Here is a 72,089-nt window from a genome sequence, read left to right on the forward strand (position 1 = left end):
ATGTGTTAAGAAGAAAAATCCACATATCTGCAATATGTGTCTAAAAGAAACTGATCTTTTAAGATAGTACTACATTCAAATAATAGGATAAAAAAATTAAAAAAATACTCAAGCAAATAGAATAAAGAAGAAAGCAGATGTTGACATCCTAATATCTGCCGAAATAGACATCCAACTAAAACTAATCCAGAGACAGAAAGGTTCTTCAATCTAATAAAGGAAATATTATTCAGCAAAATGCCACAGCACTAAACATATATGCCCTGAAATCTAGTGTTAAACTTCATGAATAGTTGCTGCCAAATGTCTAGTCTACAAAATATCTGGGTCAGCCTAGGATCTCACTAGTTTTGCCACAGATCAGCAACTTGACCCCTGTTTTATCCCTAAAGTTACTCTACTTTTGTGCTTTCATCTTTAAAAAGGTAACATAATAAATCCTACTCAGTGTTGTTATAAGAAGCAATGGAATGAAGTTATCAGCATGGTTATTGTCACTGTGTATACATAACGCCAAATGAGTGTGAGAAATCCTTGTTGATGTGATTCCATTCAATGTAACATTCTCAACAGTCTGTAAGCCGTGCATTTCACACCATCAAAATATCTGGGTATTAACTGCTACAGTTCATTAATTTACCTAGTTCATTCAGATATCAGCTCAAATGTTCTTCATTTAATGAATTTGTCTTTGGTGTGTCTGCTCTGTCCACTCTTCTCTTGACTGTGGTTAATTGAAGCTCTCTTAATACACTCATAATTTGCTATAATGTCTCCTTTGAACGCTTGTCACATTCACAGTTAGGCAATGAACTGGGCTACCAGCATTAATATTTCTGTAGATTTCCAAAGCCATGTCAGTTGTTATATACAGAGGACAGACAGCACTACTCAAATATAAACATTGTGTCCTAAGATTTTTGTTACTTTAATTTGTATATATTTTCAAGGTTTAAAAATCAATTCTTTTTATTCTTTTTCCTATAAAGTATTCTGTTTGAATTATGAATTTTCAGACTTCCTGATCAAGAGTAACTGAATAAAAATATTTATAAAAATTTTCCATAGTTACATATTTGTCAATGTCAACTAAATTACCACCTTATTCTCTCTTAAATATTAGATTTTGAAATGCAAGTACTTTAACTTAGCTAAGAAAATAAGAAATAGACATCTTTCTTATAGTTTACATACTGCTTTTAGACTGTATTTTGAATGTGTTCTTTGAAATTTACATAATCATTCATGAATCTCCTTACATTTGAATACCATAGTAATGACAACTTAAGGTATATTGTCTGCTTATTCAAAATGGATTTCAGTTATCAAAATCGATTTTCATGTTTGTACCTGTTTCCATATTTACTACAGATTCAATGGATGATCCTATAAGCGTATGCTGTTTCAGAATATACTGTGGTAACTTTTGAACTATTAAGGAGTATCAGGTTTTATTTATCATGCTAAAGTATATAGTATGACGTTCCAAAACTTGAAATCTCAATCAAATACCATACTATACTCATCAATGTTTATATTGCTTATGGCACAATAAGTCAAGACTGGACAGTATTATGAAAATATTTTCCTGACACTACTTCCAACCAAGGGGGAATTCTAATTCCTAGAGAAATTTCCCTCCTCCTTTAGGATGAGAAATTGTGTCTTAATTGTGCTCCAACATAAAAAATAAAAAATTTAAATTGTTAACTTCTAGTGAAAGCATTGTATTCTATTCATCATTTAACTCCAGCATGGTGATCTTTTGCTACAGTTTGAATCTGAAGTGACTTTTTCAGGGTCAAATGCTAAAGGCAGATATATACCACCTAAAAGAGTTTAGACCATTTTAATTTTTTGCATAGAGTAAATGCTCAATAAACACAAACCACCATCATTTAAATTTCTGTCATTATTATATTGTTGATGTATAGACAACCATATCATTCTCACAGGCCCTTGCTGGGTTCTTTTTTCTCCCTGAACACATAGGTCTCTTCTTCTTTAGAACATATAGAACTCTGTGCCTAGCTATCAAAGTCATTTTGTCCTTCCCTCCTTATACTTTTTCATACCCAATGAATGGGATGCTGGTGTATTTGTTGGACTTTATCCGTATTTTATATCTAAAGCAAGTCTCTATTAGAAATGACAAGTTGGTACCTTCCTCTGTGTGGCATCATTCAAGGAGCTATAGTGGCAAGTGTTAGTGATGTAATATAAAATATATATTTTAAATTAACAATTAAAAGGGGAGCTAGTTGGTGTGAACAGGGTGTCAGTAGTTGATGTAGGAGTGTTTCTATCTATCTGTTGTCTCATTGGTTAATTAACAAAGAACTGCTTGGCCTGATAATTCAGAACATAGGTGGGTGGAGTAGACAGAACAGGATGCTGGGAAGAAGGGAAGTGAGGCAACCGCCATGAGGCAATCGTCATGACTCTCCTCTCCGAGATAGATGCAGACTAGAATCTTCTAGGTAAGTTACCACCTCATGGTGCTACACAGATTACTAAATATAGGTTAATCAAGATGTGAGAGTTAGCCAGTAAGAGGCTAGAGCTAATGGGCCAAGCAGTGTTTAAATGAATACAATTTGTGTGTTGTTATTTTGGGTGTAAAGCTAGCCATGCAGGAGCTGGGCGGGACGAAAAGCAGGCCTGCTCGCAACTCCTTCTACAAGTATTGGCCAGGGGGACAAGAGAAGGTGTTGGTGACTATACATTATTAAAATACATTTTATACATTGGTGAAAGTATATTTATTAATAAAAATCCCAATACAAAAACCAGGATTTTAAAAATTATTTATTTTAAACTATGTGTATGTGTTGTGTGCCTTTATAGATGTAAATGCATCTGAGTGGAGGTACATGCAGAGAGCAGAAGAGGGTGTCATATTAGATCCCATGGATTTTAAGTTACAGGCAGTTATAGCATCACAATATGCATGCTAGGTACTGAACACAAATCCTTTGCTATAACAGTATATGCTCTTAAGCATTGAATCATCTCTTTGAATCACCAAACCCAGTTTTTCTAACACTACAGTTAAAAGCATATTCTACAGAAATACAGAAAACAAACAAACAAACAAACACTATTTAATACTGCACTTACAGCATTCAAGCTGAATAAGGTAAACTCAAGTTAATTATGCAATCTAAATTAGCTGCAGGTGAATGATTCTAGAAGTGATTGAGAAAATATTAATAAGAAATGTGTGTATGTACATATATCCTCCAATGATGCCTGTCTAGTTATTATGCTGAAATTTTAAATTTAATATTCTTAAATATGTTTTTAATTGAAATAGAGTTAAATTATTTTTCCTCCCTCCAGTCCTTCCTAGCTACCCTCTTCAAACCACTTCTCTGTTCCCACATTCTCAAGTTAATAGCCTCATTTTATTTTATTATAACTGTACATATTTATATACATACCATTTATATGCTTATATACATATGCACATCTATGTATAAATTAGTACTTACTGAGTCATTCATGTGTATATGGTCTCAGAGTTGATCACTCTGCTGGAACGGCTAATGGAAAGGTTCATCCCTAGAAGTGGCTAACTCTCCTTCTTTTGGCAATCATTAGTTGCCTGTAGTTTTTTGTCTAGGAGTTAGATTCCTGTGAAATTTTCTCCTTTCCACATTAACATGTCCATTGCTGCTGCCATTATTTTGGTCCTGTTTAAACAGCGATTCTAGGAAGGACTGCCAAGGCAATTTATAAAAAACTCTGTTGGAAGTTTACAGTTGAAGCGAGTGAGTCCTTGATCATCATGGTCAGGAGCACGGCAGTGGACAGGTAGGCATGGGCCTAGACCTGGACTTGGAGCAGTAGCTGAGAACTTACCTACTCATCTGTAAGTAGGGGCAGAGAGATCAAATTAGGAATGACATGGCTTTTGATACCTCAACACTCATCTCCAGTGTGAAACACCTCCCATTTTCTCTCATACAGTTCTACCAACTGGAGACAAGGCATTCAAATATATGAGCCTATGAGGGCCATTCTCATTCAGACCACCATAGCTCCCTATAATGTGTTGATCTCTGTGCTACACCTAGTTATGGTTTTCTGTAATAGTCTTTTTGCTGTAAAACGCAATTTAAAAAATGCTGAGTCAAAATTATACAATGGGCATAATTATCCATTTGTAAATTATTTTTAGAGTCCATTACAATTGATCTCAATGTGGTAATACTTAAGTTTATGGTACTAGAGATGCTCTAAAGTTGGCATGGTCATTTTCTCCTTATTTCTTTGCAGTAAGCATAGATGGATGAAAATTCTTAAAACAGTCTAATTGGCTCCTCATTCCAATTAATGGATTCTCTGGCAGACCCCCACAAAGAAAAGAAACCATTTTTAATGCACAAAAGATGGCAATGTGAAGTCCCAATAGCTGAGAGTGGTGAACATGGAGCTGAGAAGGAGCTGCGATTAAATGGCAGATGTTAATACCAATGTGCAGTGAAAAGGGACAGCAATGATATAATCTCCACTTAGAAACCACCTGGGCATCTCTGAGAAAATGTGGAGAAATTATCTGAGAAGAACAATGTGGAACTGAGAATAGACTCTAAAGTTTCTGGAGCAGGAGGGGCTAAAGGAAGTTTCAATGAGAGAGAGGCAAGCACCTTCAGGATCTTCTAGAGCTCTCTTCAGAAGATGAGGAAAGGGAGGATCAAATCCTTTCATATATTCTGGCTGCTTCCACAGATTTGTGATTAGGTATAGTCAAATAAATTTCAATTAAATGAAGCAACAGTGCACAGACTTAAATGGAGGGAGGGAAGAAGGGAGAGAGGGAGGGAGGGACAGAGGGAGGGAAGCAGAGGCAGAAAGACAGACAGATAGAAACAGAGAATCTTATGAAAATAGGAAACTTCTCCAAATGTGGGGAAAGAATTTTAGAAAATCATAGTAAGTAGGACTGTTAAGTAAGAACGGAGCTGAAGATATGAGTAATGTATAGATATGTCCATGTGAATATTTAGTAATGTATAAGTATGTCCATGTGACTATTTAGTAATGTATATGTATGTCCACGTGAGTATTTAGTAATGTATAGATATGTTTACATGAGTATTTAGTAATGTATAGGTATATCCACATCAGTATTTAGTAATGTATAGATACATCCACATGAGTATTTAGTAATGTATAGATGTGCCCACACGAGTATTTAGTAATGTATAGATATGTCCACGTATTTAGTAATGTACAAATATGTCCATGTGAGTATTTAGTATAGATATGCCCACGTGAGTATTTAGTAATGTATAGATATGACCACATGAGTATTTAGCATATTGATGTTTTTGTATATTTTGGAATAATAATTATTATTACTATAAGATATTAGCATATCTTAAAGTTAGAATGGTATAGACTGACAGATTGATCTATTGACAATTAGCAAAATCATCCCTTACTGGTTTGACTTTTAAGAACTGTTATCTTTTCTTAAACATTGAGGGAAAAAACTGGGAGAAACTACACGCTGCCTTCTTTGGAAGTAGAAAGAAGTATAAATTGAGGAAAGAAAAAGCATCCCATTGTCATTCTCCTTCTTCAGAAGAACCTGATTCCTTTGCTAGGAAACACAACTGGTACATTAATAACATCTAACCTGCAGTAAAATGATGGGCTCAAGACTGATTTGACCTTAGTTAAATGGACTCTGAATGGTTCATTTTAATTTAATACATTTAATTTATCACACAAAAATAACCCTTTAAAATTGTTATGTATCCTCCAGAAAGGGCATATCTGTAAAGGGCACATTTAGGTTTATCATTATCATTGTAAGTCTCTACGTCCTTTGTATTTTGTAGCAAGTCACATTGACATTGTCAACTGATTACCTGGGTTTGAACCCACTATGAATATGTGCCCCAGATATGATCAGATGAAATGTAGAACTGAGAGGTCAGACTACTCAAAGTGAGCCAACTAAAAAAAGGGTAAAGAAAATGTGAAAGCCAGAGAGTTAATGATGAAAGATATTTTGTACACAGCATTGAAAATGTTCAGGTACATATAAAGTAAGAAAATTGAATTAAATTAGCTTAGGAAAGAGATAAATAAACTGGTGACTTAAAATACTGACTTTATATGCCTCATATCTCAGTTTTCTTTTTTTCATTTACTTAAATAGTGGGAGTTTCTTGAAGCAGGGAACAAGTCACATAAAACTATTTCACGATAAGATGCATGAAGGAGGTTATTTGAGGTTAAGGGTTTTGAAACTCTACATGTAATACAAAATTCAGACTGAAAAAAGTTTTCCTCTACTGAAAGAGTTTGGCAATCTAGATAATAATCAAACAGCTAAATATTCAGACTATCTTTGTGCAGCTATCTAAAGATCATTATATGAAGACATTTTCTCAGTTCCATGATAAAATTCATTTTTATCAACTATCGCATGGTATGAATTTCTCTATCCTCTGCAATTTCAACACCAAAGTGATATTATTTCCAACTAGTCATAGACTGAAGAAGGCAAAAAGATTAGTGGTATATGAGAGAAGGTCTTTGGTGTTGAATTTATTATTTTAAATGCCAGTGGTTTGTTCTCAGATAGCTTGATTGTGATGTGATTGATCATATTCAGTACCCTGAGGAATGTAGAGATTTCACTAAATGGAAGACAATAAGGCTGAAAACACTAACTAAAATAATAATGGGAGAAGAGATTTGACAGGCTGAGGGAGCTATAAATGCCAGGGAAAGTAATACAGTAAACAGACATTAAGTTACTAAAAGGAAAAATCATGGGTTTATTTCCATTGTAGATTGTTTTTGTTTTGAATCAAGAGAATGAAGGGCTGATCTTCAGAAAGGGCTTCAGGTATTTTTTAAAATTCAAATAAGATCCTGGACATGTAAAACTTTCATCTTCAGACACTGCCATTCGTTATCGACACTTTACAGATGAGGATCTATAAGTCATTTCTCAAAATTCAAGTTTCTTATCTCTTTTATATAGAGTAGTCTATGTAATGATCTAGAGTTGATGTGGTGACAACATTGTATTAGTGAAAGGATGTTTATTTCCTATTGGAAATTATACTCATTGTATACCTGTCAGTCTTTGTAACGTTTCATCAGCTTTTGCTAAGTGGTGCACCTTCAGTCAATCATAGAGAAAAGTATAACTGATGAGTTATGCTTATTTTTACTGATAGGCGATAGGCTGGCCACATCACAAGTAGATGTAAAGTATGGGGCTCCCATACTGTATGAGGCTTCCATGGCCTCTGTGGCATCCAGATATCTCTCTAGTAGAGTAGTAGATCTCTGATCAGAAACCAGCAGAGCTGATTACAATCTGCTCCTCAGTTGTTTCCAAAAAGTGTAGATCTCTTCTTTGATACACTAACATGGCAAGAAGCCATGGGAAGACTCAAGAGACAGCACTACACGTGGATGAAGCATAGACTTCAGACTTGGTGTAACAATATTTTCTTGTTTGTAGGAGTGACTCTGTGGGAAACAGTGTAATACTGATGTGCAGTCGCATGAACCTCATCATACTGAAGATGCTTCAATACAGAAGGAAGTGGATTTCCCTACCCTACTCCAATACAGAGGGCTGGAATGAGAACCATTCACATGTACTGAAAACGTCTTTGGAAAGAAAAATGAGAAGTTTAAGATGCTGATTTCTGGCAATAATAAAATTGTACTGCATGAAAACCATGACACCTCTTTGTTTTCTGACTGAATGAAATTGCTGAATTAATTCACAAAATAACTTCTGGAAATCCTTATCACCATGCCTGATCTTTTTCAGCAAGAGAATTTTCTTGTCTTCATTTTTAAGATCAAAGCCTGAAAAATTATATTCTTCTCAGAGACAGGAAAGATTTTTCAGTCCACATCATGATGGAAATATTTAAGAGCCACAAGAATTTTCTTTTAAATGAAGAGAAATTAAAAACATAAAGCAAATATGTAGCTTAGAGTTCTCAGAAATATAATTCCTAGAGTAACTAGTGGGATTCTAGTCAATTATTTCTGCACATAACCATAAATAAAGGTCTTACCAAAAGATTTTTTTCTTTCTTAACACATAAGCTTTTAAATTATTCGTCATACTTACTTTTTTTTCAGACTGAGAATCAAGCATGTGATTTTTTTTACCCCAGGATTACTTTCAGTGATTGAAAACACCAATTGAGATTTGTGCGGAAAAGGTTTGGTGCCACACAATATTGTTAATATTCTGGATACCTCTCCATAACAGCCATTTTTAATGGCCTGCATTGATGTACCATAACTTCTATTGTAAAAGGAAGCACAAATTAACACAGCGATTTTCTCAGGTTTTCTAACCAATTCTGTTAGAATTATACAAGCTGCAATTCAGTTCTGCTTCCTACATTATTGTAGAAAATAATGCCATGAAATACATTCCTTCACAACTAAGATTTGCAACTTAGATAGCATGCAGAGGTCATTTTTTTGCTAACTTCCATCCTCCCATCAGTCATAAAGACATGGTAAAATATTTTAGATTTTTTGTTAGAATTGCTCTTATTACTGTTATCTGTATTACTCAAATGATTAAATATCATTAGTAATAGAAATTAAATAAAAAGATATTTATTCTTTCTCAATAGCTTTCTATACACTTGTCATCTGAGGTAAATACAAAAGGCAATTTTAAATAATAAAAATAAAAGATATATAGGCTAGACAGTAACCAAAAACTGCCTAGATATTAATAGAATCAAAAATTGTTTCTCATAAATTATGAAACAGTCTTGGCATATTTCTGGTAAAATTAATAAAGAAAAATATAGAAGAAAGAGATAATCAAGATGTGATATTTGAATTTAACTAATGTTGTAAATATTAAGATGCAGTAAGACCTTGTTCCAAAATCATCATCATCATTATCATCATCATCATCATAATCATCATTATCATCACCAATAGCAGTCAAAATTAAATATACTGGGAAAATTACTAGAAAAATTAACATCATTCATACTCATTCAAGAAATAGCATTTCCTGTAAGCATGAATGAAATTTATCAAAATTGTTTAAACAAAATAAAGCCATTCCATAGGAACCCTGAGAATTCAGAAACTTATTTGATGAAAAATTCGAATCTATGTAGTTTGTACTTGCTAAAGAAGGAAGTTACTTAACTCACATTATTAAGCAAAGATTGCTTTGGTACCAAACATGACAATATGCTTTTGCTACAAAAATGGAATGCTAATTTCACTCATGAGATCGATGAAAATAATTGTAATCAGCTAAGCAAGATATGAGAAGTATAATAATTTGTGACTCAGGTGAGTATCTCAAGGATAATTAATATAACATTATATAATTAACAAGTATAATCCTCAGGATCTAGAAAAGCAAAAACAATCAAATTCTTGTGGAAAGGTACAATTATGCTCCACAATAAAGCATTATATATTCTCATATGTTTAGACTTGAGACGTGTTCAGGTAGAAGCCAGGAGCCAAGAGTTTCTGCATAGCCGTTGTGAGCTGGTGCTCTAGTTTTCCTATCAACTATGTGTGGCTGGTTTAATGATTGCATGGGCATAGGATATGCTTACCTAGTTCCTGGATTACTCAAAAGAAAATTGATCTAGTATTGAGCCTATGTCTCTATGGGGACAAAAGGGCCTGGGGATTCCTATTATTTAATGTTGATGATGTTTATCCCCTTAAAATAATCTATCTTATGTGGTTTGTCTACACCAAACCTTTTATATCTCTGTAAGTATTCTCATGAAAAATTTTATAGGTGGTAGTGGCTCCACAAACATCCTCAGCAAATACCTTTCATTTGTGCTAGTGTAGAAAAGAAATTAATCCTAAAGAATGGAAATAGGATGTTACAAGCTTAGTTCACACCTTCCTCCAATGGAATCTTTTATATTCATCTGCAAATCCATTTTTTCTCCAGAGCAAGAAGAAGAAACCAACCTGAAGTTATTTGCATAATAGTTAGAGGAATAGAAATGTTCTTGTGTTGGGCTGGAGAAATGGCTCGGTGATTAAGAGTACTGGCTGCTCTTCTAGAGGTTCTGAGTTCAATTCCCAGCACCAACATGGTGGCTCACAACCATCTGTAATGAGATCTGGTGCTCTCTTCTGGAATGCAGGCATACATGGAGGCAGAATGAATAAACAAATAAACAAACAAAAAAACAAATAAATAAATCATTTTTTAAAGAAATGTTCTTGTGATGTTTTACCCCAGAGTAATGTACTCTGCCTCCCTTGGTGGCAGTCAGTGTCAAAAGCACTGTTGTTGCATTTAGAGGAGTATCACACTTCTCTACTGCGTTGATGTCATTCTGAAATGTTTTCTACCACAGACAGAAGCTGGTGTGGGGCGGGCAAGGAGAGGATGAGTATAAGGGAACGAGAACGGTACCAGCAGGAGAGAATATGAAAGGATAATGGTGTGTGCTGGTGTGTGCATGCATGTGTGTTTGTGCCTGTGTGTGAATACGATCAGAGTACATATTCACATGCATGAAAATGCCACAATGAAACTCATTATTACAAAAACTATATTATTTACTCATATACACTAACAAATGTATTAAATATTCATGGAGATTTTATTTTTTTGTTTTATAAATAAAATAAAGAATTAAATGCCTTTATTGACTCTAAAAAATTAATTTCACTAATAACAAAGTGTACCCTTATTGTGTTTCCTCCTTTCCCGATCTTGCCTTTACCACCTTTACATGTGACAATTCCTTTTAATATTCCTCTATATTTTTACTTTTTCTTTAAATAATTTTTAGATTTATTTTATTTTATGTGTAGGAGTGTTCTGCCTGTGTGTTTGTCTGTGCACCATGTCTTATGTCTGATGTCTACAGAGCTCAGCAGAGGGTGTGAGCCCCTAGAACTGGAATTCTGAATACTTGTGAGCTATCATGTGGGTACTGGGAAACTGAATCTTGGTCTTTTACAAGAGCAACAGGTGCTCCTGACAGCTATGGCATCACACCTCCTATCTGGGGTACTGAAGATAGAACCCTGAGCTTCACACATGCTAGGCTACTACTCCATTTGTGAGCACACAGGCCCTTCATGTCTTGTTTTTTAGAATGTAGTGTTTTACTATAGTATATGAAAAACAAAGTATGCATGATCTAAAATAATCTCCGGCTTGTTAAAACTTTTCCAGTATATCCATGATAGGAATTCTATTTAATTTCTTCTACTTTTCATTATAAAGCCTTTCATTTGCTTTATGTTGTTTATCTTTTTTTCTCTATTGTTTATTAAAAACAAAAACAATCCTATGTGTGCAAATAATGTTTCAAACTTCGGGGTAGATGTATTCTTAATCTTTATAGCTTGTAACCAACATGAATCAACAAACCAGTTTTGTTGTTTTGCTATCTGTTTGCAGGGCTGGGAACTGTATCCAGAATTGTCTGTCCACTTGCTAGGCAAGCACTCCACATTGCACTAGATTTGCCCTCACCCCACACCACCACCATTTTTATAACATTGCTTTGAAGACAATTGCAAGGCTCTCATTAAATTTTCATTGTCTGGAAAATATTTGTTCGGTGTTGCTTTGATAAAAATGTGGTGAGCTGATTTATTTAACAGTTCCTATTTCTTGTTTCTCAGAGTAATCAAAGAGAAATTTGTACCTGCATTGTTTCAAATCCTTACCTTTCAAAAACAGACTGTAAGCATTGCTAAGGAGTACAGCACAATGTCCACACACTTTTTAATGAAACAGTCATAGTATCCCCAGTAGGAAGGAGTTATATGGTGCCTCTAGGAGCTTGAAGACTTCCAAACAGATGTGGGAAATAAGTTATTGTGAAGCAGAGATGAGAACAAGCTATATCTGACTGCCTTATAAGGCAGCATGCAGAATGGATTGAGTTGCTGCTAGGTTTTCTTCTCATTTGCACAGGATCTGAAATAGTAAGGAATTATACTGCCAAAATTTGATTGTATTCCATTAATCTGATAATTACATAAGCAAGAGTGCTCTTTACAGCCATTTAATAGGTTCACATGGAATTTATTTGGTGAACATTTCCTTTTTAAATTACTTCTTTTAGCTTTTGAGATTATAATATAATTATAGCATTTACCCTTCCCTTTACTCTTTCTAACCCTCCTTTTAGCCATCGTCGAACTCTTCAAATGAAAAATATACTTTTCCACTAATTATTTTTACATGAATACAATCTGCTGTGTATATTGTTATTTGCATATCTTTGGGGTGCATCATCTGACATTGGATAGCCAATTATGCTTTTCCCTGGGATTATTGCAAGGAAGAGGGTAAAAGAATTTTAGGAGCCAGAGGAACAAGCAGTTTTCTCTGAGGTTGTGTCTCCTAAGAATCCCAGAAGTTACATGCATAAAGTCTCATCAACATGACTGCCAAAATAGGAACTGAACAAAACAGTAATAGATGTTCTAAAGTAGTCAGGAAAATGCCTGAGGGGCGGGGCTCAATTCTGTACAAAGAACTACAACTAAGGAATTCTGAGACAGGGTCAATTCTTTTTGAAAAGTTCTCACAATATCAGATACTCAAGAAATATGACATATAATTAGCCCAAGGTTGATAACATCCTTAGTTATCAAAGGAATTGAATGTCATAATTATTTTCTCTCGGCACCACCTCCCTGTAACATTTCCTAACATACACAGATGAGTGTTGAGTCTATACATATATCTGAAGCAAATAGATTTGTTTCTTGGTTTCCATTTTCAAAGTTCTTATATAGTAGACATTAGATGGAATACAGTAACAAGTAGTTCTAGGAACTGCAGGAAGTGATCCTAAGATATGAGCTTATTAGAAATGATCTATGAAAGCATTTGGAAGATTTTGAATATTTTATATGACCCAAAGAAACATCTGTTTTATTGAATGAGATTTCCAGATCACCTCTAGATCTTGGGTTGTCATGCAGCACAGCTTGAGTATAGACAGGCTTAAGAATGTTCTGCCTTGAAGCCAGACAGTGAGTTCTGCCCATTCTTTTAGCTGCAGGAAGACCTGTCAAGAAATGAGAAATGATAACGATTATCGCCCATCCGAAGTAGTCATAATCTACAACAGTGTAGCGGTTAGGATGGAAAAAAGTCGCCATCTATTTTTGAAACTAAATAAAGAAAATGCTCCCTGTTTGCTTTTTAATTTGAACTTCCTTGGAGCCCTAGAATATCAGAGCAACTGTATTAGAAGCAGTGTTCTCTTTCACACAATGTGGTTTGAAATGCATAGAGATGATAAGCAACAATCCCTAAGCTGAAGCTTGTTCTGCTGCCATATGTCTTTGCAGTATGCTGCCTGTAATGGATGATATTAAGTTTCTTGTTGTATTTTCAGTTAATAACCCAGTGGATATAACCAAGTTTTATAATAGTTATCATGTTCTATAATAAATGCTATTTTCTTTAATCATTTCCCTTAAACTATCTTCATATAGACAAAGGTTGAGAGTTAATATTCTAGACCTTAGGGTGGTGTCTGGGCTAAATAATATAATATGCATTAAATTTGCTTTTTAGTCAAAACATTTGTCTACTTTGTAAAAAATAAGAATATCAAGAATATTTTACAAAGATTTAATTTATTAAAATGGGCCTTGTAGGAGATTCCTCTGAGGGATTAAAAAATAGGTGCATATTTTGTCTACATTTACCACAGTGATGTATTCAGGGCCTTAAAGACTATTGCTCAATAATGATTAACAATTTCTTAATGGTATTGTTTCAAATAACCACTATGACTTTATTACATTGTCTTTACTAAATATAATGCCATAGCTCTTATCACATAAATCCATTATGTCTTTAATATCTCTCTCTCTAGCTTTTTTCCTCTTACTAAATGTTGGGGTCTTGCACAATGGCCTGATATTTTTCAGTACTTATCCAGTCTTTTACCTATTTCAGTTGCTCAAATAACTATTACTCATTTTTGTCATGACTTTATTGGTACAATGGTTGACATGTAAGAATCTTTGTAGGAACTTCATTTATCATCACCATATATTATTTTGAAAAGTAAGATTAAATGACAGTTTGACTGTTCAAAAAGTCTCTAATAAATTAGAACTAAGACTACCACTTACAGTTGCAAATAGTTTAAAAACGGGACAACTGTAACTAAATCACTGAATGAAAACAGAATATACCAAAGATATGCGAAAATATCAACAAGGAGAGTTGAGAATGCGTTATGGCAAGTGAGATTCTAATTGGTGAAAGGATTCAGAATTATAAGTTAATAAATAATTTGTTTCCATCTATTCTATATTTTAAGCTTCACGGTGCATACCCAATCAGTGTGCCATTATTTGTTCCAAAATAAAATCACAGATAAAATTTATTGTCCCTTTGTATGATAGTTTATAAAGGAAATCAATATATCATCATCCATACACATTTATTAAGCAGCTTGAAACAGATAGCAATAATGCACAATTCTACAATACAATGAAGTATCACCCTGTGGTTCTTAGGGGATACAAGTTCAAACACTACCAAAATTAATTAATAATTCAGTGTACCCTATGTGCAAAATATTTTTGCAATGCTATCCCACACATATAAAGTAAGACATATCCTAGCATGTGTTTGAAGCCATGTGGTATTCCCTTAAAAGGATTATTTTGGAATTGGGCAAAGACTGGAAAGAAAATAACAGCAAATGGAATTTTCACCTATGAACACATGAGACTGACAATAGAATGAGTGATCTCAGAATACCACTTTCCAGACAAGGCTGGCTTGGCTTAGACTGGTGAATCTCCTTTTGAGATTGGAACATTGTATTGGCTTGCCTCTATCTGGGTAAATCAGCTTCCTACCAATGCTCTTGGTGTGTACAGCGATTCTGTCCTCCTTACAATTGCTGAGACAGTCACTTAGTAAAGCATGCCTCCTGCTGCTTTGAGATTATCAGCCAGCAGTTGTTCATCTATTCAGTTTTCCCCTTCCCCATACATTCTACCAGAAGAGTACCACTTTGCCCTGCATTGCATCAGATACTGGTACCCTTCAGGATCTCAATGTTGGTGAACCTAGCTCACTCTTTAATTAAATAGGACTTCCCATGCAGCTTCTTTTGAAAACCATTTATAGAGAATTGAGCCATATGAGCTCTCACCACTCTGTAAAACATGACAGATCTGCAGACTTTCCAGTTCATTCAGAGTTTGAGGCAAGCTTAGCTTAGGCATCCATCCCTGACTCATCGGATGATACTGTGATGTGTATGTCCTTCACTGGATCACTTCTATATAGTTACTGAACACCAGTTTGTGTCATACAGGTGATATATTTGGGATGCGTGCTTACACAAAATTAAAATCCATGCCTCAAGGGATATACTACCTAAATTAGTGTAAATGTTGTATTGGAGGTTTGTAATATATCTCAGAAGTATAGAAGATAAAGGAATTCATTTAACATCATATAGAGAAAAGATTGAAGCAAAGAGGAAACAAGCATTAGAATACAGGCACTATAATGATGACTCATTTCCACCAGGAATGAGACATAATAAACTAACAAACAGCATAGGCACTTTTTTTGCACAGAAAAAAGTCAGACAGTTGGTTTAGCTTCTCTCATCATAGTCAATGACTTCTACATCAGGCCAGAGCAATACCATATATCCATTAACAAAAATGTCCTAGGACATTGCTAAGTGACTTCTCTAGTATACCCAATGAGTTAGTAACAATGCTACATCTAGTCTACCTGCACACCAGAATGAAGTATGGGACAGTCTTGCGTGAGAATGTGCTGACCAGTATAGTTCCTCACTCAAAATCTGCAGACATGTCTAATACATATTTTATAAAAATTCTCACATACCCACACTGAGTAACTGTGATAACTAATTCTTCCAGAGTATAGTAAGTTAATAAAAGTGATAAAATAATTTCTTTAATAATAAAGAACATCTATGTGATAAATTAAAAACAAACTCAGATTTTAATGAGAGCTTAGTGAACTTCTCACCCCAACACGTCTGTGAATGCTCAAATTTTCTTTGGTTCTTCTGTTTCCTGAACATAATTTTATCTTTAATCCATTTAAGACCTCTATAACCTGCAAAGACCCTTCTAAACATACATATATTTAAAATTCTCCTTCTATCTCAAAGTTTCTTTCAGTCCAACTTTTACACACTTAGAAGGGCCCTTAAGTATTTCTAAAGACATTTCTCTGCACACACATATAGATCCCCTTCATCCCATATACATCACCAATTTTAAGACCTCCAAACACACAACTCTTCTTGCTATTAACATATTTACCTGATACCATTTCGAGGTGATTTCCTGTTCTGTTTTTCTTTGCTTTCCCCACAAAATCCATGGATATTTTAAATACAAATTGTAGGCTTATTTTCTCATCACAGCTTCCCATGGCTCAGGAACAATAACTTGTTCCCTAAAAATGTCTTGCACTTAGCTCACCTCTCTATAATCATTCTAAAATCATTCTAGAAGATACCCAAAGCCAAGAGTTGATTTTCTTGATTTTGTATGTTCACCTTCTTGAATAGAGCTGAGTACATCTGAGTAAATATCTAATTAAAAAATAGTAGAAGATTTCTAAAACCAAGTTTTACTTGAGATATGTTAGACATTGAAATAGAAATATAACATACAAGATTGGCACCTAGAAGGCTGTTGGAAGGTGCATATTTGCAGCACCAAGGATTATAGAGAAAGTATATAAGGAGGAGCAATCTTTCAGTCTATCTCTGAGGACACACTGATCTCAGGTCATCATAACAAACCTGGAAGAGAACACTCCAATGACCAGGACTCTGAATTCAGAGCAGCAAAGTAGAGCTTTGTGATACTTCTGGCCAGTCCTGCCCTCCCCACTAATGAACTACAAAGCAAACTGGACACTAACTTAGCATCCAGGTGAAAGACAACTATGCACTGAGGAGAAAAAGTGTACAACACATGTTAAAGTAGTAGTGATAATATAACCAATGATTACAGGCAGTGGTGGCACACACCTTTTACCCCAGCTCTCAGGAAGCAGACTCAGATGGATATCTGTGAGTTTGAGGCCAGCCTGATTTACACAGAAAGTTCCAGGTCTGGCTACATAGCTACTGATAAACCCTGTCTCGGGAAAACAAAAACCATACCAAACAAAACAAAAATATAACCGTTGGTTAAGAGAAAGCTGAAAACCAAGGGAATACTGCTTTGGGATAATGCTCTTATACACTGTACGATTTGTCACTTGTATTGGTTTAATAAAATGCTGATTGGCCAGTAGCTTGCAGGAAGTATAGGTGGGGTAACTAAACTGGGAGAATTCTGAGAAGAAGAAAGGCAGAGATGCAGTTGCCAGTCAGATGCAGAGGAAGTAAGATGAGAATGACTTACTGAGAAAAGGTACCAAACCACATAGCTAAACATACATAAGAGTTATGGATTAATTTGAGCTGTCTGAACAACAATTAATTTAAGTCTGAACAATAAGTCAAACAGTTTATAATTAATATAAACCTCTGTGTGTTTATTTGGGACTGAATGGTTGTGGCACCAGGTAGGACAGAAACTTCCTTCTACAAATGGCACTCAAAGTAGGGCAACTACATCCACATTAAACCTGAGAGAGCTTGGGAAGGGATTTTAGACATAAAAGAGCAGAGTCAAGTACTACTTCTTGGTAGCAGCATTTTCTCGTGTAGATTGTGTTTGTTTGAGGAAAGCAGGGACACAACCCCTTTAAGAGAGGCTTCCTAACTCAACATTAACAGCAACACCATCAAGGTCCTTTTAAGACACCCTGCTACCAAATACTTAAATGTTGTTTATGAACATCTGGAAGCATGCTTCTTGGTGGTGCCATGCATGAACCTAGAAACTCTGCAGTTGTGGTAATAAACATGGTTCCTGCCAGTACCTCTGCCATGAAGCTAGACTATTAGGAAGACAAGGAATAGGGCAAAAACAGCTGCTGACACCACTGTTTTAATCCTAACCATGCTACTTAGAAAATTAAAGTCTCATGTGGTCAGAAAAAGACAGAGATATAAACACATATTCAGAAGTTTAGGAAAATCTCTAAACTATTTACAGCATATTTAAAAATATATGTAGGCTTGGGAGAGAAAATAAAAAGGATAAATCTTTAAAAAAAAAGTAGAGTAAGAAAAAAACATAAAGACAGAAAATAAACAGAGAGTCTGGATACTGCATGTTATTGTATTGTCTTTGAATTGTTTGACTGCTGAGGAAGGAGCAATAGCTACTAAAAGACATTTGATTATAAATTCTCCTGGATTAAACCAACCTATGTATTTTAAAAATACCTTGACTTAAAAATTTAAGACAAAAGATATGTTACTTTGGGAAAGAAGTTCTGATTTTATTTTGACAGGAAATGAGAGGATGTGTGTTCATTCTGGGTTAAGAAAAATCTTGTTTGATTGAGGAAGACCCCTGAAAAATCTCCAATAAGAGCAGATGATCCAGATGATCCCATGCCTCAGTGGGCCTCTGTCGCATTTTCCTCTGAGTTTTATATTCAAAACAGCCTCAAGACTGCTGGCTAAGATGACCCAGCCTCATAGAATACTCCAGTCAGGACTTGGCCATAATCCTAAATTTTCTTAGTGTCCTCCAAAGGTTATCAGCAGGAAATAGCCTAGAAAACTACACCCATATTCCCAAAAGATGGATTATGGATATTTGTCTTTGTTTAGAGTGTTGGTTACAAGTTGTTATGGATAATAGTCAGGGAAAAAGCTAAACAAAAGAGATTAGGATCAAGGTTCTTGTTTTGAAAAGAAAAAAGGGGAAATAAAGATTTGTCACTAGTTTTGCTTTAATAAAATGCTGATTGGTCAGTAGCCAGGCAGGAAGTATAGTCATGGCAACCAGACTAGAAGAATTCTGAAAACACAAAAGGCAGGGATGTAGTTATCAGCTAGATGCAGATGATGAAAATGCCTTACTGAGGAAACGTATCAAGCCACATGGCTAAACATCGATAAGAATTATGGGTTAATACAAGTTTTAAGAGCTAGTTAGTAATAAGCTCAAGCAATAGGCCAAACAGTTTATAATTAATATAATCCTCTGTATATTTATGTGAGACTGAGCAGCTGAGGGACGATGTGGGACAGAAACTTCTGACTAGAGAGTGCTTGCTTACAGTAGAAGGAGAATAACTTGAAGAAAAGCTGTTCAGGAAAATTTCAAAGATAAGAAGATGCCTCAAGTGAATACTGAAAAGTAATTAGGACATAGTAGTTAAGAAATAAGGAAATAAAAAAGGCCTTCAAAAAAAGAAGACAGAGTACAGCTGTGTGGAGCACTCCAGAAAACACAGGTTAGTAAAGCTACGGCACAGCCTCCTGGGCTGAGAATGACTGGGAGTCAGATGGCCCCCAGGGGTCATCTCATGGAGCACTTTAGGCACAATGCTGAGAAGCTGCACTTGACATAAAAGCAGTGGGTAGCCAAAAGTGGCCTGTGCCAATAGACCTGACGGAGTCTTGTGTACAACTTAGATTTACCCCTTGAATGAAGGTAGCCCTGGAAGTGGGAAAACACACATGGGCACAACACTCAGGAAGAAGGCTTGAGGTTTAACAGAAGATATTCCACATACTGAAAACATCAGAAATAAGACCAGCAAAAGTTGCTGAAGAAAGCATCTAATTCAAATCAAATGTGTTCATTGTATTAGGAGAAAAATGTATTAACTGCAATAACAAAGGATAGCAAGCACCCAGTAATAGGCATGGCTACAGTTTTCTCAGTATCTCCTGTAAGTCAGTTATGAAGTATTTCTACCACAGCCACAGCCATATGGCGAGTTCACTCAGAAATGACATGCTTCTGAGGCCCTTAATTAGATGCACGTGACATGGTTTTTTTTTTTTTAAATGATAAATTCTCTTCCTTGCTAAATGGTTCTAGAGAGAGGATGGTGCAGAAGTCATTCTGGTGAAAGTATAGTACACTCTTGTGAATTCCAAACAATTAAACATGCCAATTATCTACAAAATATGGACATTTAATATATGAAATGTGACTATATTCAAATAAAATATGTAGAATACATATTTCATTACTGGCCAAACTACTAGGGAATTGGTAGCAAAGGTGCTGTTCCTCAAAACACTTTAGACATCATTAATCCACAAACCAGTCATCCCTATACTTATTTTTGTTCTGTGCTCATAGTTATTTCTTTGTGTACACATTTTCATAAGCTTTATATTTGTGAATATTTTTAAATTCATGAAAACTTTAAGTAATGATCTCTCAGGTGTTAATGTCGTTATTAATGATGATGAACTTGTGAAATTGAGAGATAATTGTAGTGAATCACAAACTACAGACCTCTAGTCTCCACACACGTCCTTTTTCTGTTGCTATGTACCGTTAGGATTCAACATTGTATTACTTTTTTCTTGACGTTGGCCATTTTGAGCCCTGATCAGGTATTTTCTGGAATGTTCCTTAACTTGGATGCATCCGAAGATTCTGTCAGTGATCAGAGTGGAATTATGGGTTTATAGGATGAAGACTACAGGGATGAAGTAACTTGCTTCTTATCAGGGGCTGTGTAACAGTGTGCCTTATCGCTGAGAGTGTTAACTGCAATTACTTGGTTCGGGGGTGGCTCGCACAATCCTCCACTGTAAAGGCGCTTTTTAAAAAATCCTTTTCACATTCCATGCTTTAGAGGCAGTCACTAAATGCATCACACCCAATGTGAGGAAAGCTACTCCACACATCCTGGAGTAGGAAATGTCTCTGTCAGTTGTTCAGACGTATGTGGAGATCTCTGTATGTTATATTAGTCTCTTCTCACCATTGATTCAGTTACACAAACATTTTCGTAGGAATTCATAAGTACTTCTTTTTACTCCTAGAATGCTAAAACAAAACATTACAAGCTGGATTAAAGATAAACAGGGTCATTTATTCTCACAGTTATTGAGTTTGAGAATCTAAGAATATGGTATATGGTGCAGACACAGTTAGTGTTCACTGGAGCCCACCCTCTGGCTCACAGACACGCCTCTTGTCATTATTCGTCCTATCCTCATATACTTCAAAAAGAAAAACGAATCATCCAGGTACTTTTATCCTTCATGAGGGCTCCACCCACCTGACTTACCTCACAAAGGCTTCTCCTTTAATACCTTGTGGGCTTACACAAACATTTGTTCTACAGCAGATATTTAGTATTTTACTCCTAATTAGCACCCAATCGTTATGTATAAAAATGTTGTTGCATAGGTTAATTAATCTATCTTTGACCACTGGATGCTTCTTGCTTGGACCTGCCACATAATTAGTTTTAACATTTTTTCTTACTTTTATGTCTATAAGATAACACATTGGAGGATGAGACAGCAGGATGTGAATTCCAGATCCACCTGGGCTAGGTAGTGAGACTCTCTAGTACCTGTCCTCGGGTCTAGAACTTGCCTTTCTCCAGAGTCTAGCTCCTTTGGTAGAGATCAGTAGTTAGCAATGTCAGCAGTAATTGCTAACAGAGATTTTTGTTTTCCATTGCTTCTCTCATGGTTTTAAACAGATCCCTATTATTTTATTTTATTTTAAACAGATCCCTGTCCTCTTATTCTTGTTGCTAAAATCAGTTTTGTGGCTTGAGGATTTTTTAAAAATATAGTTTCCTGACTCCACCATTGGGAACAAAAGCGCTGTTAGTCTGTAGGTGGGCAGTGGGTGGTGTTCTTGGTGTTGATGTTGCTATGTACCCATGCAAGTCAGTACAGAAAATAGCTGAGGATATTATATATGCAATTAATCCCATCCATTTCACAGTGGTATAGAATGAGGCCCAGAGTGTGCAGCACATGCCGTCAGTGACTGATTTTTTTCCTTTTGTCCACTAGCTGTGTCATTGAAAACTACTGTCAATATGTGTGCATCAACACACTTTGAATAAGTGACTCAGTCCTGACACTTGGGACCTTTAAGAAGCCTATGACCAGACATTCTGGTTTCAGTCATTGCAGTACCATGCTATGGCTAGATCTTTTTTTGTAAAGTCATGAAAACTGATCAGTGAACAGCCAGGTTAAGAAATTTTTCAAACAAATGGCCAGTCTAACCTGGGAAAGATATTCTATAGTCAGTTTCCTTTCTTCTGACATCTACAAGTAATGCTTTATTTCTTTATCTATTTATTTATTTATTTATTTGTTTGTTTGTTTATTGAATAAATTGCCTTCACAACATCATAAATTTTCTTTAATTAAAGTTTGTAATGCCTACTTTGTGCCACTTAATAGGAAGAAGAGACAGATTAGGGGCATAAATCAGTTACTGTCGCTTCCCTTCAAAAGCTTGAAATATACCAGGGGATCCCTTATATGATGCTCATCAGTAGTATAACGAGTGGAAAGTTGCTGAAGAGCTGCACAGAGTCCAAAGAAATGGGAGATGAATGGATGAGGCTTTGTTGACTTTATACAGATCATTTGTTGTCTGGATTAGCAAGCGGTGCCTTACTTCTGAGACTTCATTACCATTCATGAATGACATTTACCAAAGCTGTTGCTTTTCAGGGAATCTAGAAGTCTTATTGTTTTCTCTGAAAAAAAAAAATTAGAATCCTGTGTGAGCTAACATGGTCATTGGCCTAGGTCTTGATTAAGTTTCCTCAAGCAGGAGGCTGAGCAAACCATGTTAACAATGACTGCAGCTGTAGCTAAATTTATGTTATTTTTAGGCATCTTGAGTGAAAATCGCTTTGTCCCATCACTGGGCAACGCTCTTATTACTGTTTTTACTGCTGGTAAATTAGATTGCATGCTGTAGAAATTATGCATAACTAGCCTGTTTTTAATATTTGCTACTGTAATCATTTCTGTAATTATGATTCAGAAGCACTGCTGCAAGCTGTTCTGAGGAAGGCTACTTCACTGAGTTCTAATGATGGTATCTACAGAAAATTTTATTCTCAAAGGCCCTGCTAGCAAGTGCTTCCCTGGTGATGTGAGGCAGATAAGCTTCATCAGATGCTGTTAATGAGTTTGATTTATGAGGGTAGTGGCTCAATATGACATGTTGTTTGGGCGTTTGAATATTTAAATTTGAATCTTGAATATATCTTTCCTTATCACTTGGGAAAAGAAAGAAACCTGATAGAATATGAAGCCAATATGCTTTGTAAAGTGATAGTGTTCACACATCACATTTTCTTGTAAAAACTGTCTCTCGAGTGCAAGGTCAAGCCATGTAAATGCATACCAAGAACAAGCTATGTGATGCTGTGTATTGAATAAGGGCTGATTATTAATCAAGTAATGGCTGTCATGCTAGCTCCCGGTATTGTCTAACATGGGTCAGTTTGCAATTTGCTGATTTAGGTGGTGCCCCCACAGCTGTTGGCTCCCTGTTTGAGCTTCCGGTGTTCTGGTTTCTCTTCTTCCTGATGCATGCTATGGTCAGAAGATGAATATGCTTGTGGTGTGGAATTACACCCTTTTCATGAATTAATCTTGGATATTAGCAAAGAGAGGGTGACTCACGACTGTGTGATTCATCAGTTTTTCTGGGATTTCCTGTTCTTCAAGTGTGTCCTTTATCCACTTCCTAAATATTGTGGTATCTAGGATATTCTATACAAGCTTTGGGAGAGAGAATTGGTTCCTTCTTTGTTGATGTTATGAAATTCAGTTATCAGTGGAACTACATGGTAAATTCTCATGGATTAATATAATTGCATTTCACTAAATAAACTGAGTCACGTGCCCAAAATGAAATATGCCACCTGTAGGTATAGTGGGTTGTCCCATGGTGCAGCATCAAACTATTCGTGAGAGGTGAGTGGACGTTAGTAGGGTCTCAAGCCTTGGACGGATACATTAAAACAATATCATTTATCCTTTTATTCTGAGTTTTTTTTCTTTTTTTCCCTTAGAGCTAAAATTGGCAAATAAAAATTGTATATGCTAATGTGTGTGCTGATAATTTGAGATAGATAGACATTGCGAGCTGCTTATCATGGTGAGATGATAGCATCTCATATAAATTGATAGTTGATTCCATTGTCAACTTGACAGGATCAGAACCCACATGGGAGATTCCCCTCTGAGCATGTTTCCAGAGAGGAAACTGAAGGCAAGGACCACCCTAGTGGCAGACCATACCTTCCAACTTACCCAACTATGAAGAAGTTGGAGGAAAACAGTTGACCTCCCTTCAGTCACTAATTTAGTGTATCTGCCACTGTGGCTGACATCAGGCTGTATCCTCTCCAGTCTTCTGAAATCCAATAAACAAGTCACTCTCTAGGAACCCTCCAGATCTACAATTCTGGACTGGAACGCTAAAATATCTAACTCTGTGGGCTGAGAAACCACAAGACTTTCTGCCCCTTAAGCATATATATGCCTATTTGGGGACTAGTCAGTCTTCATGATGTAAGCCAATCTAATAATTCCCATATATGTTATGTCCATATAGATAACCCTGCCCAATACACAGTTACCTTTTGTGGGTGTGCCTCTGCATATATATTGGTAGGAACACTTAAGATTCACTCTCAGAGAATTTCAAGTATATAATATGGCATTTTCAACTCTAGTCACCACTATGAAAGGCAAGCTTCCCCTCTGAGCCCTTTGTCTTATCAGAAAATATACTTCATATTTTCCAATATCATCAAATCTTATAATTACAGCTTTATTGTATGAGAGTCAGGTAGGCTGAAGTATAGGAGAAGACACCAGAACAAGAAGGCAGAGAAAAGGAAGCCTCTGCCATATTCTTTACTACATTTATGGAGGTGTAGCGTTTCTCTACTGCGTGTTGAATATACCTGGGACATTGGAGCATAGCTCCCTAAGAGCCATCTCAACTCAAAGGACATTTTTATCTCAAAGTAATGGATCAGAAACACTTTATATCTCTTGGGGACAATTTTACAATCTTAGTTGTTTGGTGAGCTTGACAGGTGGCATGCTATATGCCTATGACAACATCTAAAAGTCCTTTAGTTGAGACAGAAAGAGCAGTGACCACAGGGCAATCACCTCCTGACAGGCCCCATTGAAGTTTGCAAAACTTTTGAAACTCTCCTCTGTCCTTCTGGCTGTCTGCTTTTCCTCTCTGAGTCTCTTTCATCATATTCTGAGCAGTAACCTGTGGCCTGGTTTCTGATCTTTCCTGCTGCTCATCCACGTGCACTGTTCCTCTCCTCCTCTCTGTTCCTCTCCATTTCCCTCCATATACAGCTTTTTGTTTGAGTAAATTTTTGTTTGAGATCAGAGGAAAAGATGAAAGCGCATAACATGTTTTTCTTCATAACTACTAAGGATGACATCCAACCAAAAAATGACAAGGGAAAAAACTTTAAGTGGGATACCATTCCATGGAACACCTTGATACCTTTATATTTGGCACCCTTTTTCTCTTCTTGCAGTCTCAGAAAATGTTGATGAAAATATTGACCCAACTAAAGCAGAGATAATTGGTGAAATCCAGTTACAAGCATTCACCTTCGAATTTTGCTTTGTAAGTACACTGTTCAGAACCGAGGTGTCCTTTTGTCTTTCTTGATTTTTGTGTCACTAATCAGTTTTCTGTCTGTTTATCCATAACTAAAACTAAAAATGTTTCATGATTTAGGTCAATGACATCATTCATTCAAACACTGTCACCTAGGTAATGAAATAATTACCATAGCAACAGAGCCATTATCTTTCAGTGCCCACAACATTTTGACAGATGGAAAGGAATGAAGATTTAAAGCAGGACATAAACATATTACATCTTACTGGCCAAAGTCATACTAATACCTTACAAATCACTGTATTCCATAAAGCATAAATTGAATGTGAGATACATATAATGCTATTTACCTGAGGTTAATTTTGCTTTTGTGCAAAAGAATATTCTCTTCTTTAAAAACTCAAAATGATATTATTAATTGCAGTGATATTAATAATAGTATGTTTAAAAACATTGTAAAATTTTATGACATAAAGGCTATTGTCAAATTATTTACTAAACTGATAACATTGAATTTTTCATGTATATGTATATGTGTCTAGTATGCATATGTACATGTGTGTATGTATGCTCCTGTAGCCTATGTGTACCTGTGTGTGGAAATCAGGGATTGATGGGTTTGTCTTCCTCTATTGCTCTAAGCTTCATATTATAACACAGGTTCAGTTTTATAAGCCGCACTAATGATTGCCTAGAATTGCTGTCCAGCATGCTCCACTGGTCCACGTGTCTCTCCTCTACACTATTTTCACAGTACCCCAGCATTAGAGTTACAGGTGTATCTCAACATGCATGGGTTTTATGTGGGTGCTAAGAACCCAAATTTAGGAAAGCACTTTATCCATTGAGCCATTTTTTCAGCTCCACTTTGATGTATGCATTTATAAAACTTAACTGTCTTAAATATTGTCTATTAAATATTTTATGTTCTTGTATTGTGTGTAGGTGTGTGCATGTAGTTTTCTTCATAAACAAGGCAAACTCAACATGCATTTTTGGGGGACTTTCTATCATATGACTGAATTTACTTCCTAGTTAAAGGAAAGGAAGGCCAAAAGGTCACAAATATTTTCTGCTGCCACCTAAACAATAAAACAAAGCATGATAATCAGTTTAATTTTTTCACTCTTAATTGACTAATCTCTGAGGAAATTACTGTTTAATAGCAGAAGTAGACCCAGTAAATTATCTTCTGTTGAGCAATCTCAAAACAGTTCAGGGTACCACAGCAGGACAGTGACTAGAATAAAAACAATGTTTAATGATAATATGTCCTTGGATTTTCCAGTGACCGAATATTAACTTTACTAATAAGATCATTTCACTTATAGGAAGAATCATTTCTCCTACTAAGTGATAGATGTATGTACATATCTACATGGTGGTCATTTACCAAGCAAGGGTTACTGTCAATGTCCAAAAAAGTTCTTGAAAATATTATTAGGATATATTAATTGGACAGTAGTTTTCAACAGCACTCATTCATCTCTGAAATCTTTGATGTTGCATAGTTCATTGAAATTAATCTAGCAACTTGGTGATTATTTCCTTAAGACTTTTCCTGGCATAAAGCCAAGCAGAGAACCAAAATCCCATCCACACACTTATTCTGAAACAGAAAATAATACTGTGACATATTTTTTCAGTTGTAGTCAAAAATCTCATGCCTCCTTTGGCTTTCTCTCAGAACTGAAATTCATGAAAATTCATAACAATACAATTGTGTGTGTATGTGTGTGTGTGTGTGTGTGTGTGTGTGAGAGAGAGAGAGAGAGAGAGAGAGAGAGAGAGAGAGAGAGAGAGAGAGAGAGAGAGAGAGAGAGAATGCAAAAAGATGATATTAATTCTTTGGCAGTCTTCACTAATTGAATGAGAAGGTCTCTATTTACTAAGGCAAGAAAATTAAGGTTTATTTCATTCATAGAGGGCAAAGCAATCCCAAAGTAGTCATGAGCATGTTGTAAAGATTAATCAGCCCTCAAGAGGTTACCTGTACACATGGACAGTCTGTCACCCTGTGTTGACCTTGCTACAAATGATCAAAAGCTAGAACACAGAATTTAAAGAGACAGAAACATATTTGAGTATTTGAACTAACATCTTCCTAATGATGAGATACTGCTCTTCTTCAGGCATCTTGTCATGGGGAAATTACAAAGTTAGAAGAAGACTATCCACTTAGGATTATTTGAAAATTATTTCCTTTACAATGGATCTAAAGTACCTGCTATAGACCTAGAACAAGGTTGGTATCAGCAAACACTAACTGTTCATTATATTTATTCTATTTTCCTAGTACCATAGCTCTGGCTGGGATTAGAGTTAAACCTGAGTTGAATTGAAGGAGGAAATGATCAATTTAAATCCAGTCTGAAGCATTCATCTCAAGGGAAGTAGAAACAATGGAGGGCTAATGAGCTAATACATGTGGCAGTCCCCTGGTGAGATGCTCAAATGAGCCCCCTCAAGCTTATTATCTCAAGGATGTATGAGACATTTGAAATGCGAGAAATTAATTGTTCAGTGAAAATCTCTGCCTAGTGCTTCTCTCATTGAAGAAGAAGGAGACTCATCTTAGTTAGCACATTAGGATAAGTGACAGGACAACACAGGAACCATATATTCTTCCTCTGAACTCTCCAGAAAGCAGAAATCACTGCCTGTTTCTGCTTAGTGAAGTAGAGAACTACATTCGAAAGCACAGGTAGGTCTTTAGGTGGGGAACTGAAAGAGTATCATCTCTCAGTTAGATGAGCATGCAATAGTAGAAACAAAGCTGCTCTTCTTGTAAGGTCATAGGTAAGGAAAGCCTGATCATGAGACCCAAGGCAAAGATTTGGATGGTCAAATCTCAGGATTTGAGGAAAGAAGTGAAAGCAGGTGAAGGAAAACAAGTTGTTGCAGAATTTGATAAGTATGCGTGACATACCAAGAGAGAGGCTTTGGGAACAAGTTTGTAAGATGGCCCTGAAATTGCTTTATGATTGTGTTGTCAACTCCTGACTGTTAAAATAACTGTGTGTCTTACATAGAATGACAAGACAACAACCTGCTCACTGTTATCTTTACACATATCTGTCCCCTATCCAAGTAGAATGTTCCAGTTGTTAGCTTAAAACCATGAAACTCCTTCAGAGATATGGCTTGTAGATTCAGACTATTTGGGTTTCTCTGTGAGATAGCACAACCTCTGCCTCCCCACACTCCATGAAATTTCTCTGGTTAAACACCCTGCACAGAGTGTGGATTAAGCACTCAGTGACTGTGCTCATTCCTAGATACAAATGCTCACAACAAAGGCAGAGCATCTAAGGAGATCACTGGTATAAAGAAGGGGCAATCTAGGTGATAAGGAGGGTCCAAGACTGACACTAGGCTCTCTCAGGGAAGGGGAGATAGAAGAGATTTTGTAGGTGGACTCAGTGGGGGTGATGGGTCCTATGAGGGATCATGTGGGAGTGAGTACTGAAGAAACCAACTGGAGAAGAGGGGCATTTCAGGGTCAGATAGAAACCTAGTGCAAGGGAGACTCTCAGGAAACTACAAGGATGACCCCAGCTAAAACTCCTATAATTGTGGATATGTAGCTTGAATGGGCCATCTCCTGTGACCAAGCAAGTCTTCCAGAAGAGGGACTGGGATACCATCCCAGTCATATCACCTTTGACCAACATTCTGTCCTAACTATGGGATATGCTGGGTTAAGAGTGGCACCGAGATTGTGGAAGTAGTCAAGCAATGACTAGCCCAGCCTGAGACCCATGCCGTAGAGTGATCGCACCCATGACACTACATGGACGTGGAGTGCTAGGACCTAGGGGTTGGATGGTCCAGAGACCTAGGATAGAAACAAACACAACCTTAGGTAAGAAATGTCAGTGTAATGATGCCTAATGATGTTCTGCTATACTCATAGATTGGTGTCTAGCCCAATTGTCATCAGACAGGTTACATCCAGCAACTGGAAACAGATGCAGAGACCCACAGTCAGACATTAGGCTGAGTTGGGAAAATCCTGTTGAAAAGGGGGAGGAAGAATTGTGGGAACCAAAGGGGTCAAGAACATCACAAGAAAACCCACAGAACTAACCTGGGCTCATAGGTGCTCATAGAGATGGAAACAACAGCCAGCGTACTTAAATGATACTGATCTAAGCTCACTGCAGGTATGTGGCAGTTGTGTAACTTGGTCTTCTTGTGGGTGGTACTCCTAACAGTGGCAGGTGGGACTGTATCTGACTCCTTTACTTGCTTTTAGTACCGTATTCCTCATACTGAGTTGCCTTGGTCAGGCTTAATACATCGCCCAGTGCTTAGTCTTGATATGCTATGTTTTGTCAAATTCCTTGAGAGGCCTAATCTATTCTGAATACAAACAGAGGAGGAATGGGTGACAGGCAGAAGGGAGGTGTTGGGAAGGACTAGAAGGAGAGGAGGAAGGGAAAAGTTCAGTTGGGATGTAAAATTAATTAATTGATATTTTAATTATTAATTACTATTTTTAAAAAGTAGTAAGAATCTAATCAGTTTGCAGCAACAGTGGAAAGAATGTGGAGACAGGAAGAGCAAAGGTTCAAGGCTAATCTCAGATATCATATGGTGATATTAAGACCAGTCCATGTGCCATGATACTGTCTCACAAATAAATGTAAGTAAATTGATAGAAAAGTTGAAAAATAATTGTAATTATCATCACCAGAGAAAGAAGAAACATGAAATAATAAATATAAAAATTTAAATATACTAAAAACAAATGAACAATTGCAGCAACAGAAATACTACTGCATTAGAAATAATTTAATAGATTGTTTATATAATAAAGTTCAATCAAATCTCAAGAAATTAGAAATTTTAGAGCAGGAGCAAGTGAAAAAGAGAATGAGAGACAGAAACAGCGTAATGTTATAGAATTGTTATTGGAAATTCAGTCTCCCACTGAAAAATAATATATTCTGAAAAAGAAAGAGAATGTAGAGAGAATAGCGAAGTGAGTAAGTCAGAATATTGCTTAGAATTGAGCTACTGGAGTTTCTTCCTTGAAAGGGCACTGTTTCTAGTATCATGAATAAAAAACCAAAACAATAAAATTCCCAGTAAGGAATATGATCTTGAAATATCAGAAAACTCTAAATAAAATAAAAAGTCTAAAGTATTCTGAAGTAAAAAAAAATAAGTTACCAAGGAAAAGAATTAAGATCACATCACGTCTATAATACTTGGAAACTGAGCAAGCATAGTGCCTCATTCTTATAAAGATTACATCCCAGAGGTTAAAGCAGGAAGATTGCTCTGAGGTCTAGGATAGACTGTACTATAGGATGAAACTCTATCTTGTAGTAATAAAAGTAGACAACGCATGTGCCAATCCTCACATATAAAGCAGACAGACCAGGGTGAACTTCCAGGAATGAACTGCAATCACCCCACACACATACACACACATGTTAGCATCCCCAGAACACTAAGGCTACAGAGAACAAGGGTACCTACATCTCCAATCTCCAACACCAAGTGGAGTCTGCTAGAACCAAAGGAATCTGAGAATCTTTCAACTCAATGAGGCAGCAGCAGCAACTCATTCTGTAAATCTTCTTTTCATCTATTATTTCCTCATTTAATTTCCTGATTGAACGCTGATAAAGGTGCCTCATGGTGCTTTTTGCCTTTGTTTGTATACTGCTTATTTGGGTTGTAAGACTGTAGTTTATTTTTCCACTCTCAGTTTTCAGAAGAGCATTCTTCACTCTACTGTCCACCCACGTCTAACATACTCCCCTCTTACTCTTGTCTTTTCTCTCATTCTTATTCCCTCCTCCTTTTGCTTCTTGATTGTAACCCACCATAGATTAATCAGTCTCTAAAATCTGTGGACCCTAACATTATCCCAATGCTCCCCTCTCAGATAATTTACTCATTTCAATATTCTTTCTTTTCAAAATTGAACTAATCTTGAATCCTTATCCTTACCCACCTTACTGCACTCCAACCCCATGTTTTCTTGTGGTGTTTATTCTTCAACAGTTATTGAAGTCAAAGAGATGAGTGTTATTAACTGGCAAAAAGGCTATTTGCATAAGATTGATATCAAGGTGTTGTTGTTGCTCTCCCAGTTAATATCCTTCTTGGTGAATAATATAGACCTTGTAAGCACTCTGAGATACTAGACTGAGGAATTATTTTCTGAAAAATACACTCAACTATAACACATCTAAGTCCCATTCAAGTGTCACAAACACTTTATAAACATGTATTTCATATATATACATATATTTCATAAATAAACAACAATAAAAACCCAAGCAACAAGACACCAGATGTACAAATCTTACTGCAGCAGTACTAGAAACACAAGAAACCAAAACATAACTCCTCCATAAAGTGTTAACCCTACAGTAGTGGCATCTAGTGAGAATTTATTAGATGAAACCCCAGAGAATGCAAAAGGATGATTATAAATGTGTTTAAAGACACAAACAACAGAAAGCAAAAAAAGAAGAAGTTAAGAGGCTTAAAAGACAAATTTAACAAAGAGATTTAAAAAAAAACCCTAAAGAAAACCAATCTGAAATGCTAGAAATATAAAAACCTAGTAAGTCAAATAAAGAACTCTGTGGAAAGTTTCAGCAACTGGATGGATCAAAGAGAGGAGAGAATATCTATCTGTGAAGACAAGATGGAGGAACTGAACCAGTCCAACAAAGATATCAGTGGTTTTACCATGCATATCCCCCAGCTGGGAAATAGGAGATCACTGATGCAATATTAACATGACTGATATGGCTGTCATCAGCTGCTTTCTGATTAGATTAGAAACCTGTTCCAGAGGAGAACTGATACTGTGTACTCTAAATTCTATCAAGAGCCCCTGACTAGTTAGATCATAGGCCCAAACTACTGTTGTTTTGCTAAATGGTCACATGTTATCAAACTAGCTTCTAAATGTTTATGTTTGTGCCCATAGATTTGTGCTGCTTTCACCTTCGGTCATAGAATGGAAGTGGGCAGCAGTCAGTGTAGAGACTCATGATTACAGCAAAAGTGCTTATAATAAAAAGTGACTGAGTACTCAGTCCTAAATGGGTTATTTGCATCAATTCCTGTGACCCAAAATTCAGGGAATGTCCCAGAAGAAGAATGGGAATCAATGTAAGAGCCAGAGGACAGGAGTGCTCAGCTCAAGGGACTCTAGCATGCTCATGTTCTCCTGCCCCAACCCAAGGAGCTGTTGGCTGTTGGTGGAGGAAGAGTCGTTTTCCCCCAATGGTTGGACCACTGATAGGTTTCTCATTCTGCAGTAGATAGTTCTATACTCATATGCGTAAGGGAAGAACTAACTGGACTTAGAAGGTTGTTTTAAAATGTAAGAAGAAGGGGGCTGGAGAGATGGCTCAGTGGTTAAGAGCATTGCCTGCTCTTCCTAAGGTCCGGAGTTCAATTCCTGGCAACCACATGGTGGCTGACAACCATCTGTAATGAGGTCTAGTGCCCACTTCTGGCCTGCAGACATATACACAAACAGAATATTGTATACATAATAAATAAATAAATAAATAAATATTTCAAAAAAATAAAATATAAGAAGCCATGAATTTTGAAAAGGGTGTTGGTAGAGGGAAGTCCAGGGAAAGATGAAGAAAGGTGTGGGTGGGTATAACCAAAGTATGTTGTATACATGTATGACATTCTCACATAGCAAGTACTTTTAATAAATATAAGGTTAAGTAAAATAATGACATTTTCTAATTTATCTGCCTTCTAGAGGTGAGGCTCAGGTGCTTAAAGAAAAATACAAAAGGAAATTATTATAGGACTCAATAATTGAGGTTTTCTGTGAAGGGAGAGAGAAAGAGAGAGGAGTCCCATGGTAAAGATGAATTGAAGAGGCAGACTATTAGCTATGCATCAAACTCATATAGCAAACAGACATAATAGAAATGGGAAATGGGAAACTCCTGAAGGTATGAGCTAAAAGAACAACAAAATAGACAAACTCAGAGATTTCTTGCCTTATGGTCATATTAATGAAGATTAATACATTTTGCACTCCCCAAACTAAGACAATTATTTTAAAAGGGTACAATGGTGACAAGAACACATGTACGAGGGAATTAGCATGAATGATGTGAAAATGTTGAAGATGGATACTAGAAGAAACAACAGTAAGTGCTTACCACTGATTTGATTGGAAAATTTGGCTGCCAAGTCCTTTACAAATAATTACCAAGCAACTGTAAAGAATTTGTATGCACAACAGAAAAGGAAAGAATTTCCTGTGGCAAGTTATCTAAGTCATTCCTTTAAGGGGGCTGAGAAAGGGTCATGAACTGATAGGAATAAAGCTCCCTACAGTGCCATCAAACTGAGGGCAATATTCAGGTGTCTTGGTCACAGAAAATAGAAAGAGTGAGAACTCATTAATTATTTCAAGACTAATTTGACACTGATACCTAGATAGACAAGAAGAACACTACAGAGAAAAATTACAGGCCAATATCCCTCAAGAATATTAGCACAAAATGTCCAAAACAAAATATTCACCACTGAAACTAGGGATACACTTAAAAATCAGTATATATGACCTCTATGCTGATTTTATCTTAATAATACAAAACTGCCTTTAGATTTTAAAAAGTAATAGAACTCATCATTTAAACAGATTAAAAGTGAAAATTCAAATTATCATCTCAATGGCTGCATAAAAATAATTCAGTAGAATTCAGCATTCATTTGTGACTTAAAAAACTTTTGGTAATTACTAACAGAAAATTTCTTCTCCTAAAGAAATGTATCTACAGATCTCAGAGCTGAATCAAAATAATGTACAATATAAGAAGGATCCCTCTCAATAGCAAACACAAGACAAAGACCGTTGCTCTCACAATTTCCATTCTATAATGAGAAAGGTTTCCTTTCCTGTATAGCTTTTCAAAAGATATAATTAAAAGTACATATTCTGGAGTGAAAGAAACAAAATGCCATTATTTACAGACATTATTATGGTTACCTACATAGAAACCTCAGAGAATCTGCAGGCAAATGATCAGAATTAATGAGAAACCAGCAGGTCTATAAGACCAATATAAAAATAAATTGCATTTTTATACAGAAGCAGCAACAGCAAGGGTATTTTAAGTAGATGCCTGTCATTGATACAGATATGAAAGAATCACAAGATTAAGTATAAACAAAGAGGCTCATGATTTTATGAAGAAAATCATAAAACAGCATTACTATTTGAATGATGTTAAAGATGATCTAAAGAAAATAGCATGTTCATCAGCAGTTTCAATGTATAGCATAGAAAATTTCATTAAAATTTTCTATACATATAAAGACAAACCAAAGGGATAACAAAAGGGATTTTAATGAAGTTTGAAAGCTTGCTTTTAAAATTAATTTAAGGAAAAAATGTCAAAATTTGCAAGACATGTTGAAGTAGAAAGAAGGTATCTTAGTTAGGGGCTCTATTGCTGTGAGGAGACATCATGACCACAGCAGCTCTTATAAAGGAAAACATTAAATGAAGCTGGCCTCCAGTTTCAGAGGTTTAGTCCATTATTGTCATATCAGGAAGGAAGGAAGCATTCAGACAAACATGGTGTTGGAGAAGTGGCTGAGAGTTCTGTATAAACTGTCCCACATTGGGCATAGCTTAAACATATATAAGACCTCAAAGCCTGTCCCAACAGTGACATACTTTTTCCAACAAGGCCACACCTGCCCACACCTTCTAATAGTGCCACTGTCTATAATCCAAGCATTCAAACCCATAAATTTTATAAATGAGATTCAATTAAAGCAAAGTATTGTTGTGTTGTTATAGGAGCAGTTAATAAACAAATAGACTAGAAAGTCTACAAATGCGTACAGTGAAAAATTGTATATTTGAAATGACAGGTCAGTTGGAAAAAATTTTTGAAGTTGTTCTGTAGTGAACAAAATCAATCAATGAAAACAATCAATGAAAAAAGAGGCCATGGATTTGAAACAGAGCAAGGACAAGTATATGGGAGGGTTTGGAAGGAGTAAAAGAAAAGGTGAATAGCCTAATTATAATGTAATATGTAACATAAAAGAAAGTTTTTTTTAAAAAAAAATAATAAACACCAATAAAAGACTGAAGAACTGTGTTCTATATTAAAAGAATGAATAAAATGTGACAGTTAACAAAAATCTTAGACTGGCTCTCAGAATAAAATGTGGAAGAAGAGAATGACAGTAAAGTACATTGTGGGAGGAAAGTGGTGGGATTTAAGGCTGGGAAACTTGATCATAGCATTATCAATGTCAATTCTCTGATTTTGATAGTCCCTATGGTTTTGTGCCTTTCATTGCCTTGTTCCTAGAAATTATGAAAGAAAAAACATGAATGGTTTAGAAAAATATATAATACATACTCATAATGTATATGAATATATACATAAATATTTGGCATATATTATTCCTGCTGTTGTCATTGCCATTTTATTGACTTATTGGCAGGAAATGGCTCAGCTCAAAGTATAATATCAACAATGATGAGAAATGATAAATGTCATAAAGTTTAAAAATGTAACAACAACAGAAAAGCCTTAGATTGATTTTTTTAAAATAATGGATGCCCCTACCTGGAAAACTTAGCTGTTATTTGCTAGAATCCTGGAGAAACTTTCTCTGTATATTAAAAAAAGAAAGGGAGGATTGAAGAAAAGGCAGAGTAGGGAAGACAGACTAACAGAAAGACAGAATTATTCAGCTAAGGCTGAGTTTCAGGTCAGAAATTTATGTGGGATTCCCCTCTGTTTGATGTGAACCACTGGTTGATGAATAAAGCTGTTTTGGTCCCATTGCAGGGCAGAGTAGATCTAGGTGGGAAAACTAAGCTGAATGCTGGGATAAAGTAGGCTGAGTCAAAAAGAAATCATGTAGCCGGACAGAACCTTACTGATAGGCCACAACCTCTTGACAATACACAGATAAATAGAAATGTTAATTTAAGATATAAGAGCCAGCAAATAATAAGTGTGAGCAAATAGGCAGTGCTGTAATAATATAGTTTCTGTATGATTAATTTGAGTCTTAGCAACTGGGAAACCAACAAACAGCCTCCACCTAAAAGAAATTTTGGCATGGTAGGCTAAAAGAAATACTTTTTCTTTTGGTCATTTATCTGTAATAGAAGAAAGGCCTTGTTACAGGCAAGTATAAACCTGTAAAGTAATAAAAACCAGGCTAAAAATAACCTCTATGACTTGGTCAGTATAAAGCAGTTACTCTTACGAAGTATTATCATACCAAGGCAGCTAATAGCATTCATGTATGTATCTGTGAAGAGGAAGATGGGAGCAGTCAGGGGAGTATGCCTGTAATCTTTATCAATTTATATCTATAGACTGATGTGCAAGCAACTTACGCTCCCACAATTTAACATCTAGGCTACAAGCTAATCTGGGCAACAGACTGCCTCCTCCACATTCAGAAGATTGTTTGTTCATGGTTAGAAACACATGCTTAACTTTCTTAATCTCCTAATATTTCTTTAATGCTCATTAAAGCATTTAAAACAGCAATTATGGGTACAGGGGAGAGCTGAGAGGGAAATGAGAAAAATGGAAAATAATGCAATTATATTGTAATCTTAAAGAAATAACTAAAATAAATAACTAAACACCACCAATGCATTCAGCATGGTTGTACCTACTATCACAGGTTTCTTTAGAAATCTTTTAGTTATTTAAAAAATCACCATGGGAAAATTGACAAATAAAACTTAAATGCCCTGTATAAAAAATATGCACATTGGTTCTACAGGATGCAGTTTGTAACTTACATTTAGTTGTTTCTTAAAATATAAATTTAAGGAAGAAAATTCAGGATTGAAATATCATCATAATTTTGAAGCTTGATAAATAGCTCATAGCCAAATGGCTAAGAGAACTAAAGATCATTGCTGCTTCTAGAGTTTATAAAATGACCCAGAAACAGCTTTGCTCCTTGTTGTCAGAGATTCTTTTATGAGCAAGAAAATTTCACAGTAGCAGTTGAAAAATTAACTTTTAATATACCTTTCAACTCCCTCTAGGTGACTTTTTCATAGGAAATGGGTTTTCTTTGCAACACAGACCAAGAAATTGATTAATTTGTCTCTTGTGAAATAAATCCCTCACTGTTGTAAGATTTTTGTGTGACTGAAAAGACCCAAATGTTCTTCCCACCTTCACAACAATCCTGAATGATGGAAAAGTGTTAATGCATCAACAACACTCTGAAATTTTGGATTCTAGGTGATATTTTTCATAATTTTTGTAAACATATAAGTGCTTTTGCCTAAATAGGCTATGATAGCTGGCTCATAGATAATATACTCTAACAATATATAAATATACATTGTTAAAATTATAGTATATTACAATTGAAACAATTTTCCTCTCTGATTATGTTGTAGTCAACTTAAATTAAAAGTAACATTGGTTACTGTCAATTCACAAGTACTTGCTGGAAAACTTTAAAATAACTAATCAGGATAATGATCCTGTGTTCTGTATGCTTTTGTGATACCATCTTACACCTGTCAGAATGGTTAAAATCAAAAACACCAATGATAGCCTTTGCTGGAGAGGATATGGAGTAAGGGGAACACTCATCCTTTGCTTGTGGGTATGCAAACTTGTGCAACCACTTTGGAAATCAGTGTGGCGGTTTCTCAGGAAATTTGGGGTCAACCTACCCCAGGATCCAGCAATACCCCTCTTGGGAATGTAACCAAGAGATGCCCTATCATACTACAAAAGCATTTATTCAACTATGTTCATAGCAGCATTATTCGTATAATAGCCAGAACCTGGAAACAACCTAGATGCCCCTCAATGGAAGAATGGATAAAGAAAGTATGGAATATATACGCATTAGAGTACTTCTCAGCGGGAAAAAAAAAAAAAACCAATGGCATCTTGAATTTTGCATGCAAATTGATGGAAATAGAAAACACTATCCTGAGTGAGGTAACCCAGACCCAAAAAGAGAAATTTGGTATGTACTCACTCGTTAGTGGATTCTAGCCATAAATAAAGGACATTGAGCCTATAATTTGTGATCCTAGAGAAGCTAAATAAGAAGGTGAACCCAAAGAAAAACATATAGTTATCCTCCTGGATATTGGAAGTAGACAAGATTGCCAGGCAAAATTTGGGAACTTAGGGGTGGGGGTGGGGTAGGGGTGTGGTAGGGTTAAGGGGTGATGGGGAGAGAGAAGTGAGAAGGGGAAGATGGGGAGAGCTTGGGGGAATGGGATGGTTGGGATGGAAGAAGGGTAGATATGGGAGCAGGGAAATAGATATCTTAATTAAGGGAGCCATTTTAGGGTTGGCAAGAGACTTGACTCTAGAGGGGTTCCCATGTGTCCAAGGAGATGTCCCCAGCTTGTTCCTTGGGCATCTGAGGAGAGGGTGCCTAAACTTGCCCTATCCTATAGCCATACTGATGTATATCTTGCATATCACCATAGAACCTTCATCTGGAGATGGATGGAGATAGAGACAGAGACCCACATTGGAGCACTGGACTGAGCTCCCAAGGTCCAAACGAGGAACAGAAGGAGGGAGAACATGAGCAAGGAAGTCAAGACCGTGAGGGGTGCGCCCAACCACTGAGACGGTAGGGCTGATCTAATGGGAGCTCACCAAGGCCAGATGGACTGGGACTGATGGAGCATGTGATCAAACCAGACTCTCTGAATGTGGCTGACAATGAGGGCTGACTGAGAAGCCAAGGACAATGGCACTGGGTTTTGATCCTACTGCATGTACTGGCTGTGTGGAAGCCTAGTCTGTTTGGATGCTCACCTTCCTAGACCTGGATGGAAGGAGGAGGACCTTGGATTTCCCACAGGGCAGGGAACCCTGACTGCTCTTTGGACAGGAGAGGGAGGGCGAAAAAGAAGGGGAAGGAGAGGAAAATGGGAGGAGGGGAGGAGGTGGAAAATTTTAATAAAAATAAAAAGAAAATGATCCTGGCATCTAGAATCGGGGCTATTATAAAATTAGTTGCTTCTAGTATATGAAAATATTAACATTAAAATATCCAGGGTACTTTATGATATAGACAAGTAGTGACCTGAATAAGAATGCCCTATAGGCTCACATAGTTGAATGGTTAGGGAGTGGCATTAGGAGGAGATGCCTTGTTGAAAGAACGTGTTTCTTTGTTGGAGGAAGTATGTCACCAAGGGTGGACTGGTGTTTCAAATGTTTAAGCCAGGTCCAGTGTCTCTCTCTTCCTGCTGCATGTGGATCCAGATGTAGAACTCTCGGCTATTCTCCAGCTCCATTTCTGCCTGCACACACCATGCTTCCCCCCATGATGATAATGGACTGAACCTCTGAACTGTAAACCACCCCAGTTAAATGCTTTCCTTTATAAGAATTGTCGTGGTCATGGTGTCTCTTCACAGCAATAGAAATCCTAAGGCAACATGTAATTGAATATGCACAAAAGATAAGAAAAAAATGTCCTGATTGCACCCTAATATGTCTAATGGGGAGATTCCTTCCTTTCCTAAGCATTACTAGACTTTTGGGAGGATACCTAGATGTTGATGCTTTAATTTCTGGTTCTACCCACAGTTTTGTTGCATTCATGTTCACTGTAGTATTGTTGGAGTCCTGAATAAACCATGTTTAAGATAGAATAGGAGCAGCAGAATGTCAGAATGAAGACGGGTTTGAACACTAGTATTAATTCATTTTTTAAAATGGATTTACTAATTAATAAAGTAAATATAATGATTGTAAACAATGAAAACAAGCAAAACTTTAATTCAACATCATCAAATAAGTCATTTTCAGTCACTGTATTTGTTTGCGATCCTTGGAATCATGTTTGTAACAATGTGAGAATGATTGCTACAAAGAAGAAAACGGAGTTTGACTGTGGCAAAAGCCACTGACCACTTCTTTCCTGCTTAGTGTCTAATGTACAGGATTACTGTGGCATGCTCCAGCCCAAAAGGAAGGAGAAAGGTCAAATATTTCATTTTTCAGGAAACATGACTGGCCGTTGGCCAGTAAGAAATAATCCCCCTGCCCTGTGGAATCACACGGCACTTTATCTAGTCCTCAACACTCTGTATGATAGAATAATGCTTAAACCTTTGATGGCCAGGAGCACAGGACCTGCTCCTCCCATCATTCTCTTTTTTTCTTTTTTCTTTTCTTTTTTTCTTTTATTGCTAGCCATTCAGGAACTAGCTCTTGTAGACCAAGCTGGCCTAGAACCCAGAACTCACAAAGATCTACCTGCCTCTGCCTCCCAAGTGCTGGGATTAAAAGTGTGTACCACCACCGCCCGCTCTCCAATCATTCTTACACCCTTACAATCCCTGCTACAGGGTCATGAAGGGGGAAAAAACGTCAATTATAAGAATTGAGTAAAACTTTTTATTAATTGAGCCTAAACTATCTTTCAGGTTCCATACTACCATTCACTCTGAATAAATGCAGAAGGCCACTTCCGGTCCCTCTTCCTGGTGTTCTCTCCACAGTCTGTATTCTCAGAGGGAAGCTCTTTAATAGTTAGTCAGCTGTCTGGCTCATGGAAATATCTTGTGGGCTTTTTGCGTTCCTGAGATATGAAAGTTCTAGGGACTGAAGATAAATCCAATTAAGGAAATTAGAGACGATGACAGGAAGACACTTGATGTAAGAATAATCATAACCCACAAAGAAAGAAAGCTGCAAGGAATTGGGGAAGGGCCACAGAGCTGTGGCTGAGCGCTAAGCGCTCCCCCAAGCTTACACACGATTCTTCAGGAGTGACAACTGGGACATCAACGCTGGGCAAAATGGATTTCACATTTTCGAAGCCTTTCCAGGGAAAAGGAGAAAAAAGCTGTGAATATATTCTTTTGAATAGAATTTAAATTGCAAAGGGGTTGCAGGAATGAGGCATCAGGAAAGAAATGGAGTGGACGGCAGGCATGCTTCCATCTGAGCAGTGCAGAAGGGTATGATGTGGTATGTATGTGTTATTTTAAAAAATGTCATGCCGTAGCAAGAACAGCCATCAGCACATATGAAGCACAATGGCATTTAGTCATGATAATTTATCCCTTAAAATGTAAATTTAGCGAATTGCCATTTTGAAGTTTGGGTTCTAAAATGTGAATTTGTGCTATTTCCTGTTCCTTACTTGTCTTCCTGGAACGGGCAGGCATTCTTCATGCACAACAAACCTCAGAGACACTCTTTCCATACACTCCTTTTGGGTGTTTGGTTTTACGTTTTTATTTCCTTATTAGAAATACCTTCTTCATTTTCTTATCCCCATGACTGGAATTTTATCATTTCTCTTTCTGCAATTCGAAGAAAAATAAACTAAAAGAACTCTTAAGCATTTCTGACCTGAACCGACTCTTTGTATCTTAGTTAGGATTTCTATTGCTATGAAGAGACACCAGGACCAGGGCAGCTCTAGGAATAGAAAACATTTAATTGGAGTTCTCTTAAAGTTTCAGAGCTTTAGTACATTGTCATCATAGTGGGACAAGGCAGTGTGCAGGCTGACATGGTGCTGGAGAAGGAGTTAAGTGTTCTACATCTTGATCTTCTGGCAACAGGAGTCTGTCACACTGATCATAGCTTGAACAAAGGAGACATCAAAGTGCATCCGCACAGTGACACACATCCTCCAATGAGGCCACACCTCCTAATAGTGCCACTCTCTATAGGCCAAGCATTCAGTCCATTGGGGCCATATCTATTCAAACCACTACACCTTGTATCATGGCTTGTATAATTTATCAGAGAGGTTTACTGTAAGTCAACATTTTCTGTGTTCTTGTGATTAATCTCAACCCCTTGAATGAAATGGTCTGTGCTTTCTGACTTCTCTGTATGTGGACATTTTAATTCCCTTGACTGTTCCATTGTTGAGTTGAAAACCTGATTATTTCCAATACAATTGCTAATGGTATTCTCTGAAGTTTTACGTTTCATGTGGTGCTCAGCAAGATTTGATAGGGGTTTATTATAGAGATTGTAGATGTTTGGACCTGTGTGTAGTAAAAGACAGTGGTTCAGCTACCACAAATGATGGAAGTTCACTGGCTATAGAGAGAGCAGCCCAAACCCTATGCTATTTCCCCATTGCACTGATTGTTTAATATGCACCCTATTTAGCCAAATCACAAAGAAATAGATTATGAACTCTTAATGTATTCTTATCTAAATCAGAAATCTGATTGTATATGTAGCAAAATGCAAATGAACATAGCATGTGGGACTGGGGGTATAGCTCAATTGATAGTGCATTTGCCCACTGCGCATGAAACCCTGGGTTGCCTCATCAGCACTGTAAAAAGTAGCTATGGTGATGCACCCCTGTAATCTCAGAACTTTGTGGTGGAAACAGAAGGCTTCAAAGTTCAATGTCAACTTCAACTATAAAGTGAACTCAAGGCAAGACTGGGCTATACACGTAAGTGAAATAATATGACAGCAATAAATAAGAAAAGAGGAGATGATGAAAATTTGAGTAATTTCCAAGGAGTGTAATAAATGTGTTTTTCAGAGTCAGTGTAGATTTTATGGAGTATCATTAATTGGTCAATTAGTGCATTCATATTTTTCTCCTATTTACTTACTAAGTTGAATTCCTGCTGTGTGGTGGCCACTGAGTTAACCATAAATACACCTAAATTATAGAGTTATATTGCCATGATTAAACTTTAGTTTTTATAACTAAGAATTTAATATACCAATATACCTTAAACTTCTTGGCCCATATGATTATTGTATGATTATAATAGAATAACTTAAGTATATACTTTGCATAATCTGTAAAATTGTAGAGCTGGTGTGACATCAGCATTTTGTACCTATATATGCTGTCTTTATTTAAACCATTGTATTCTCTCTGACACAGTTTCATGAAAGAACAAGCTATGTTTCCTTGAAAGTCATGGAGATTAGTGTTTTCTGCTCTGTGATCATTTTGGGGAAAGTGCCCTCTCTGCTTATCAAGTGAGCTCGGTGCATGAGACCAAACTATCTCTGCTTCCACTGAATTTTTAGCATGAAAAAAGGTCTTAAATATGTTTAGACAATTTTGTCTCACCTCTCATTTCTGTGATTATCCTGAGAAATGTTTGCCACAGCAGATCTTGTCCCTTTAGCTCAGTGGTTCTCAACATTCCTAGTGCTATGACCCTTTAACACAGTTCCTCATGCTTTGGCAACCCCCAACCATGAAATTATTTTCATTACTACTTCATAACTGTAATGTGGCTCCTGTTATAAATTGAAATATAAATATCTGATATGCAGTATATCTGAAATTCGATCCCTGTGAAAGGGGAGTTCACTCCCTAAGGGGTTGCATCCCATCTGTTGAGAGCCATAGTTTTAGCCTAATACCAGGAACAAGTTATGTGATATTGTAGCTAAGTAAGAACAAAATCTGGGCTAGTCTGACAGAAATATTTCATTTGCTGCTCTTATAGGGAATAAATATAAACACTTATTTTTTATGAGTCAGTAGGTTCAGGAAATAGTTTACTATGCAACATGAGAATAATAGGTAATAGAGAAGAAAAATTGGTTAAATCTTTCACCAACAATTTTGTCATCACAAGATTAAAAATGAGTTGATTGTCTTTTTAACCAGAGGGGAATGCTGTGTAGATGGGAGCGGCGGGGCTGCGTCCCGCCATCCAGCTAGCTTTACACCCGAAATAATTACACGGAAACTGTATTCATTTAAACACTGCCTGGCCCATTAGTTTCAGACTCTTATTGGCTAATTAACAAATATTTAGTAATCCGTGTAGCACCACGAGGTGGTTGCTTACCAGGAGAGATCTTAACCTGCGTCCATCTCGGAGAGGAGAGGCATGGAGACTGCCTGAAGTGTCCCCCCAACTCTACTTCCTTTCTCCCACAATTCTGTTCTGTCTACTCCGCCTACCTAATTTTCTGTCTTCTTAAAGGGCCAAGGCAGTTTTTTTATTAATCAATGAAAGTAACACATAGACACTCCTCCATCAATGCTGGGAAGCTAAGACAAAGAAAAATACTGTTTGGGGAGGCAAAAGTGATTGAAAGGATCGGCGCTCCATGTCAAAGTGATGTGGGGCCTCTCCGGGATGCAGCTGTTAACATGGCATATAGAGAAGAGAATTATGTTTAAAGAGACTGAATAAACCATGCAAAGAGTGAGTTTCATTTCATTGGAGTGCATATGATAAGTGAAACAGTTAATTCCTCTCCCTAAAACAAACATTTCCTAACAGCATGGAGAAATCTTAACAAAGAAGTAAAAACGTTATGCAGGACTAATAATAATCATTCAGAAAAAAAGAAACGCCTTTCAAAAAAAACTCATAATTTCATGAAAAAAAATTCAACTATCTGAAGCAAGCTGGAGGTTAGGATTTAATATTTACAACTACCCAAGCTGGATCTTTCGAAATACTGTACATATTTGAATTGATTCCCCAGTTCTGACATGAGATTAAAATTTAATTCCATGCAATTCCTGATGCTTGTGTTTAGCACATAGGCCTTTGCAGTGAATTCTGCCGGCATGTACGGCAAAACCTTCCTGTATTTCTGGCACTCACAGATAGGTACAGCTTGAGAGTGACACATCAGGATACATGTGGGCAGAAACATCATTTTCTAGGCAGTGCAGAGCCCTGCAATGTGCTCTGCCTCGGGCCAAACATGCAGTATTATTACTCATTGTCTTCACTCATCAGACATCTTTAGATTTCAGGAAGTAGCCCTGCTGCACCAGTAGGTGGGCCTGCCTATACTCTGACCAATCCTAATTTAGTGTGTTTCTTTCAACCATTGCTTCTGTTTACCAAACAGAACACTTATCGGATTCACTTTCAGAAGAAAGTAGGGCTTATAATAAAATAAAAATGATTCTCTTAATCACCCTTCTGCTTCAAAAAGGAATACAAAAATGAGAAAGGTATGGCGGGTGAGAGGCTCCTGTGGGTAAGCACACTTGCCAAGGAAGCCCAGCGAACACAGACATGGGTTCAGTTCTTGGAAACCCATGTCTGGAAGGAGAGAAGCAACTGAATAAGGTCATCCTCTGACCTTCACGCACAGCCACACACCTGTGCACACGAGCCATTGCACTCCCACATGACTATGCAATAACAGCATACACAGTAATAGTTAATGTTTTTACAGTCAGGGACCATGAGAGTGAAACACCACAGGGATGGGACCCAAAACACAGAAGGGCCAAAACTTTCAGCCTGATCTCACAATAGTAGGGTCCCTTTAGCAGCACCGTTTCTTTTCACTTCGTGTTTCCTGGAAAGAGCTGTATAAAGCAGATCTATGCGAAAGTTTCAATGGCTGACCAGAAAATGATGCCTCCATTCAGGGCACTTTGTGCTTTAAGACAAATTACTGTTTGAAAACGTGGAGAAAAAAAGCTAAATTAGCTGAACTGCAAGTACTTTGAAGAGCGGTGGGACTGAATGCTCCAAGTGACACACTTAGGGCAGAAGAGACTTTCCATGAGATGACCACCCACAGAATCCAACCTGAGTAGCCCCTCACAACTGTTAAGCTCTCTTCCGTGATTTCTCAAAAAGCCTCGTTAAAAGCAGATGTAACTTGGAGGTTTTAAGCCAAGACATCTAGATAATCGCATTGAAACGTTCTCCCCGACCATAGTATCTTCCGTCATTTTAGGGGGAAAAGTTGTGTCAGCTATGCCAGAATCACAAGGTTCCTGGAACATCTAGGCATGCTATGGATATCAGGTCGTTTATATTTATCCCAAATGACTAAGAAATGACAGATGCCAGGTGAGTCCATGTTATGCTAATTTCATTTTGTCTTCCATTCTGCCTTCACCCCCTCATTATTTTCACTTATGGGGATACATATTTCAAGAACACAGAACAATATATCTGTTCCTATATTTATAACATTTGTAAACTTTTGAAGATTAAAGAAACAGAAAAGGGACAAAACAATGGCACATAAATCCCCAAACAAATTTTTTTTTTTTGATTTGGTGGTTCTTTTTTTTTGTGTTTCCAGTTTATTTATTTTTTATTAAAAATTGCCATCTCCTCCCCTCCTCCTCCCCCTTCCCTCCCCTCCCCTCCACCCATACCCCCACTCCCTCCCTCTCCAGGCCAAAGAGCCATCAGGGTTCTCTACACTATGTTGAGTCCAAGGTCCTCCCAACTCCCTCCAGGTCCAGGAAGGTGAGCAACCAAACTGACAAGGCTCACACAGAGCCCGTCCATGTCATAGAGACCAAGCCCATCACCATTGTCCTTGGCTCCTCGGTCAGCCTCCACCATCAGCCACTTTCAGAGAGTCCGATTTGGTCGCATGTTCCATCAGTCCCATTCCAAGTGGACTTGGTGGTTTCCCATTAGTTCTGTCCTGCCGTCTCAAACAAATTTTTGATTTTTAAAAAACTTAAGTGATTGATGATTTGTAAATTCAGAAATGTATAAAAGCATAAATCTCTTACTTTTCTAAATGGTAACAATTAATTGGCAGTATTTCATAAGCATTTATACATATACTAAAATTTAATAATTCTCTTTATGTACAAGCATGATTTTATATATGAATTATTTGTTCAAGTTACAGAACTTCTTTACATGTAGGCAAGTTGTATGTAACATTTTTACATTAATTTATTTATGAAAGGGGGCCTGAGCATGCTACAATGCTTGTGTGGAGGCAAGAGGACAACTTGGAAGAGTTGGTTCCATACTTCTTCCATGTGGATCCTGGGGATCAAACTGAAGTCAGTATGACAGCATGATTCTTCATTCACTGAGGCATCTCACTAACTTTCATATATTTTAAAATCAATGTATAGTCTGTCATTACATAGTTGATCCCCATTTACATTCAGTTAGATTCTTTCCAGATTTTACTCTACATAAACATTAGGTTGTCATTATACATAATATCAAACTGAATATCCTTACTCATGTAATTTTGGATAGTTTGTAAAAAACATTGAAGTTACTCTACTTGCTGTAGAACCCTGAATCAAAAGATATAAGAGTAAAAAGCCCCCAAAGTATTATAAAGATAGTTTCTGAGGCAGTTTGGATGGCTTAGGTGCCCGCTAATGTTATAAACCTCCTTCTTCAAAAATTCATAACCTTCTGACAATTTTAAACATTTGTGTGTGTGTGTGTGTGTGTGTGTGTGTGTGTGTGTGTGTGAAAATAATTAAAGAGGAAAATACTGTGGAATTGGGAGAGAACAGAAGGGTTCCAGGAAGGAAAGGAAAAAGTAGAAATTACATAATAATTTCAAAAATAATAAATTATTATAAAAAATTAGAAAACAATCCAAATTTGTTTTGGATGTCTTTAGTAGCAATTCTAGTTTGGCACATGCTATAAGTTGATTGGTATTTTGGATTTAGATTTATACTCATTCTAAGGTCGTACATTCTTTTGTAAATTTCTGCAAGCTGTGTTTATTTAGCATGCAACAGTGGGAGGAAACCGGAAGAAGGAGGGGGGATGACCTGTGAAGTCATTCCAATTTAAGGCTTTCTTTGAAAGTAACTGTGCTACTTAAAGAATGCAGTGTGGAAGTGGGAGAAAAGGTAGGCAAGTCAGTGATTTTCCCACCAGGAAGAGTCAATATTTGTTTCTTCCCCTTAAAATAACTGGATAAGAAAGTTCTGCATTTTGTTTAAAATGAAGTGACTTGCATTTGTGATAACCTCTTTTAATACTCAAATTAGTTTGTGACCCTCCCAAGGGCAGTTGGCATTTACGCTCTCATTGCTAGCAGGCTTGCCTTGTGATTGCATAGCCATGCCCTGAAATGTCTGACAGAGCTATGAAAAGCTGATTTCCAGAGTGACCTCGTGGTGGACTGTGGACACAGCTGGCTCCAGAGGAATATATAAACCTGAATGTGGATTAAACGCTTGGTGGCAAGGTACTGAGATTCAGAAAACTGTCATTCATACAAGTATGATTTACTCTAAACTAAGACACAATAATAACTTAGTCAAGATGGTGTGGACCTGATTTGAATACCCCAGTACATCAAGGAAAAAAAATGTGTCAGAAGGCGACAAGAACTACCTGAAATTCCACCATCTACAATACACCTTCTTAGTTTTGGATGATAATTATGTACACACGAATCAGAAAGATGGGTGGATAAATGAATGTGTGTGAGTGTGTGTTTATATGAATATATGAATAAGACTTTGGTAACTCAGCCAAAGTTTGGAGTCATATGAAAGGAACTCTGAGTACTTGCAAAAAAAAAAAAAAAAAAAAAAAAAAAAAAAAAAACAAAAAAAAAAAACCAGGATCTTGTCACCTCAGTTTCTTCAAAAACACAAAATGTGCTTCTGTGCCCCTCCCAGTTTTAGTGGATAAGAATAATTTTACTTTTTTCTAAATGTAGAGCTCAATTTAAAAGAAAAGAAAAAAAAGAAAAGAAAGAATTAGCTTGGATCAATGGCAAATGTTGGTATCTGAAGTGCCAGGGTCCTTAGCTAATAAATTCAAAACATAAAAAAAGAATGAATTTACTTTAGATCATTCATAGCAACTGGGCATGTTTTTTGTTTATATGCCTCCATGGAAAATCATGTTTGCCATGGTGGCTTGTCCTTGCAATTGAAAACTCACTCATGAGGTTTCTCTTAATAAATTGTTTGATGTTCGGAATAAAGTTGGCTATTGTCTAAGACTTTTGTCTGCTTCAATTTTAAGCTCCACTCTCCCAAGTTCAATCACCTCTAGAGCAATAAACATAGCATTTATAAAGAATATTATTGTTTATAATTTTATTTTACTAAGATTTGAATTTTACTTTACCTTAAGAGCAAGAACAACAACAACAACAACAAAAAAAAAAACAGGTAAAGGAATATCTCACTTTCAAATGAAAGCTAATTCAATACAAAAACCCCAAGGATGTTAATGATCCTTTCATACATAAAGATCTTAAAAATGTTTAAACTTGTAATCATTATTATCCTACAATACCTGCATTAGTTGAAGTCAGTGCCACAGCCTGTGTAGTGAAGACTGACAAGTGTGAATCCTTATACTGCATCCCTGACTCCTTCCCCCTCTGTTGTTACTATTCTTATTATTGCACTGTGGATGGTTATCACATTTAAATTCTATTCTGCTACTACAAATAGACTCATAATCACAGTTCTGAATCTCAGTTCTATATTCAAATATATTCTTCTTTTAAAGATTGGGGGATTTCTCGGAAATTCTCCTCCATGCCTCCTCCTATCATCCTGAATGTGACAGCTATGCCTCTTGCACTTCAAGCTACCCCTCTTAATGAAGCTTCTAAGTTTTAAATGGAAGCCTCTTTTTGCTTTAAGGCTCCATCTTGCAGCCCCTGGTTTGATGTACTGTCCCTTTTTAATGCTTTCTGGGCCTGATCACTACTTCCATGGTGACAATGTTCTCTGTCCTAATAAAGCCATCTTTTGATGAGTAACAAAGAATAGATTTTATTGTTTCTAGTAGACAGATTTGTGGAAGTGAGAGCAGATGTGGGATTTGGTTTAGCAAGACTTATGGGAGTATTTCAGGTGTAGTGTTTTGTATTTTATATTTAAAGAAAAACTTGTTTCTACAACTATCCTGAAAGAAATTTATTTTATAATAAATGTGTTGATGCTGATTAACGATCTTCTGATGTGAATATATTTCTGTGGTTGGAGCCCAATATAAAAATTATGTTCCACTTTGTCTGAATTGTTTTTTATACTCAACAGTCCAAATGGATCTTAATCTCTCTTCATATTTGAAATTCAATAATTTCGCTCGACTACAACTGGCACAGAAATTGTTCTTTTTCTCTTTAGACATGTGCATCTCCTGTGGGAACTCCTTCAGCCTTTAAGTTACTGGCCCATTTGGGGCATGGTCTTGGGTACTATAAATGCAGATGAAAAGCATGCATGTACCTCTTGGCTGCTGGATTTGGTTCTAGTTCCCAGCTCACAAAGAGGACTGTGAATGGCTGTCCTTTCTGTAAGTTTATCCCAAATAAATAAATTATTGTTATACTCCATTCTAGTCTATTGTGGAACTTTTTTGTATGTCAACAAATTGGTGCCCAATATGCCCAAGTGGCCTGAGTCCACACCATTGCTGGGCTCTGCTCAGACCCCACCTGCAGCCTTCTCCACCCCATAGTTTGGCTGACCCATCATGGTGACCTGGCAATTTCCCATAGGCCCAGGCAGGCATGGTTTGATTCTGCCTTCTTTGCAGCTGAGTCAGTTCTGCCCATGACTTCCTACCAAAACTCCTCCACATCTTCTCTGGCTTCTGTCAGGCCTACTCTGGTCAGGCCTGGCTCTGACTCTGGGAGCTCTAACCCTGCAACTGGAACACAGGTTAGCATTCCCAGTTCAGATCCACAAAGGCTTGGCCCAAGCTCACAACTACCTGTAAGAACTGGATTCCTTAATATTCTGCCCAACTCAAACCTTCTCCCTATGCAGGTGTGTTACTCTTAAGTGATTAACTAAGTTTGTTAGTAATTCTGAATCTTAGGTAATTAAAGTACTGATCTAAGACCTGCCTTCCAGCTATAACTGTGACATCTGCTGACCAATCAATTTTCTAAAAATTAAAATGGAGTTAAGCTAGTTTGAAAAATTAGTGACTTTTTACAAAGATTAACTAAAGCTGTATAAATATGGGTAACAGATTCAGAAGTTAGAAGAACACTTATTGAACCTCTGGTTTTTGAAAATGCCATCTTAGAATGCTAAAAGATACTTGAGCCTTTAAAGATCAAATCAGCACCAATGGATGAATGGATCCTGCAAACATGCAATGGTGAGTCCTTTGACTATAATACTGAGGCTTGGATAGGAGAAGAAATTTCCAAAGGTATAGAAAGACAACGAAATACCAAATGTTTTAATTATGGTAGAATAGGACATCTGAGAAAGGATGGTGGAAAAGGTATTCCAGAAACAAGGTTTCCTCTGGGCATGACAAAAATAGAAGGTCTCAATCTTCCGGATTATGTAGAAGATGCATCAAAGGTCAACATTAACCCAGTGAATGTAGATCAACAAGAGACAAAAAAAGGCAACATGTTACCAACAGGAAATTCTTTAGGGGGCCTCTCTCAGGTGCACAGGTCAAACGTGATCCAGTCATTCCCAGTCACTGTGGAAGGACACAACTTTTCAGAAAAATTAGAAAATCCAGTGCCTGTTGCAAAATACTATACTACTCTGAATGATAGAATAAGCGTGAAGGACAAATCAAAAATTCCAATATAAAATACAAAATGTATATTTTGGCAGATTTCTATAAATAATCAAAGACCAAAGTTGAGAGTACAAATAAATAACATGATAATTGAGTGATTACTGGCCATGGGTTGCAGGTGACTATCATTATTCCAGAATCTTCACATCCAAATTTGCCTCTTCCTGAGGCAGATGCTAAATTCCTGGGAATGGGAATCCTACTTCAAGTAAAGCAAAACATGAGATGTGTTGAATGCATAGTGCCAGAGGGACAGAGAGGAAGGCTGAGGCCGTATGTGACTAATATAGCAGAGAATCTATGGTGTCATGATTTGTTAAGCAATGGAATACCCAGATTACCATTCCTGAAGTCTCAGAAACAGAACATAAACCAACTCATGTTTCTGAGAAAGATATATAAGTTACTATTAAAAACAGTCACCAATCACTCAGGGTTTGCAAAAACACAAAACAACTTGCAAACCTTCAGAGACCCAACATTTAAAATTATTAACTGACAAATATATATGGGTTAAACAATGGCCTTTAACAATAGAGAAACTGCAGGCTCTAGAACAGCTGGTACAGGAACAACTAGAGGCTCACCATATTGAAGAATCAACCAGGCTTTGGAATTCTCCTGTAACTGTTGTTAAAAATAAATCTGGAAAATTGATCTATGAGCTACTAATAAGGTGATTCAAACAATGGTCCCTCTGCAAACTGGAATTTCTTTGACTTCCCTATTCCTTAAAGGATGACCTCTTATAGTTATTGATTTAAAAGATTGTTTCTTCTCTACTTCCAATATCCAGGAGGATAACTATATGTTTTTCTTTGGGTTCACCTTCTTATTATCTTCTCAAGGATCACAGATTATAGGCTCGATGTCCTTTAGTTATGGCTAGAAACCGATTATGAGTGAGAACATTCCATGTTCATCTTTTTGGGTCTGGGTTACCTCACTTAGAATAGTGTTTTCTATTTCCATCGTTAGTTCTGTCCCACCTTCTCAGTGGGTGAATGCACCCCTCATGGTACTGACTTTCTTTCTCATGTTCTCCCTCTTCTGCTCCTCATCAGGACCTTGGGAGCTCAGTCCTGGGCTCCAATGTGGGGCTCTGTGTCTATCTCCATCCATCGTCAGGTGAAGGTTCTATGGTGATATGCAAGATATTCATGATTATGGTTATAGGATCCGGCATTTTCCGGCTCCCTCTCCTCAGCTGCCCAAGGAACTATCTGGGGGCATCTCCCTGGACACCTGGGAACCCCTCTAGAGTCAAGTCTCTTGACAACCCTAATATGGCTCCCTTAATTAAGATATATGCTTCCCTGCTCCCATATCCACCCTTCCTATATCCCAAGCATCCCATTCCCCCAAGCTCTCCCCATCCTCCCCTTCATGCTTTTCTTTCCCCATCTCCCCTTGCCCCTTCCTACCCCACCCCCAAGGACAATGGCCATGGGCTTAGACTCTATGGCATGGATGGGCTCTGTGTGAGCCTTATCAGTTTTGTTGATCACCGTCCTGGACCTGGGGAGTTGGGAGGATCTTGGATTTAACATAGTGTATGGAACCCTGATGGCTCTTTGGCCTGGAGAGGGAGGGAGTAAGGGTATAGGTGGAAGGAAGGGGAGGGAAGGAGGAAGAGGAGGGGAGGAGATGGAAATTTTTTAAATATTAAATAAAAAAAATAAAATAAAAAGATTGTTTCTTCATTATACCTTTACAAGAAGAGGACAGAAAAATTTGCTTTCACATTGCCTACTTACAATAATTCTCAGTTTACTAAAAACAATATCAAGGGAAGGTCCTCACACAAGGAATGTTACATAGTCCTACCCTGTGCCAATATTTTGTAAGTCAACCATTAGAAATAATACATAAACAATCACACAAATCTATAGTTTACCATTACATAGATGACATTTTGCTATGTTAATCAATTGCAGATACTTTAGAAAGAAAGTTTTATGAAGTTAAGAGTGTTTGCCTACTTGGGAATTACAAGTTGTTCCTAAAAAAATACAAAGATAAGATTCTATCATCTATGTTATAAAATAGATTTACAGAAAATTAGAACACACAAAGTGTAAACTAGGAGAGATTGATTGTAGACTGTTAAGAACTCCCAAAGATTGCTAGGAGATATTTCCAACCTACTATCCATTTCTGGGATAACACCTGATCAAATAATTTATTTAAATAAAACCATAGATGGTGACAAAGACATAAATAGTCCCAGGAAATTACCAGCAGAAGCTAATAAAGAATTTATTGTGATTAAAGATAAATTACAGGAGGCCCAAGTAGATCATTTAGATCTGAATTTTAATGGTATTCTGGTCATATTGCCATCCAAATAGTCCCCTACAGAAATATTAATGCAGAGTGAAGATATTATCTTAGAATGGATCTTTTAATCATATAAACTAAATATAAAATTAAAATCTTATGTGGAAAAGATCTCTGAATTAAGGAAAATTGAGACTTTGTCAAGTAGCAGGAATAGACCCAACAGAAATTATAGTACCTTTTAATAATGATGTAACTAAAAATTGTGGGCAGACAATAAACCCTGGCAAAGAGTTTGTATTAATTTTTTGGGAGAGAGTAATAACAACTATTCCAAAAGTGACAGAATTAACCTCATAAAGATAGCTAATTGGATACTTTCCTTTCACTGAATGTGACACACCAATAACTGAAGCCCCTACATTCTATACTGATGCAAATAAATCAGTAAAGGCAGGTTACAAATCAGAAGATTTGCATAAACTAGAAAAAGTTTTTATGATTCTGTCCAAAAATTAGAATTATATACTATTCTCATGGTACTAAAGGATTTTAAAGAACCTCTCAATATAGTTATCGATTTACAATATGCAGAGTTGTTTTGCATATTGAAGCTGCTGAATTTATACCAAGTGATACAGAATTGACTTCATTATTTATTCGGGCTCAAGATTTAATCAGATATAGGTTTTGTCCCACATACATAACACACATATAATCTCATACAGGTCTGCCAGGTTCTCTAGCATGAGGTAATGCAGAAATTGATTGGAAATGTGCTGAAGACTTCACAATTTCATAAAAAAATTCTTGTCAATAGTAAAGGTTTTAAAAAGGATTTTTCTATTACATGGCAACAAGCTAAGTAGATTGTAAGGAGCTGTTTTAATTGTTTGTTGTTGATATTTTTAATGAAACACCACTACCTGCAAGAAGTAACCCAAAGAGTACTCAAAGGAATGAAATCTGGCAGATGGATGTGTTCCAATTTGGAAAATTTGGAAAATTAAAATATGTACATCACGCCATTGATACCTATTCAGGTTTCCAATGGGAAACTTCTTTTAGTTCAGAGACTGATTCAGTAATCACACATTTACTAGAAGCTATGACCATCATGAGTATTCCTGAACAAATAAACACAGAAAATGGTCTAACATATGTCTCTAAGAAAATGAAACAGATTTTGCTTATTATAATATAAAGTATATTACAGGTATACTACACAATCCTACAGGTCAGGCAGTTAAAGAAAGGTCAAATCAAACTATAAAGTATATGTTAAACAAACAGAAAGGGATAAAAAATACCCCCAGAAGCCGGGCGGTGGTGGTGCATGCCTTTAATCCCAGCACTCAGGAGGCAGAGGCAGGAGTCTCTGAGTTCGAGGCCAGCCTGGTCTATAAGAGCTAGTTCCAGGACAGGGTCTAGAAACTACAGGGAAACCCTGTCTCGAAAAAACCAAAAAAAATACCTCCAGAAATAAATTGCATACTGCTTTATTCACCTTGAACTTTCTTAATGCTAATGAGAAAGAAAAAATGACAGTAGAGAGACATTGGAAAATAGAAAAAACTTCTGAATTAAATTAGTTGGCGTATTTCAAGGATTGTTATCCTCAAAATGGAAAGCAGGAGATGTGCTACATTGCTTCCACAGGAGAAGAAAAGCTATAGATACCATCAAAATTAATTTAAAAATTGGTTTAAGAAGAAGAAACCTCTTTATAAATAGAAATGACAGTTCATCCACAGAGATGATAATCTTACAGGTTGAAAGGAAATCTCTTAAGGGTTGGGTCAGGGTTCTGTTCTTGTCTTTGTAGGAAAATACCTATCTTCAAAAATTGAAGAGACCTTGTGCATGTAGATGCTTAAAGAAGAAAAGATAGCTGACCAGAAAGAATCGCCAAGCAAAGAGAAATCTGACTTGTGATACCAATCTTGTGCATGGTAAGATCTTAATGCCATACATATAATAGTAGTTGCCATTTATTAAAAATCAAAGCTGATTTTAAAGTTGGATGGTAGATATCCTTCTTTAATTCCACACAAGTTGTTAAAAAAAATTCAGAGTTTCTGTCTCATATCAGGAGCCACCTGTTATGGGACAGATGGAAGATAAAATTTAGGAAATATTATTACCAAAATTCTGTTTTCAAAAATTACTTCTCCCTATACCTATTTTTATCTCTATTGTACCTTTCATTGAATATATGTTTATATGAATAATGTTTCAGTTTTCCAGAATGAACAATAAATTTTTCTGCAGTAATCTTTGACCATTACAAGAAGAAGATAGAGCCCCACAATGAATCCAACTGGTTGATATGATGTCATTATGCTGATAGCCCCATTTAAGATCAGTTTTGGGTTACAAGCTGCTCGAGATGATTCCAACTTGGCTAGCTGACATGGTGCACTTTCTTACAATGTTCTGGCCAGAACCGCAAATGAGAACTTTAACAAAACCTTTCTGACTACTCAGAGACTATCTGTAATTGCACCCAGACAGAAATCTTGAAAATAAACTAACCATCATTTTAATTTTTACAGGATCCCATAGAAATAACATCACCCCCATGACAGCTAGAAGTAATTTTAGAAAATGATGTTCCCTCCCCCAATAAAGTTTGTCCTCTGGGCTAGAAACATTATTGGGGGTTGGTTATAAGTGGTATAGGGTTTGGTGTGGAAATGAAGTAGACTCAGGGATCTTTCTTGAAAAAAAGAGAAATGGATGGGCTGGAATAATAGGTACATTAGTGTGAGCTAATTCACACTAATAATAATAGTAACAGTGAGATTACTTATGAGTTATTGATAGACAATTTATATTGGTATATATTCTTTTATATTAATACAAATTATAATTATATTTGTTATATTGATATGCTCCTATTTCTGTTTATAATATTTGTGCACTTATGCAAAGTTGTTTTCTCATATTATATACATGTATGTTTCTACCTCTGCTTAAGGTATTTTGGATATTGATGCAATTTTAGAATATATTTATCATATTGCACTATACATTTCTACCTCTGATCAAGATACTTACACATTGTTTATGTTTTGAGGTCATTGTTGTCATTTGCTGCACATTTGTTTAAAAATTGTTTACCTTTTAAATTTCTTAATAAGTCTTAGTCTTTAAACTGTATAGGTATTAAAAATTATAGGACAATAGTCATCCATGTTTGTCATGCTTATAGATAGACTAGTCAGGCTATTTAGCTACATAGATTGTTTTCCACATAGGTAATCTTCAGCCACTTCAAAGGTAATCTTCAAACACTTCAAAGAACTATAAAATATGACATTATATAACTTAGAATTTTGTTGATGTGAGACATGATTGCTCCTGGCAGCACCAATCTATTCCTGAAAGAATGTTGGGCACTGAAGACACTCCACTTGAAGTTTGTTTTCTTCTTGGTAAAACTGGCCTTTGTGCAAAGAGCTGCCCTTGCATCAACACTAACAAAATGCACAGTGTCCAAACTGGACAAATAGATACAAGCAAAAAGACTGCCAAACCTTTCCAAGACAGGGTAAGGCAGCTTTTCAAATTTTTCTGCCTCTGAATATGGTCTGTCTCTAAACCTTAGTCAAAGTAGGTTGCCCCAACATTGCAAGTTAGTCTCTGGGTTATTGGCCAGGTAGGTGGTTATATCTGTCATTTCTTGAACCTTTTTGAAGTTGCTAACTGTACTTCCTGTTTACTCAAGTAATACTATTTCCATTCTCAGATCTTTGATGGGGTCGAAGACTAGATAGTCATAGTTACTTTCCTCTCATGACTTAATCAAGCCATTTTTAATGTAAAACTTAGACTCCTTAGGATAGGACAACTATTGAACAGTTAGCGTATGTTTCTTGTTTGATGCTGTTTATGCTGGTTGTAATTCTAATTTTTATGTATGTTTGTGCCTATTTTTTTCTCTGGGCAATACTTGATATTTGTTCATATTATATATAGTTTTGTATTGGGCTTAGAACTCTCCTATTTTGACAAAAGAGGGAGGTGTTGTGTGAACTCCTTCAGTCAATAGCCTTTAAGATACCAGCCCACTTTGGGCATGGTCTTATGTACTATAAATGTCTGCATTTACAAAAAGCATATACAGCCCTCTTGACTGCTGAATTCAGTTTCAGTTCCCAGCTCTCGCATAGGACTATGGATCACTACCCTTTCTGTGAGTTTATCCCCAAATAAACAAGCCTTTGTTATACTCCACATTGGGCTATTGTAAAACTTTTTTGTGCACCAACATCCATTCTTCCAATCATATGTCATAACCTTAGTTTATAAATGCTTTCCTCATTTGTTCTTTCAGGGATGGAAACTGTGTGGTTTGCTTTGTCTCCCTTTTCATTATCTCAAGAACATTCTAATTTATTCTTATTCATACTGTATATTTTACTCCAGCTAGCTGCCAGGTATCACACCATTTTAGATGGCCTTAGAGTCAACTTCTACTTCCTACATGGGACTTTCTCACTAAAACAGTATTTCTAAAGGTAGTAAGTATTGTAAGTATGGGAAGAAATGTATTTATTTGTTTATGAAGGTATATTATCATGACCAAAAGTAAATCATAATAGAGCTAAACATACCATGTACTTTGGACACATGACTCAAAGGACCCAAGCTGGATCTAACATGATAACCTACTCCCTGAGAACTAGCTTTCATGGTACCAGAAAATAACATACAAATTTCCAAACGAGGGAAACAATCAATAGTTGTAGCTACAATGTCTGAACTGCAACAATGACCACGATCACATAGTAATCCTAAAGGCAAAATAATGGCATGCATACCTTGGTAGTTACCAATACTTCTCCAGTTGGAGTGAAGGCCTGCTCAACAAGAGGAAAATCATGCTTAGTGTTAGAAGCCTTGCCAACTATCCAAGCCTAGTAAAGTTATAGATCCTGGAAGGATAACATACAACTACCATATAATAAAGACAGAATAATCCCTAACTACATTCTAAAATCTTATCTCTATACCTATAGATAAGTATAGTTCTTGTCCTTCATCAAGGAAACTTCATTTTGCAAGAGACAAAGACAATTACAAAAACCACAAATGATCAAAATGCAGAGTTGTAAACTCCTGCCACAATTACTACATCTACCATATAATTTCTGTACATAAGGCTCAGGAATCATTGTGGAAGAGGGGAAAGGGATTTTAAAACCCAGAGAAAGAGGAAGTTTGCTGTGAGATTATATCTTCTAGAAATTTTAGAGAAGCTAAACTGATAATGTCTCACCCACATGATGACTACCTAAACATGACCTGAACCAGGGCAACAACAATAGACATAGATGAAAGAAATCCTATGAGGTCTCAGCTACAGACAAAGGACTACAAGTAACTAAATAAAACTGAGCAAGGGATCAATTATCTTCCTCAGGGAAGAGCACGCTATTTGGGTATCCAGTATCAAATGGTCAGCCCTGAAAACATACATGCACGAAATGCACAAATAATATAGAGACTGAACATTTTGTATAATTATGTCTAGGAACACACACACACACACACACACACACACAAATATCTGTAACAACAATTAAAAAAAAAGGTGAGATGATTTGACTTAAAGTAAGGTGGGTATTATATAGAAAGGAAGGAAAGGAAGTAAGAAAATCATGTAATTATATTATTCTCAAAAATTTTTAAAAATAGCTTTACAAAAGATAAAAATTGGTATTTATCCTCAAAGTAATGAAAAAAGTCGGAGACTTTCAAAATAAAGTCACCCTCCATCCAGGCCATCAGCTTGCAGGTGGTATGTAGAACTGATTATGGATGAAAAGTAAATACACAAATATGTATTCCATTATTATAAGTCAAATGTGAGATAACTGATTTAGAGTGTTGAAAATAGAAAATAAGGAAAAGAAATAAGTTAGATGAGTGAAACTAAAACAAAACCACGCCACTCGAAGCTCTTATTTGTTTTTAATGTATTATGTAGATGTTTCGGCTTAATAACAATTCAGTAAAATTTTCCAAATTAGATCTTTCAAATACATGTCTACCATCTGGGGTGTTTCTTTGGAAACATCTGGATAATAACTCAGTATTGTGGCTCCCATGTAAATGTCTAGAATAGTATACATATAATTTTGTAATAGAATTTTAATCAAGATCAAGAAAGTAACTTCAAAATTTCCAAAAATTTTCAGGGCTATGATGGTGTATAACTACATCTTATTTATTGTTTTAGATACACATGATATCATGATTTCTCTCTACAAATGTATATGCCTATTATATCTATTTATATCAGATAGAAGATAGATAGATAGATGATAGATTAGATAGATAGATGATAGATAGATAGATAGATAGATAGATGATAGATGATAGATATATAGATAGATAGATAGATAGATGATTGCTAGCTCGCCTACGATCGATCGCTAGCTCGCTCGCTCGCTCGCTCGCTCGCTGCTCGATCGCTCGCTAGATCGACTCGACGCGCGCTGCTAGATGCTTGCATCGCTCGCTCGCTCGCTCGCTCGCTGCTCGCTCGATCCTGCTCGCTAGCTCGCTCGCTCGCTCGCTCTCTAGCTCGCTCGCTCGCTCGCTCGCTCGCTCGCTCGCGGCTCGCATAGCGAGCTCGCTCGCTCAGCTCGCTCCACCCGACAGACCAGACAGACAGACAGACAGATAGATAGATAGATAGATCGCAGAGGGATGGATAGAGATATAGAGAGATGGTGATATCATCATGTGCATCTAGAATAGCTGTAGTTTCTCATTGGTGAATTTCTTGTGTTCTTGTTGTTTTTATATTTGCTTAAGTCAGGGGGCATAGAGTAGCCAACAAAAAACCCCAGAACCAGGTATGGCAAAAACTCTCTTGGAGTTGTTGGTCAGGAGAGTTCAAGGGATTCCTCAAACAATGTAGGGCTGTTGCCCATTGTGTTGCTTGCCTTCCATACTTGTATGTAGACTGAATTGGCTAAAGCTATCACTCAATTTGGACACAGGATGTTGAAAAATCAAGATGTAACTGACTTGAAAGCCTTATCCCTGAGGACTGGTTAATATCATATATGACAATGCTATTCAAGCTGCCAAGAGAAAAAAAAAAGAATTAATAGTCCTACATAGCTGTAAGACCTACTACCATCCACAATGATGAGCCAGCATGGTATGATACACCCATGAGTACAATAAAGCACTTATATCTTGGGGGACAACTAGCAGTCATCATATTAGACCTAAAGGCCACTCTATAGGAGGTAATTCATTCCTTGTACTGTAAACCTCCCTACTGCCTGTGGCAAGGGAAAGCATAAACCTTGAGGTAAACCTACTACTGCCACTTCCTTAATCCAGGATAAACCAATAGACCTCACTCTAACACCCTCACAGCTACAGCTAAATACACTTCACTCTCCTTGTCAAATAAGTTTCTTGTTATAGCAGTCAGAAATTATAAGAGAAATCCACAACTAGTCAAAATTCAAAGAACATTTGACCCTGGGGTTTTCATCTTCAACTGGCATGTCCACAGTGCAACTCCTAAATTTATGGGTCACAGAACTTCAGGAAAGATGGAGAAGAAAGGTTGTAAGAGTCAGAGGAGCAGGAATCTGTTATGAGAAAATTCATTCCATATGTGACAGAAAGCTGCACCCATGAAATTGAAACAAGACTGGTACAACGACAACATCATTGGATGTACCAAGATGGATGGGGATATCTCATGAAGCCAAGGTCCTACTTCTAGATGAAGTGTTACAGGCATCTAATGATGGCTAAGAAAAGGAGAATCAACCTTCAGTTTACCTATCAGGGACAAGCCACTTTGATAAGTTATCACATCCCAAGTGGTCAGTCACAAATGCATACACATAGAGATAACACTAAATGGATTCACCAAGTTGTAATAATATATTTACTAATGTGTACACACACACACAAACACACACACACACACACATATATGTTTAAGTTTACCAGGCTCTCTTCATATATTTATGTGTGCATATATACACAGGTATATACATGTGACAATAATGACATGGTTATGAATTTGAGAGGACTGAGGACACAGAAAGTGGAGTGTGTCAAGTGTAGGATAGAAATTACATAAGTACACAAAAATGAACTTTTGAAATCTAACTCCATTATGCATTCATTCATTGTCATCATTACAGTTTTTGTTTTAAAACTTCTTTTCAATGCTTTGATGCGGGGACAGGGTTTAGCCTTTACTATGTGCCTCGAACTTGAATCTCTACCTTGTTCCAGTGTTATGCCAGATACTGTATCTCTAGTCAACGTACAAGAAGCTGTTCAGTTGTCCTAGATCTCAGCAGGGGAGGGAAAGAATCATTGCATGCCTCTAAGTGAAGCAATAACTAATCTTTGCCATGAAGTTTAGATGAGGGTCACAAGAGATCAGACATTAACGCCTCCAGCCTGGTGTGAACCACAGCCTTCATAGTGTGCCACTTTCTGCCATGGCTTCAAAGTCAAGGAAAGCTTGGTTATATGTTTCCTTACACAGTTCAAGGAAAGAAAAGATCAATGGATTCTTGGCTCAGTGGTTTTCATTGCACCTAACAGAGAAGAGGGTAAATTTTTCACTTCAAAGTGTTTCACATCCATGGTATAAGAATGGTCATGACAGCAGGAATCGTCTGATTAAATCTTATTATTTAAACATAGGAGAAAAGAAGGAAAAAGAAGAAAAGTTTTTGGAGATCAGGCAATAAGGAGCCCAAAGTAGAAAACCTTTCTATATTTTAGAGGTAAACTATTGACAAAGAGTTAGCAGAGAAGATAGCAGGAAGATGGAGGCGGGAGAATCCTCAGCACTATAAAATAAGATAGCTTCGCAGGGTTCTTTCCTCTGTGTTTCCCTCACCTTTGTGCCTCCTTCCATAAATATAAGTTAACAACCCCTCCTCTACCATGCCAGCATAACCACTAGATATCATATCCAGTAGGGAGAAGATTGAGAAAGACTTTGTTCTTCTAAAGCTTCAACTGTGTGGAAAAAATACACCTATCATTAGATTACAGGGTAAGACAATAATTCTTATAAATACAATTGAAACTAAAGCATATGAAGTGTTTCATATCTTAGAAGGAATGCTGATGGCATTACATTTTTGTGTATCATTTGAGCATGGAGTTAGGTAAAGGAAGAAAGTCAGGAAAACACATTGCAAAAAACCTGACTTTGAAGCAGCAGCAAAGCCAAGTCTCTGAAGCACATTGAACATGGTAAAGAATCAAGGAAGCTGTTCTAACATTGATGAACTGAGTTTGAGAAGATGTAGGCAGAGAAAATGGATTCCATAGCCTGGGGGAGGCCTTATTTCTCATTGTTAATATGAAGAAAAGCTGATAAATATGTTTGGAGTGCAAAATCATGTCTGGCACTTACCATGGTTTAACATGTTGCATGGCTATCATTTGACTCAAATATCAGTGTCAAAAGTTCCTAACCCTTGGATATTTGTCAAATTACTTATCTTATATCTGCATTTCTTCATGTGAAGTAAGGGCTTATCATAACTTATAGGAATGTTGTGGAGGCTGTGCAAAAACTAATCCTGGTAATGCTCCCAGCACTGTCCTTGAGACAGAGAGGGTTCCACAAGTATAATTTAGTGAGTTTTTTTTATTGGTCTTGATGTCTAATCATTACAATTATCAAATAACTCTACTGAAAGCCTCTGGGGAAGAGAACACCTGTATTCAAAACTGTTGGAATTTAAAGAATGGGAAGATTGGGGCAGAGGAGGTTTATAAAAAATGAACTGATACATGAATGAGGAATGGAGGATTTGGGGGCAGAAATGCACTCAGTAGGGAGATGGGTAAATAGGAAATCGTATAATGGCACACATGTAGAAATGCCATCAAGGAATGCGTGACCTTGTATGCTAACTTCAAAGATTAATTTCAAGAGAAACACTCTCTGTTGAAATAATCATTTTAAAAATAGATGAGGGCAATGGTCAAATTAAAACTTTGCTTTTAAAAATTACATTAGGATGTTTCCCATCTAATTTTACTTTCATTACTCTTCCTTCTTTCTCTCTTAATAAACTATAACAGTGCAAAGCCAAATGGGGCAATACATGATCTTTGACATCACTTCTATAACACATTTAGTAGTCTTGTCTAATTTACTGAAGATGTGTTAAAAACAGGAATATGTGTGAAGCAATTAATCAAAAATATGTGATTACTGCTCTCATGTGGTCCTGAAGTCCGAGTTCTGAATACTAGCTTCTTTAGCTCTGTTTATTGCTCACATTATTTGTTAAATTTCTTACCAAGACAAATCTGATGACACGCAGTCACTGTCAAAGACTTAGAAATATGGAAGTGTCTTTACAGTGGCTGTCAACACCAGCTCCATTTACTGCATTTTATTTTAAATTATACTGTTTATTTTATATTTAAATCTGCAGATGAGCCAAGAGTGGTAACTTTAGAGAACACATAGTAACGATGAATAATTGAGTAGGCTGAAAGCCTTTCCTAATTTTCACATGAATGCCAATTAGGAAAAATTGGGATTTCTTTTTAGCTGTACTGTACATTATTATGATACCATCTGGAGTCAAGCTGGGTTCTTAGGTTGCTCAGAGATGTTTTATACAAAATTAAAGTAGTATAAGTAGTTTCAAGTGTAATCACTGTGCTTTTAAAAATTCAGGTTTAATAACTGAGGCTGAAAGTCAGATTGGACAACAGGGCACAAAGCAGGGGTAGAATTAGGCAGACTGATTTCCCACAAACAGCTCATAACTGGCTGAGAAATGTTTCATACCCTGATTCCCCTGAGTCACCTGTCCATATATCACCATCACACGGCCATTGGACATGGCCATTCAAGAAGCCAGAGATGTTCTCAGTCAGAGAAGCCTATTACTGGCCTATAGAGACTGCAACTGCAAATAGGATCCACCTAGGAGAATGAACAGCGACAAAATGAAGCCTGAGCATACCTGTATGCTGAACAGGAAGTGTGGTTTTCATTACAGTGTTATTGTACATGTGGTATTATGTCTATTGACTTATATTTGCTATTTCTCTCTTAATTTATAGAAAAGAAAATCAGAAGCACAAGTCCAGCTACATATAAACATATTGATGTCTATCTATGCCTCATTGGACCTTATTTTAGGAGATCTGTTCATGCAACTGTTCATCGCTGAAAGAAACAGTGAAGAGTTATAATACTGCTCATTCATTCCAACACCTGAAAGATGTCTTTTGTTGAAATAACCTGGATATTGCTTATGAGAGATAACCAAAGGCAATGAATTGACAGCTGAGGTTAGACTGCAAGTAGATATGTATACATGTATGTAAATACGTGTTTGTATGTTTACATGTATGATTGATGCATATTTATCAGTTTGTATAAGCAAATGGAATGAGAATTTCCCATTTGTATAACAAGATGTAGGTCATGGTGATGACTTTGCTGAAACCTTTGGTGCAGAGAAGTATGAGATCTTTGAGATGCTTGAAAGGGAAATAAAGTGAATTGGTGCTGAAATCTACATGGGGGAGGAAGGAGGAAATGGAATCTTTCTCTATTCCTCCTTAGTAAGTGAGTTAAACCAGAAATCAAAGAACTTTGCATGTATCATTTTAGGTTGCAGTGGACACATTATGATATTTACTCAACATTAAAACACTTTTAGCAAAAGGCAGCTATGGAGGCAAAGTAGAAATATAACATCATTTTCTCACAGGAACAAGCATGGCTCATCTATCAGGATGCAAGGAGCCTGAAGAAACCCACACTGAGGAGACCTGTCAATGATTACAACCAAGAAACCCTGCTACAAGAAGTGGGACTTGGATCTACCAACTTCTTAAAGATTATTTCTCTGTAAATCTTAATTTTAAAAAGTTGCCCAGAGTCATGAGAAACATAGGAGTCTGTACAAGGCAAAAGATGCTTAATGTACAAATATGAACTGTTATATCTGAATTTCTTGAGTATTCTTTGAGAATCCATTTCAGAAACAATACAGAACTCTGTGCTGCTTTCATTGGGTGAGCCTTGCTGGCTTCCGCATAGGCTTTGCCACTGCATTGCAGGCACCTTTCTGAGATAATTTGTAATGATTGATTTAACAAGATTGATATATCAAACCTGCAATTGCCTCTGCATGTTATCCTCCACACAAGATGAGGTATATTTGGCAATTAACCCACTATTTTATCAATATATGTCCGATCTCGGGCCACAGCCTTTCCATACAAAGCAATAAAACATTTACGGAAAATTCACTTCATCAATTTTTTAAAAGCAAACCTGCAAAGATGAAGTACAAGCCACAAATATCATTTCACCTTCAGTGTCTAAACTTTATCATATGCTGGCTTGTGCCACCCCCTTTCTCTCTGACTGAATTCCAATGTGCCATTAACCTTGCTTTTATTTTTTATTGGTGTCTTTCATTATTAATGCCAAATGAATGGAGACTTTTTTAAAAAAATTTAAGGTTATGCCTCTCTACATAATGATGATGCTAAATGGATCTGATTAATTATTTAATTGAAAGGAATGGATGTGCAGCTCCCATGTCCTCTTCATAGATTGATCGATGAAAATAATTCAACTGGGTAGAAAATATTAATTAATCCTATTTTTATATTTGGCTTATTGAAATTTAGCCAGGAAATCTGTTGCCTGAATACCTCCTCTGAATCACCCAAATGTTAAAAGTTTATACTCAGTGTGATTTGTCATTTTTCAAATGTTACAATAAAGAAAGAGGAAGTGAATACAGGATGAGAAAGAGCAAACAATCCTTTGAGATTTTTACTTAAAAAATAGGTTGTTTAATGCAAAACAATCAAATCCCTTTTCAAGATTTTCTCTTTACAAAGACTTGCTTTATTAAATCCAAGACAAAAACCTACCTTGAAGAAATTGAGAGTATTATAATAAAGTTTGGACATCAGTTTGAATTTGTTGGAAAACTAACCTCTGAAATCTGACAATTACTTAAAGTGAATGCCAATACTTCTCTTATGTTTTAAGCCCTGTATCTGAGTTTCAGGTCTTTCTTGAGTTGGTCATGTTGCTGATGGAGCTAATATACATTTCATTGGAATTAGGACCAGCTCCTCCTGAGTGGTGGAATTAAAGGTGTGTGTCACCACATATCACTGAGAACAAGTAATTTTTCAAAATCCCCTTTCCTTGAAATAATTTTCTATCATACAAGTTTAGGACCTCAATTTTTGTTGTATATTCATCATAAAAACAAAGTATTTTATAAAACCATTTGAGTTATTGAATCTCCAAAGTGTCTACCTCATTATCATTTCAGAGAACAGTGTTCCATTCATTTCTCAATACTCATGACCTACATCTTGAATTAAAAGCACCGGAAGCCAATAATAGTATAATAACTAAATCAAAAAAATGAGCTTGGGTCTTTTCTGAAATTGGTATTAATTTGTTTATTGATATTCAACCAGTGAAATCTAGGGGTGAGGGTGTGTGTGTGTGTGTGTGTGTGTGTGTGCATATGAGTGTGTGAATTGAAAGTAAATGTGGCCCATATGTGAGGAAAATCCAGCGGAGGAAGGGTAGGGCAGGGTATCAAACAAATTACAATGACATAAAAAGGTGAATATGTCATAAATAAAGCTTATTTGTATGTCAGTTAAACACACTTTTAAAACAAAACACTATAGGATTCATGTTGTCTCACACAAAAAGAATATGGAATCTAACTTTACAGTCATCATGACGCTCAGGTAATCAGAAAATTCTCGAACGGTCTCTTAATAAATCATTATCAAAAATAAATAAGTGAATTAGACAGACAGTAACTGCACAGAGTAACCAAGAGGTGAGTGACCAGCCTTTCAACTGGATAGCCCAGTCTCTAGATCTTAGGTTCTGGGTCAAAACTCCAAGCTGTTCCCCCATTTGTTTCAACCGCACTCTCTGATCAGCAGGCAGGCCTCCTGAAGGCAAGCTTTTCTATCCTTCAATAGACCCTGTAATCTACAAGTCCCATTCCTCCCTCAAACCCAGCTTCCCCCTCCAGACCTCAGCTGCTCCCTGAGATACAGATAGCGACTGTTGATCAAGAGCAGTTCCATGAAGGACAGATACTAACTGCAATGATTAAAACAAGAGAGAAAGACACTACCTGTACTGACTGGAGAAAGAGACGGGTAGACACCAATACAAAAATACATTCATTAACCTAAAGAACAATTATGGCATCACAAGAACCTAGTAGTCCTACAACAGGAAGACCTGAGCATCCCAACCCAAAAGAAACAATGACTTTTAAAAATAACCTTATGAAGATGATAGAGACCATTAAAGATGAGATGAAAATTTCCCTTAAAGAAATGGAGGAAAAGACAAAGAAAACAATTGGAAGAAATCAATAAATTTCTTAAAGAAAGCTAAGAAAAAGCAATCAAACAGGTGAAGAAAAAAGTTCAAGACTTGAAAATTGAAATAAAGTCAGTAAAGGAAACACAATCTGAGGGAATTCTGGAAATGGAAAATCTGAGTAAACATACAGTAACTATAGATGCAACCACAACCAACAGAATTCAGGAGATGGAAGAGAGAATCTCAGGCATTGAAGGTATGTTAGAGGAAATAGATTCATTGGTCAAAGAAAACACTAAACTAAACAAACTCATAACACAAAACATCCAGGATATGTGAGACACCATGAAAAGACCAAACCTAAGAATAATAAGGATAGAAGAAGGAGAATAACACCAGCTCAAAGACACAGAAAATATATTTAACAAAATCGTAGAAGTTTTCCAACCTAAACAAGGAACTGCCTATTATGATATAAGAAGATACTATAGAATATCAAATAGACAGGACACCAAAAAATGTCCCTCTAGCACATAATAATCAAAACACAAAATATAAGGAATAAAGAAAGAGTACTAAGAGCTGAAAAGGAAACAGGCCATGTAACATATAAAAGCAAACCCAACAGAATAACACCAAACTTCTCATTGGAGACGCTGAAATCTAGAATGACAATGAGACACATCTCCTCCTGGCAACACCATCCTACTTCAAGAGGAAGATGGGCATCGAAAAGACTCCTTATGGAGATGGTTAGCCATCTGGGCAAGAAACTGATCTTTCCTGGACTGCTTGATGTTATGCTGTGTAAACTGGACATTCACGACCCACAGAGAAATGACTGCTGAAGTTGCCTGAATGTGTGATGGTCCTTCTGGGTTCCTGCTTCATGAGTCTGCAAGACATTCTTCAGGATACAGGAAAAAAGTTATTGAAAAACTGCCAATATAGGTGGAACTATCTTTGAAATTTCTGCTTCATGGAAAAGTTTGCCCTATGCTATGGGCCAGTAGGCTGAAGATGGGTGCCCACAACATTACAGAAGAACTTTAGGTGACTGTCAAGGCACCTGTCTCTGTCAATTTTAGAGTTTTGGAAGTTGCTTATAATATACTTCCTGCTTACTTAGGTAATATTATATCCTTTTGGAGTTTTTGATAGAGTTGAAGAAAAGATAACTATAGTTTTCCTTAGTTATGACAAAAGATAAAGTAGATATTAATAATGTAATAGTAATTCATGTTTGATATCTTGGTATATGTAATTTTATTACATTAAAGTTAAAATCTTCCATTTTATTTAAACAGAAAAGGAGAAATGGTAGGAAAGTATTTCTATATATGGTTGTTTTTATTGGTAGTGAATAAAGAAGTTGCTTTCAGGCAATGGCTTAACAGAATATGGTCAGCCTGGAAAAGACAGAGAGAGAATAGGTAGAGTCAGGGAGAAGCCATTTAGCTACGAGAGGAGAAAGACTCCTCCACCAGAGCTCGCTGAAACATTGTTTGTAGGCCACGACCTTGTTGTGATGCACAGATTAATAGAAGTAGACTAAGTTAAGATATAAGAGTAAGCCAAAAATATGCCTAAGCTATTGGCCAAACAGTATTGTAAATAATATAGTTTCTGTATGATTATTTCATGGTTTCGGCAGCCAGGAATGAACAAGTGGCCTCTGCCTACATTGCACCATGAAGGAATTTCTGGAGGTATCACCATCCCTGACTTAAACTCTACTACAGAGCTATAGTGATAAAAAACAGCTTGATATTGGCATAAAAAACCAACAGGTGAGCCAGGTGGTGGTGGTACATGCCTTTAATCCCAGCACTCGGGAGGCAGAGGCAGGCAGATCTCTGTGAGTTTGAGGCCAGCCTGGTCTACAAGCGCTAGTTCCAGGACAGGCTCCAAAGCTACAGAGAAACCCTGTCTCAAAAAACAAAAAAAAAAAAAAAAAAAAAGAAAAAAAAAGAAAAAGAAAAAGTTGACAGGTGAACCAATTGAATCAAATATAAAACCCTTACATTAATCCACATACCTATAAACACCTGATTTTTGACAAAGAAACAAAAGTGGTACAATGGAAGAGGTAAAGTATCATCAACAAATTATGCAACATAACTGGATATCAACTTACAGAAGATTGCAAATAGATCCATATCTATCTCTATGCACAAAACTCAAGTCCAAGTAGATCAAGGACCTCAACATAAATTCAGTTATATTAAACCTGAGAGAAAAGGAAAGTGGGAAGTAGTCTTGAACACATTAACACAGGAGATCATTTCCTAAATGTAACACCAGCAGCACAGAACTGAGAGCAACAATCAATAAACAGGACTTTAAGAAATTTAAAAGCTTCTGTAAAGCAAAGGACACAATAAATAATACAAACAGTCTAAGAATAAGAAGAGATCTTCACCAACTCCATATCTGACAGAGGACTAATCTCCAAAACATAAAGAACTCAAGAAACTAGACATCAAAACACAAAATAATCCAATTAGAAAACATGGGTTACAGAGCTAAACAGAGAATTCTCAACAGAAAAATCACAAGTGGCTGAAAAGCATTTAAGGAATTGCTCAACATCCTTAATCATCAGGGACATGCAAATCAAAATGACCCTGAGATACCATTTTATATCAGTCAGAATGAATAGGATAAAAAACACCAATAATAGTTTATGCTGGAGAGGAAGCTGAGAAGGGGGAACACTCCTCCATTGTTGGTAGGAGTATAAACTTGTACAGTCACTTTGGAAATCAGTATGGTGGTTTATCACAAAAATGGGAATCAATCTACCTCAACATCCAGCAATACCACTTTTGGACATATACCCAAAGGATACTCAATAATACCATATGGACACTTATTCAACAACATTCATAGAAGTATTATTCATAATAACCAGAACTTGGAAAAAACTAGATTTCTCCCAACTAAATAATGGATAAATAAAATGTAATACACTTACACAATGGAGAATGACTCAGCTGAAAAACAATGACATCATAAAATTTGTAGGCAAATGCTTGGAACTAGAAAAAAAAATCTTGAGTGAAGTAACCCAGTCTCCGAAAGTACAAACACAATATGTATGCACTCATAAGTGGATATTAGATATAAAGCAAAGCTAACCAGACTACAATCCACAAGTCCAGAGAAGCTAGGTAACAAGAAAGACCCTAAAAGGGAAATATAAATTGGCCTTGGGAAGGGGAGTTACAGGAAATCTCCTGGGTAAACTGAGGGTGAGGGGTAGGGAATAAAGGGGAGGGGATGGGAGATAAGAACATGAGAGAATGAGATGACTGAGGCGGGAAGAATGAAGGGAGAGAGCAATGAAAGAAAGATTTTGATAGAGCCACTATGGGGTTAGGGAGAAATCTGGTGCTAAGGAAATTCCCATGAATCCACAACGATGACCCAAGCTAAGACTCCTATCAATAGTGGAGAGGGTACTTGAAATATCCTTACCCTATAATCAGATTGGTGAATACCCCAACTCTCATCATAGAGTCTTCATCCAGTAACTGATGGAAACAGAAGAAGAGATTTACAACCAAGCACCAGGCCAAGCTC

This window comes from Arvicola amphibius, chromosome 2 (assembly GCF_903992535.2).
Source record: "Arvicola amphibius chromosome 2, mArvAmp1.2, whole genome shotgun sequence".
Classification (NCBI taxonomy): Eukaryota; Metazoa; Chordata; class Mammalia; order Rodentia; family Cricetidae; genus Arvicola; species Arvicola amphibius.